This window comes from Seriola aureovittata, chromosome 19, assembly GCF_021018895.1.
Source record: "Seriola aureovittata isolate HTS-2021-v1 ecotype China chromosome 19, ASM2101889v1, whole genome shotgun sequence".
Classification (NCBI taxonomy): domain Eukaryota; kingdom Metazoa; phylum Chordata; class Actinopteri; order Carangiformes; family Carangidae; genus Seriola; species Seriola aureovittata.
Genome location: NC_079382.1, coordinates 12,167,553 through 12,237,286, shown reverse-complemented (window position 1 = coordinate 12,237,286; position 69,734 = coordinate 12,167,553). Strand labels below are relative to the sequence as shown.

At 44.5% G+C, this 69,734-nt stretch overlaps 1 protein-coding gene across 3 annotated transcripts; it reads right to left on the bottom strand.

Moving 5' to 3' along the window:
• Positions 1 to 9,178: 9,178 nt before the first annotated feature.
• On the bottom strand, positions 9,179 to 49,504 carry prox1a (prospero homeobox 1a). Of its 3 annotated transcripts, none has more exons than XM_056363229.1 (6): positions 48,306 to 49,504; positions 37,925 to 40,000; positions 33,827 to 33,934; positions 27,189 to 27,383; positions 14,018 to 14,199; positions 9,179 to 13,720 (listed from the first exon to the last, which is right to left on the bottom strand). In XM_056363229.1, exons 2-6 carry the CDS (start codon positions 39,932 to 39,934, stop codon positions 13,714 to 13,716), a joined length of 2,502 nt encoding a protein of 833 aa, XP_056219204.1. In that variant the 5' UTR covers positions 39,935 to 40,000; positions 48,306 to 49,504; the 3' UTR covers positions 9,179 to 13,713. The 3 variants fall into 3 exon arrangements, with proteins under 3 accessions (XP_056219204.1, XP_056219202.1, XP_056219205.1); XM_056363227.1 differs by lacking the exon at positions 48,306 to 49,504 and adding an exon at positions 43,159 to 44,286; XM_056363230.1 differs by lacking the exon at positions 48,306 to 49,504 and adding an exon at positions 43,159 to 44,286 and having other exon boundaries at positions 9,179 to 14,199.
• Between the last annotated feature and the right edge of the window lie 20,230 nt (positions 49,505 to 69,734).

Sequence of the window (69,734 nt, the reverse complement as noted above, 5' to 3'; positions counted from 1 at the left end):
CTTCTTCCACTTGAGCTTTTAAAATGTTTTGGGGAGATTGGCTGTCTTGTAATACCTATGCTCTCCAACTCTTGAGGTTATATTTGACCTCTTGTCTTTGACTCAGTTGCATCATCATATCATGTTACATGGTAAATTATGCATCTTTAATAAATATGTGGTTCCGGGGCTGTACCGGACTGGACTTGGTCAGTTGGTTTAGAAAGTTTTGATGGCTCATTGCTTCCCTACAGGTATGATTTATTCATCTGTGAGGAGAAAATGACAGTGCTTTAGACCCGAATGCGTCTTTAGGATGTCTTGTTATTGTGCTGTAATGATAGGATTTCTGGAACAGGGCTGCAACCAACGAACTTAACTGTGAGACAGCTAATCAACACCAGAGAAACATGCAGGCGGCATGTAGGGAAGGGTAAACTGTAAGTGGTGAGCAATAATCTTGTATGCAGCTGAAGAACTGGATAATGAGCATTAGACGTGGTAACCACAATGGATTAAAAAGAATGTAACCAACAGAAACACACACCCCATTAAAGAAATAATTTTACCAACAATTTAAAATTAAAATTTCATATTATTTTTTATTGGTGGCAGTTTTGTCTGGCAACACTGTCGTCACATTACATATCCTGCTGTATGATGGTGTTAAGGTTGAAAAATTCAATTAGTCTATTAGTCAATCAACAGAAAATGTGCAGCTATTTTGGTGATTTCTTTGGGGGGGTTTTTGTCATCTTGGGCTCTTCCTTCACTATTATCTGAATAAACAACAACACACAAACAGCAATAACAACAAAAAACAACAACTGACTGATCGATAGTGAGAATAATCTTGGTTGAGGTCCTGCAGGGTGTGTTTTGGAAGGTCAGTCTTGGTCATATTAGTCTTTTTTGATCCGATTGAGCATAAACAGGTGACTGTGCTCGCTCTCTTGCGTCCTGATGCAGCTACGAAGAGTTCTATGAATCAGCTCATCCACACACATTTACACACACACACACACACACACTCACACACACACACAAACACACACACGTGCCCCTCCTACCTCTCTACAAAACCCAACAATCCCGTGGAATCTGTGCAACTTCCTTCTGTTCTCAAACCAAAAGCCTTAAAGCCAACAGATGCTTTCACGTTATCATTGCCAGTTATCACTCTTAGCTGCCTCTGATAAGACTTTACTTTCTGACCCAGATGTTAAGGAGTTCAATTTATCAGATGCACCAGAAGAGCGGACAGGGAGGTGGAGGGATGAGTGAGCATCGAAAATACCCGCAGGCTTGAGAGATGAGACGTAATATGCCTTTTTTTTTTTTTCCTTTTTTTTTTTTTTTTTGGGCCTGGTGTTGTTTCTGAAGCGGCGTTAGTGCAGTAAGGAGCTCAGCGTCTAAAGAGGCTTTGGTATAGGGGGAAAGATGGGCCATATTACAGCGAGGCCAGAAGCCTGCTTGATTAATGGGCCAGGATAATCACCTCATCAAATCACTCTCACTTATTAAATCTTGTTTAATATCGTAATGAGGGCCCTCCTGAGCTGCTTTGGTAAATTCCCCCTCTCTCCCGAGCTCTCCATGCTCTCGCTTTTCCTCTTCTGCCTTTCCGCTTTAACAGGAAGACAGATGATGCCAAGTTCCTCTCTGTCCTCGTCTGGCTCTCTTCTTCTTGCTGTTCTCTTCTGTCCTCTTCCTCTGTTCTGTCTCTTACCTTTTGCTCTGTTCCTTAACTTCCAGCAAAGGAAGTGAGAGATGTGTTTGCCTCTCTATCTTAAACAATTGTGGAATTAATGTCAGCATTAAGACTACACAGTGGCTCAACAGTATACATAATTTCTGGTGGTGGAATTGCTATATCCACCGCCTCAGTCTATTCATTTAATCTCCCTTATTTATGATGGATGATGCGCTAGATTGTATCATCATAAATCACCGTGTGTGTGGGTCACGACCCGCTTGAAGAGTGATACCACTTCCCAAGGCTTTGGTACACTGGAGTTTATGGAAACACTTCAGGTGATGTAATATCTCTCCTGTCTCCTTCTGCATGATTTGTGATTCCTATCTGTGGTACCACAACGTACCCGCTGTTACTTCTGCGTGTGCATATGTGTGTGTGTGTGTGTGTGTGTGTGTGTGTGTGTGTGTGTGTGTGTGTGTGTGTTTGTGTTTGTGTGTAAGGTTTCTGGGATGGGCTTGCATCTCCTTCACTTGACCTTCAAGCTTCTACACAATGTGCCGCAGAAGAAAACAACATGCCATTGTCTTATTTATGGTCTTCCATGTGTCACTCTGGACAATCTTGGTAGCACAGCCGCGATTCTTCCAAGGAAGGAAAAATATTTCTCCTGTCCCTCTTTTACCCTGCGCCTCTCTCTCCATTTCTATTGTGAATTATAGGTGTCTTTCAATAGCCACCCCCTTCCACCACCCTCATCCCAAAGTTGGACCCAATCCTTTGTCGTCTCTGAAGGCAGGCAGACAGGGAACAACTGGCTCAAGGTGACCAGTTCAGGCTTGAGAGGGAGGTTAGGGCTGCATCTTCCCCCTGAGTGCCTCCCATTTTTTGCCTTTATTGTTGGGGAGCAGCTGTTGTGTACCTGGACCCCATGAGTGGCGCCTATGCTGGGTATCTTGGCAGCCTGGCTCCCTAGGCTTTGGATACCAGAGTGAATCAATTCTTAAAGATGACTGTCTGCATGCCGTGTCACATGGACAGGCCCAAAGTGAAGGGCTTAGGGGGCTCTGGAGCTGGAATGCTCTTTGATGGAGGGGCTGGAGAATGAGGAGGGAGGGGAGGAAAGGAAAATACGGGGAGAGGAGATGGTCCTATTGTTGTGCCAAGGAATGCCCTTGACGGAGATAGAGGGGTATTGTTTTTATGCCCGTGAACTCTTTTGGACTAGGGGACTTACAGATGATGGAGCTGCACTGGTGATGAACATCTTAGCGTCTTTACTGTTTCCATGAATGCTACGAGAAGCGCAGCTGTGTATTGTCAGTTCTCCCTTTGTGCTGTTAACTGTGTGTTGAAAGTTGTCCTAAGACGGGGCGTGTGCATGCAGCTTAGTGTCAAGCAGCCATGTGTACATGTTAAGGTTGGCCAGTTATTGGATGGCTGATGTAGCCTCTCTCATAAAGCCCACAGAACCAAACTCATTCTCAGCAGAGATTGACAACAGCTGAGCAGGATGTTGATGACTTACCTGGCTCACAGGCCTAACCTGCCTAATGTCCACTGAGAAACCTGAGAAAGTGAAGATCATGAAGGATGACAAAAACAGATTGGCACACAAGCTAACCTCCCTCCCTCCCCACACTCTCTCTCCTTCTCTTTTTCTTTCTTCTTACAACCCTTCAGAAAACAATACCCCTTGGACCACCCCCAAACCCCCCCCCTCCCTACCTCTTTCTCTACCTAGTAAAAAGCAGGTTTATTAATAGTTCAGAGCAGGGTGCTTGGGGCAAGCTGCACGAGAAGGTTAAGGATGAGGGGAGTTGGCAATCTCGGCTCAGCAACCAGCAGCCACGGCAGCAGCAGTAACAGTAGCAGTAGCTGTGTCTTTTTTGGAGAAAGAGCCTCATGGTCGTCCCGTGTCCGTATCCATTTCATGACAAATGAAATACCACAGGCCCTGGCCAGAAACAATGGCTTGTTTGGCTGGCTGGAGGCAGTGCGGGAGGTGGCGGTGGTGGTGGTGGAAGGGGGTGGGGTAGGGGGGCTAAGACTGGCTTCCAGCCCCTGCAGCTGTCCCGGTTGTCACTCCTTGTCTTAAGGCTCACTCCTGGCTCAACGCTCCAGCCCATGGATCAAGGGGATGTGTGTTGGCGCATGTGTGAGTGTGCGTGTGCGTTTGTATGTGCGTGCATCCTGAGCCCCGAGAGATACTGCGAGGTGATTCTCGGTACTCGGCAGCGTCTGAAAAACGGCCCCAGACACAAAAGGCAAGTTGAACGGTGTTAAGACCCCTTCGGTATGGAGCAGACCCCAGGCATGAGGTCATCAGCCTTGGTTTAGCAGCCTTTGTCCTACAGCCTGATTGACTTGACAGGAGGGGTGGTTATCAAAGACAATTGTGGGATCGGTTACAGCCATGGATGTCACTCAATGCCTCCAATTAAAAATTCTTAATAATTCATGAAATTTAATGTAGAAATACAGATTTTTTAAAAACCAGAACATGGTGCATAGGATAAAAACAAGCCTGATGCAAATGTGAATTACATACCAATACACAGTGACATCTCAGCTTGGTAATCATTTTGCACCTCCACTCTGTGGGCCTCACCTTAATATGAATAATAAAGTCTGTGAATCTTTTAATCTGTGTTGATAACAGGTGATGAACTTTAATACGCTGCTAATATTCCACGAGTAAGCCTGTGTGTGTGTTGCAAAGGAAAAACACAAATCTCTTCCCGCCTCTCTCTCTCTCTCTCTCTCTCTGTGTCTCTCTCTCCCTTATGTCTCAGAGATTAGCCCTTGCTCAAACACCTCCTGTTCATCTAAGTAATTAAAACATTAGAATTACGGGATTATAAACTGCTTTCGATTTAATCCAGCACTCGATGCTCCCACCATCTTGCCAAATGGGTCAATAGGAAATATAATGGGCCTCTGTGATTTCTGATTCAGGGATCTGGAAGAGGCAAAGGATGCCAATAATGGCTATTAAAAGAGACGTGTGTGTGTGTGTGTGTGTGTGTGTGTGTGTGTGTGTGTGTGTGTGTGTGTGTGTGTGTGTGTGTGTGTGTGTGTGTGTGTGTGTGTGTGTGAGTGAGTGTGAGTGAGAGAGAGACAGTGAGAGAGCCCAGACCAGCTTTGCCCTGTGTGCCATCTGTCTTGGACCCACTAGACCCAGTTTAGACTGGAAGAAGCCAAACCAGTTCAGTCTCTAGCTCTATCCCCAATGCACAGTTATGCGCAAACACACACACACACACACACACACACACACACACACACACACATATATTCAAACATCCACACACTCCTCATGACCTCTTCCTCTATTGAAGAGAACACAAAGAGTATTTTGGGGTCAATAACATGTCAGAGGCACCTGCAGTCTTTGAACTTTCTTGAAGTCAAGGACCGGCTGCTCTACTCTGCTGAGCTCTACTGTGTGTGTGTGTGTGTGTGTGTGTGTGTGTGTGTGTGTGTGTGTGTGTGTGTGTGTGTGTGTGTGTGTGTGTGTGTGCGTGTGTGCGTGTGCGTGTGTGTGCGTGCATCATGAGACCATATAACAGGTGTTTGCCCCTGGGGCCCCCACTGCACCGGAGAGTACATGTATCAATGGGTGTCATCATATAATTTATATATCATTTATCCTACCATTGTCTGCTTCCAACACATGTTCTCACATGTGCACACACTCACAAACAGTCACTCACATTCAATTTTAAGGGAAGTTGCCTCAGTTGCCCCTACCACCACCACCCCACCCCCACACACGTACACACACACACACACACACACCCCACCACCACCCCACGTCTCTGCCCAGTCAAAAGGAAGGTGTGCAGTTGACCTGCTGTCCTCTTACCTATACTGTAACTTGGAGTATCAGTGTGATGATATGATTTGTACTGTATGTGCTTGTGTGTGTGAGTTTACACACTCTGCCCTCATGCAGATTTATTTGCAGGTATGAGTGTTTGAGCAGTGTCCTCTATGGCATGTTTCTGCCTGTGTGTGTGTGTGTGTGTGTGTGTGTGTGTGTGTGTGTGTGTGTGTGTGTGTGTGTGTGTGTGTGTGTGTGTGTGTGTGTGTGTGTGTGTGTGTGTGTGTGTGTGTGTGTGTGTGTGTGTGTGTTCATTATGGTTTGTGTTCCTTGCAACAAGGGGTCCAAGCTGACACAGTGACAGTTCCTCGCAGAGCAACAGAGGGGCCCTGCCATTCAACAACAGAGGCTTTGTCGCTCTGCTCCTCTTGGCTTGTTAGGGACTTCCTTCTTTCTCTCTTTCTCTCGCTTTCGCTCCCTTTTTTAGTGAGCCCATTTTCTTGTCTGAAGTCTTAATTTGGGGCGCTGGCCAGTGGGGAGAGGGAAGAGAGGCGAGGGGACCAAGGGAGGGAAGAACAGGGGGGAGAGAGGAGAGGAGGCGCAGAGTGGTGATGGCTGCAGATGGACGGCCCTTTGTTCCTCCTTTCCCAGGCTCCTCTCTTGAGCCTCCGAGGTTCCAGTTGCGTTGAAGCCTTCCAGAGAGAGAGAGAGGGGGAAAGAGAGAGAGAGAGAGGGAATGAGAGTGAAAGAGAGAGAGAGATGGGGATGGGGGTGGCTGGGAGGAAAAAGGGGGCACAATGATCTGTCCAACTGGAATCTTCCAGTTCCACAAAACAAATGCACACACACACACACACACACACACACACACACACACACACACACACACACACACACACACACACACACACACACACACACACACACACGCAAGCGAAGTAGAGATGCAAAGAGAGGAGGGGGTAGAAGAAGAAAGAACAAGCAAATGATTACATGAATAAAAAAGAATAGAGAACAAACTGCACACAGACAGAACAAAGAAAAGGATAAGGATGGGATGAGGAAGACATCAAAAAATGGCTCACAGTGAGAGTAAGCTGCACATACTGACCACTAGGTGTCCTCATCACTGATGCCAAATGTGGGCAACCCTGAGTTAATCCCAGCCTGTGCCAGTGGCTCTGGAGCATGCAGTGTGTTGCTCCATCCACAATAGATGAAATCCAGTGTTTAATTACTAACACATGCAGAATGAATCCATCAATCTGTGCAATGTGGAAATCTGTTTTCATGGTTTTGGATTGAAACTGGAATAATTTCTTGTGTGGAAAGTTTAATTGTAGGCAGACCAAATAAAAGAAATCCCATGTTGAGCAAATGAAAAGCTACATACATGCATAAATACAGATTGCCATCCTCTGTAAATAAAACGTCAGTAATATTTTGCTGTTTTAGTTTCAAGCCCACAGTCATTTTGGAGGAGTAGGTGTCAAAGCGGTTCAAACGGTGGACAGCTCATTTTGGTCGTTGGTAGGAGGATCGCACAGAGAAGAAATCGAAAAGAGGTCCTGAGTCCTTGTGTTTCTTCGTCACAAAGGTTCCCCAGCATGGGGAGTTACATCAGTGCTTGTGTGTGGTGATATTTACCGAAAGATTTCTTTTTGTTGTCGGGTTGGCGTGATGTAAATCCCCCAATGCAGTTGTAAAATATACTTTTAAATCTCTCCAGCTTAAAAACCTAATGGAAAATGTTCTTGAACCTGAGCGTGTGATAACAAGCCACCACGAAGGGAGGAGGGACTTGGAGAGGGACCTTGGGGACCGTGTCAACGTTTTCTGTGCCGGAGCAGGGACAAACATTGGGCAAACATTGGGAAAGGCTGGCAGCCTTTGAGATAGTGGGACGTTGATCTAAGACTGAGGTGCTAAAGTCCACTATCTCCTGTCTGATACAGCAGCCAAGGTCTTGCTGACACACAGAGCCACAGAACAAACATGGATACCTGAAGACAATGACCTTTGAACCCCCCAGCGGGAGAGGTGGAAAAAACAGGAAGTGGTGAAAGTGACTCCAGTGACTTCCTCCCTGCAGGCCAAAAATGAATCAGGTGGAATGATTGTAAGTACACGGGTCATTGTACATAAAACACACACACACTCACACACACACACACACACACACACACACACACACACACACACACACACACACGAACACATGAACACACACACCACATCTGTGCTTTCCACTCCTGAACAATGTGTGTGTGTGTGTGTGTGTGTGTGTGTGTGTGTGTGTGTGTGTGTGTGTGTGTGTGTGTGAGATGGAGGAAGCGAGAGAGTGAGTCTTCAGATGTAGCGACAGATGGTATTTGATTACAGAGCAGACGGTTGGTGTTGTACAAAGATGCTGTCTCAGCCCAACCTAAGGAGCTGTAGCCTCCGGTTAAGGCAAGCAGAGGGAGGCAGGCGGAGGACGAGAGGGAAAAGGAACATGGGAGAGAGAGAGAAAAAATAAAAGCAAGCAAAAAAGACACAAAAGAAGCAACTCCAAAACTGAGCATCAAAGCAAAAAGAGTGAAAAGCAGTCAGGCAAGAACAAAAGGAAGAAAAGGAACAGTGCAACGGGCAGGCGTGGTGGAAAATACAACAGAGGTCATGATAAGAAAACAGCAAAATGACGCAGAGAGAACTGAGAAAACACACTGAGCCTTTTTAAAATAGTCTCGGATTTTTTTTCCGAGACTTCCAAACTTATCAGCAAATAAAATGAACACTCACAAGATATGGAGGAAATCAAAATCTGTTCTAATAATTGTGGGCACTTATTCTGTTGAATGCAATTAGATTTTCATTGGCTTTTCCAAAATATAATTTGTACCTTTTTATATTATAAAATTTCACAAGTTCCAACAACTAAACACAATGTATTGGTTAGAACTATTGCTGCAGCGATTAATCAATTTATTGATTATGATAATTGATTAATGGCTTTAGTCGTTTTTCAAATGAAAATACCAAACATTTCCTAAGGATTTGACGGCATTTTACATTTTTCAAACAAAATGATTAAACTGAAGAAATAAGTGGCGGATTAACTGATACTGAAAATAACTTGGTTGCAGCTGTCGTTAAAACAAACCACATTTTCAAGCAGTTTGTCTTTATGCTGTTTTCTCAAACTTTTATTAATTTGTCTTCCGCAAAATCTTTGTGCTTAATTTCTAAAACCTTTTTAGATGATCACTTCAATCAGTTTTCGGTGCTGTGGGTAGAGGGAATGATTTCATTGTGTGTGTGTGTGTGTGTGTGTGTGTGTGTGTTCCCTGGGTATGGCGATTGTTGCGTTTAGCCTGATGAGGCGGCATCTGCAGTTCTCTGTGGAGCCTGTGGAGAAAACAGGGCTGAGAGGTTGGCACTCTGTAGCCAAACCCCTCATTAGTGCATTGAATGACGGAGGGAGCAAAGCAGTTATGATTTCTGCACAATAAATACATAAACTGTGATGAACTAGAAAAACCTGATAAGCAGGATCAGAGATATCAAGTTAATACCATACTTTTATATAACTTAAATCACTTTCTTTCTATTAGTATCTCCCCATTTATCTCGCATACACACACATTTTTTGCATGTACCTTACGGAAGGTGATATAAATAAAACACAAACAGCAGACTTTTTCTGCTCTGTTTTTCATTTTTATTTCAATTTTTTATTCATTTTACACAAGCTTGCATATATACTGCACATACATTCAGTTCATAGAGGGTGAAGGCACGAAAGGCAATTTGACTACTGGTTGTTTGTGGGCTGGGCCAAAGAAATACAGGGGAAAAAATCTCAAGAGAAAATACAAAACTGCTTCAAACTAGTTTCAGCTTTCTAGCCCACCATTGGCCCTGTCCAGGAACAAAACCTAACAACCTTTTTATTTATTTTTTTAACTGTCCTGTTCCATTTAGCTGCCAAGATCTCAATTTAATCATTTCTGTCATTTGAATGAGCACGCTAGAATATTCATTTTTTGTATTCACTTTTAGGTAGATAAGGATTAAAATATTTTAAGTTGGTTCTACTTAATGAAATGCAGTACAGCCTTCCCTGTTTGAAAAACAAAAGAAAACAACATCAAATAAATTAGGATAAATTAAACCAATAAATTACACAAAATCTGCAAGACAAATAGACACCAATAAAAGAAAAAAAGCAGCCATGTAATGAGTTTTATTTTACAACCTGTGTGTAATTATTCAGACTGTATTTGAAACATGGCTGTTCCAGTTGGAATTACTGCACTAGAATCGAATAATAATGTCATACAAAAAGCATCAACAAAACACTATTTACATAACATATTGCTAAGTTATACAAAGGCAGTATTTATCACTGTAAGTCCACATCATTGATATTTACAAAAAAAGAGGAGCGATGTAATAATAATAAAAAAGAATCACTACTGAAAGCATAGAGAAACAAAAACCCCTTTCAAACAGGTCAGAAAACAGATCAGAGGAAATTATCACAACACACACACACACACACGCACACACACACACACACACACACACACACACACACACACCAAACACATGTTGCCAACGCTTAATGAGAATCATTTACATGTCAGGATGGTACTCCCAGGGGTGGGGGAGGGGCCACAGTGTTGAGAATTGTGTCACTCACTGGTTCACAGGTTCTCATAATCGGTCTTTTCTCTCACACAGACACACACTCATATACATCCACACACACACACACACACACACACACACACACACACACACACATACACAATGCAAAGCGTACAGAAATTCCACAAAAGTCCAGACTTTTCCCAACTGAACCCAGTAAAAAAGGGTATAAATCACTTTTTTCTGTCTGTAGTCTCTCTCTCTCTCTCTTTTTTTAAACTGTTACTGTACAACATGTGCCCCCTCCATGACACTAGTCTTCTGATGACAATGAGTTCCTGTCTCTCTCCCGGGTCAAATCTAGAGCTACGTCGGTGGCAGTCTGCCCTTGTTTTTGGACGAGACCGGGTCCGCGGACTGCCAACGGGGCGCTCCGTGACATCATCATTACCCGACTGCTGCTAGCCTAATGCATTGTTCTGTCAGCAAAAATTAAAGAAACGGATGCTGGTGCAACTTCAAGGGCACTGCCGACGGGAAACAGACCCCCGTTAAAGGCATGGCAGGGAAAAAAAAAACAAAAAAACAAAATAAAAAAACTCTCCTCTGTGTTTTTGGAAGAGTGGTTATGAGTCCAGTTGGAGAGAACGGGTCATCTCTCTTTTTTTCAGCCTTCTTTTTTTAACCACTCTCACCCTTCTCTAGCACTCTGAGTGATAATAGAAAAAAACTGTACAGCTATTCTTTGTTTCATCCTGACAGTATTTACAGCAGCAACAACAATATTTCATACTCTGAAAATGGATTCCAAGTTTATTTTTCTGATCTCAAGAAGACAGCCATTCAGCACAATACAAAAAGTTAAAGAAACCAAAAGGAAAACTGGTCACAAAACCTGCAAAAAACCTACAACTATTGCTCCTAATCTACCAACAACTCACTTATTCAGAATACAGATTTAAACAAAGCCGTCACTAAAAATACCCTCAAGATTTCTTTTATGAAACAATTGCTAACAGTGCCTTTCAAAGAACTTCCACTACAGTATATATTTTTTTCATAGATTTATATTTTACATTTCTTAAAAAAGACTATATATGTATTTCAATAATGTTATCCTAAAAATCAAATGACGCCAGTAAAGGAAAACTTGACAAAAATATTTTCAACGTGGTATTAAGGTCTTGCTAATCCTTTTTATTTTTGCACATAAGTCTTCATTATCCTGAAGTAATCTTTTTAGGCGCAGGAACTCTTTAACTTTAGGGTGGGGTTGCAGGAAGGGGGAGGATGGGGAGCGATAATAATCTGTGCATCAGATAAAAGTGTCCTTTCCCTTCTCCTTTGTTTGTGGCGCTTTAGAGCCCTTGGCTGGTGCTTTGAGACTCTGAGACATGAAGGGCCTAGCCCATCCTTCAGTGAGAAAAGTGTCCGGCTCGCTCTCTCAGGGCTCCGGATCTTAAGAAGAACACTGTCTGGGGAGGAGGAGAGGGGATGATATAATGGAGGGAGTAGCTCTCTGTCTTTCTCTGCCTCCTTTTGTCAGGCGCTTTGTCTCCCTCAGACAAGTCAGCAGGTTAAGCAACCTGCCCCTTTTGATCTTTTGATCACACACACAGACACACTATAAGCTAATGTCGCCAAGGTGAGATCAACAGCTAGCTCGCACGCACTTTAGAAAGTATTCAAGTCCTCTCATTGCTTCAAACTTACCTCATCAAAAGGCCAGCTAACACTAACTGCTTCTTAAAAAATCTTAAAAGCCTGAGAGGGTGGATGAAAGTAATAAAACACTAGATTTACATGTACAAGTCAAGTGGAAAATCTGGGATTAGTATCTCAGGTAAAAGTGAAAGGAATGGTGTTTAACAAACTGGGCACAGTGGCTTCAGCAGAATCATACTTTGGGTCTTAAAAGCTGCCAGCATGGGACGGCGGGACAGAGCGGAGGGTTTCAGGTGCGTGTCGCTCCTCACTCTGGGCCTTTGTCCGCACTCTTTGTAGTGCTGAGAGCTTCTCCATCTACCCCTGGGGTGAGTGCTCACCTTCGACCTAGCATTGTTGCATTGAGAGAAGAGCTAGATCACTCAAAGGCAGGTGAACACGGAGGGAAGGAGCAGTGTGTGTGTGTGTGTGCGTGTGTGTGTTTTGTTTGTGGGTAAGTTCCACTTGAAGCAGAATTAATGAACGTCTGTGTTTCAGCTTATATTCACCTCTCTCTGCTCTCCTTGAATTATCCTCCTTGTCTATGATGCTCCTATTTGTATATATTCAATAATTTATTGTTTCAGCAACACTGTACTTTAGATTGCCACAGTATTGTGATATATTCAAGTATCAACGGCTATTCAAATAACTTCATAATGTAATTTACACCTTGTATAGGCTAATCACATTAAAAGCCTGCCATATAAACAGGCTGACTTCATCTCGCACATGAGCTAATTAATGAACTGTTATATAAAAAGGCAAAAAACTACACAGTCATTACTGTGAATGTTCACCGATATTGAACAGATAATTATATGAATAAGATTTATTTCATAGCGGAACAAATGGCTCATTTAGTGGGAGCAGTGTAGTTATCAAAGCTGGAGTGGCTATGGAAATTTAGCCTTTTCAAAGACACCAAAAGGCCACTTCTGCACTGTTAACTTCATGCATTTCTGCAGCGTAACGCCTTCACCGGCATCGTTGGCAGACTGGTCCTGTGCAGGATAGGCTAGTGGCTACAGACATATAGAGAAGCCCACTCTTATGGCCTTCCTTTAAAGCCCAAATTGAAACACTTTCCAAGCAAGTCGCCCCCAGACCCCCGACCACCAAAAATGAAAAAAAAAAAAAAAAAAGTCCACCTCCTTCGAGATGGACAAACTGAAACAAGAGTAAATAGAAGGATAGGAAATAGGGGCAAAATATTTCAGAATCTAAACTCTTGTGGAATAATATTAATAGCAATAATTTATTTTTTTCTGCAATGGCATCAAGGGACAAACAAATCTCGAAGTGCCAATCTTCAGCAAGCAGTGGTGACAAATAATAATAATCATAAACATCAACAACAATAATAATAATCAAAAATAATAATGTACACCCAATAAACACAATGCCCTACTTGCGGGGAAAACACACTTCAAAACATGGTAGAGCTCAGTAGCTATTTGAAACCAGTCCAAGTCCCACAGACCAGTACAGACCAGTACCACGAGTCCAGTCTTAGTCCAGTCAATAACCTCACTAGGCCTTGTTTTTGTGTGTGTGTGTGTGTGAGTGTGTGAGTGTGTGTGTGTGTGTGTGTGACTGTCCTGTTAGGGACATCTTCAGTAGCACAGTCTGTTGGGCACCCACTTTGCTCTTTGCAGGGACAGTTCGTGTGGACACCCACAGGATTGGAGGGACACCCTTGGGTGCAGTTGAATAAAGTCTTTAAGGAACCCAGCCTATGTTCTTAGTAGTGTAAATGGGAACTCAGGAAATCCTTCCACACACTGAGGACTTAGTTAGTGTTGATCAGGCCAAAACAGATGAGGGATCACACAGTCCAGAAAACACCCAGTAAGATTAGAGTCTCTTCAGTTAATCAGAATCTTAGAAAAACAAAACAAATAATAACCATCATGATAATTATCATATAAGAACAACAACACAATAGCTAGGTCATTTAGGAACTGCCACAGAGGCTTCAGATTGGGAATGCTACTTCATAACTTTCATACATTCAAAAAATAAAAAAATAAAAAACAGGAAATCAAACGTAGAGTTGGGGAAAATAAAAACAAAAGAGAATATCATCCTGAAATTCTATGAAATCAGAGAAAAAAAAAAGAAAAGAAAAAGCGCAAAGCATCGTGCGAGGAGGAGGAGGAGGAGGAGGAGAAATTTACTCATGTAGAAGCTCTTGCAGACAGTTGGGGGACTTGAAGATCTCGGGGACCTCGCTGTCCAGTTTGCAGATGACCTTGTAGATTGCCTTCTTCCAGGACGGGTCCACGTCTTTGCCGGCCACAATGGCATTGAAAAACTCTCTCAGTGTGATTTCGGCCACCTCCAGGAAGCGATCGGGGACCTTTATAGACACAGGAAGAAAGGAATTGGTTAATGATCCGGACAAGTTAGATCACTGATCGATCATTTTTACAAGAATTGTCCAGATAATTCGTCTAGATAATTTAACAATACTAAAGGCTGACGGTCTCGATTATATTAACTACATTTCCAAACTTTTATCGGTCAGTTTGGTTTAGTGGATGGCCCAAAATGCTGCAGTACCCATGTGCCTTAGTTATAGCTGCCAGTCAAAGGAACAACTCAGATTCAGAAAGCTTTATTGTTGTAAATATGAACAAAACACTGTTTTAAGTGACAGAACGTTTTATTTTGTTTCTGCAAAATGTAACTTTAGCTTCCACTGGCCATTAGCAATGCACGCAACAGAATTTTTAGCCCAGCGATTTTATATTTCCAAATGAAATGCTCCTTGGGAGTTGTAGTTGACTTATTCACCTGTGGTTTTATGCACACAGTCATGTGCCTTTGAGTTTTCATCAAACAAGCAGGCGTTTTTTTATCACAGTTTCTCATCTTTTACCAATGACAGTTTCCAACTCCAACTACCGATCACCCAACACTGTGACTTCTACTTCCTGCTACTTCACAGCTCTATTGCATTTCGCTGTCTGCGGTAGTTTCTTTGCATCATCCTCAACACTGTCAACTCCTCAGTTGTGGAATATGTTCTTGTTTTCACAGTGGATGTAAAACCATAAATCTCCCATCTCTTGAGTATCTACTTCCTTAAAAGCCAATTGAGGCGTCGGCCTGAGAAAAGCCACTTCTTGTGAATTCTCAGGTTTCTCACACCCCACACTTCCCTCCCTACAACACGGCGAGCGTGACATCTTTATGGGTCCCACTGTAAATCTGTGACCAAACAAGACAGCGGAGCTGAGTGAAGAGCGACAGAGAGGTGCTGGCGAAAGAGGAAGTACTAAATGCTTTGGGAACGGGGAGACACGCCGCCTCTTTAGTGTCCCTGACAGCAGCGCTCACCGACACCATGGAGATGATTAGTCTGGCAAAGATCTGTGACACCTTCCCCCAAGCCAACACTCTGTCACACACACATACACACACGTTCATGCAGGCGTGAGCACACACACCAGCGCACACACCTCCTTGTGCCAAGGAGATGACACATCCTGTACTGTGACAGAGCTCTACATAACGCTCGCTGTACACACACACTGGCTACCCTAGTGTGTTTGGCTGAGTCTCTTTCCTCGACTCGAAGCTCCAGGGCGATGCAGCCTTCAGGGGTCACCTGCTTGGATAATGCTGACTGTCTCCCTGCCCACCTCCCTTGATGCTCGCACACACACACACGTATACAGCAGCAGCAGCTTGCCCAAATGCCTGACAGTGCGCACTCCACGCCGCTCCTCTCCTCCAGTGTCCTGCAGATACTCATCAGGAGTGTCAGGACACAGCAAGGTTAGTGGCCGTTGGAACACACACATACGCACACACACACACACACACACACACACACACACACACACACACGCAGAGACGGACATGTGCACACACAGTCAAACACACACACAGGCAGGCGTCTTTACATGCACACATACACACGGGACAGCCACACGCCCCCCACCCTAACCCCCCCTCGGGGTGATGAATGGAGGCTAAGATGCCCGTGTGTGTGATTGTGTGTGCATATCTCTGTCCACTGCTTGAGTGAAAAGGTGAGTCGTGAATAAGGAGCTTGTGCGCTCTATGTGTGTGTGTGTTTGACAGAGAGAGAGAGAGAAAACACAAGCTAACCTGATTCCCCAAATATTGAATTCCCCTCTGGTGGGATAGAAGTGGATATAATTCACTGTTTGGGCTCCTGCCGTCTCTGAAATACTGGCACAATGACCCCAGTTTGAGGGCAACTCTGTGTGTATGCGTTGTACAGTAAGAGTGTGTGTGGGCATGCGCACGCTTTTCCCAAAAGACCTCACTAACGGGCCAGTGCAGCGTAGCGCCCAAGCCGTTAGACGCAGGGAGTGCCGCATTACTAAGAATATTCCTGCATGGAATTTCTCCTGACGTTTTGACTATAAAAGGACAGCAAAACGCTGACTGCAAGGAGAAAGCAATGTCAAGGAGAAAAGGGTATTGGTATTTCAGATCCTCTTGACTGAGAGAGTGAGAATGGGAGGGAGGGAGAGAGATGGCGAGAGAAGGAGGGGCTGAGAAGAGTCTAAGGAGAGAGAGCCGAGCTGGAGAACAGAGGGAGTTATTCCTGTCCCACAAGCCTTTGTTTTGTGAGTACGTGTGAGTTGTGTATGTGAGCGAGCTGCCTCCTGACCAGCAGCGAGCCTTAACTGTTTGCAACCCCTCCCTTGTCCCACTCTATCCCCTCTCACTCCCCCCCTTCCCCTCTTCATCTCTCTCTCTCTCTCTCTCTCTCTCTCTCTCTCTAGGGTCAGCTGTTGGGCCTTTGTTCCAGAAGCATTGTGGGGGATTATCCAGTGTGGCCGTTCATTCGCTGGGCTGTCCGGTAAATGGGGCCAATCGCGTGGCTCACAATCCTTCATACATATTTCATAGGGCTTTTTAACAACTTTTCAGCAGAGCCCAAAATTAAAGGACAGATGTACAAAGAGGGGAGGAGAGAGGGAGGGAGAGGCAGGAAAAAAAAAAGTATAGAGCGAGGGATGTACGTGTGTGTGTGTGCGTGTGTGAGAGAGAGAGGGAGGAATGACACCTGGAAAAGGCAAATGAGACAACTGAGATTACATCCACAGTACACCGGCTAAATTTGAAAACACCTTTTTCCCTTTGGCTTTTTTCTCACTTTTCTTTCTAACTTTTCCAAAACAATCTCCTGAGTTTTTCGTTATGTTTTTAGTGTGAACAAGGAAAATGGAGTCTTTGGAAAACAATGATATAAGTCTGCTTAGTCCTAAATTTCAGAAGACAACTTTCTGACGCCCTTTTATCTCTCTATCCCTAATTTAGATGTCAATATAGATGTTCACACTGTCTCCAACCTGACTTTGTTTATTTTCGTCAGACGACTTCACAATCATATTTTGTGTTCGTGTCACAGCAGCGCAGCAGGAAATACTGTTCACCTGGACAACAGCGTGCATTTCTAAGCCACAATCAAATTATCCTTTTCTGCTTGAGCGGTTAATGAAAATGGACAAATATGAAAGTAATGAATAAATCACGAGTTTGACTCTATGATGTGATGATGAAGAAGCAGGGGTGGGACTGTCTCTCCTGCTCCTTAGCAGAGTTTTGTAGTTCACCGACTGTTAGAGGAGGAAGGAGAGAGGAAGAGAGACTGCTGCCCTACACCTGTGTAACACAATATGAAAGGAGGAAGATAAGGAGGGAAAAAGGGAGAAAAGCATCAGCAAAGGGGATAATGCTGGTCTCGAATACACACACACTTTTTGCCCTAAACTTTGCCTCGTGCTCTGTGTTGGGTAAATAGCAATCTGGAAGAAAGAAAGAAAGAAAAGAAGGAAGAAAGAATGAGGGACTTCTGACAGCAATGAGGCAGTTAATCACTCTCATTCACTGACTCCCCCCTCTCCCCCATTCTCTCCACCTCTCTCCATCTCCCTCTCCCGTGACAGGTTGCTTTGAGACAGAAGGATAAGCTCTTTTTCAGAGAGAGGGAATCGGATTTCCTGCTTTTTGATGAGATAATAAAATATGACAGAGGACAATAGGAGCCTGTGGACGGCTTGCTGGGAGCTATTCACTCCAGCAGCGGCCCCTGTCTTAAGACTGCTTAGACAAACGTTTAAAAAGGTAGCCAGAGGCCCAAGCCCTTAAATAAAAGCTACTGTTACACACACTGCGTGCAAGTGTGTGTGTGTGTGTGTGTTTCGGTGAAGCCTGAGAAATCTCTTCTCTCTCGGTGACTCAGGGCTGGCTGTTTGTTTGGCCAACGTGTTTCTCCCCCTTGCTTTTGGGAACTGTCAGGAGATGTATTGCACCTTCTATTTGCACAGCGTTGGCCAAACAAGATGAGACCCTGGAAGATAAGGCTGTGTGTGTAAGTGAGTGTGTGCGCTAGCGAGCTGTAGCCTTGAAGGATGAAATGCAGGGACACAACATTTAGCCCCCGCTGCCAGCCAGGTTAATTCCTAACCGCAACTCAGCCTGGGAATACCAGCACTTCCCATGGTTTTCGGCCACTGTATCGTTGTGTGAAAGGGGTCATTTATAGATTTCTGTAATGCACTACATTCCAGATGGGGTCATCTGACACTGAAGTGACTGCATCTTAAGAACACTCTCACTTCTGCTGACAGTGAAACACCAGTTTAAAAACAGGAGTTGAAACAGGCCTGTGACATTTCAGTGAGTCAAGCCAGAGCTTCCCGAACCTCGGACACACACTCGCACATAGGCCCCTGTGCCTCACATATCTGCTCCGATCGATAATCTACAAAGGCCTTGATAAGCCCTTGGCCCACACTGTCACTTTGGGCAAACACAACCCATGTCCCCTGTCTTCCTACCCCTCACTGCGCTTGTCCCCAACCCCCTCTGCCACTGATAAGACTGTGCCATGGCTGAAGAGTCCAACCAACTCGGAAAAGATTTGGGCAGAGTCGCAGTGGATTCTTCGTTCAGCCGTTTTTTAAAACATTTGAACAGTGCTTGATTTTCTTCATTTTCACAACCGTGTCAGTTCCTCATGTCCGTCATTTGTGAAGTGTGGATCAGAGCTTAGGAGACCAGTGGGACGGGAAGCAGGCCTCAAAGCTGAGCAAACACCAGCCACCCTCACTCCACTGATAGCCTTGAGAACATGGAGCCTTGAGGGACTGTTGTGTATACATGCGTGTGTGTGTGTGTGTGTGTGTGTGTGTATGTGTACATATGTGAGCATGAGCACTAGCGTCACATGGGCTCTTCTCAAGGTGCACCTCCACTGGGGAGTCAAGGACAGGACAGGGTCAAAGACACTGATGAAGTCGCTCTCCTATTCCCATCTTCCTCGCTCCTCCCCCCTCCTTTAGACGGCTGAGAATTCATATCATATGGCGGTCTCTCTTGACATCTCGTTCCTCTCCTCTTGCGCTTCCCTCTCTTTCCCCTCAGAAAAAAATTCTGTACTCAGAAGAATTGCAAACTGCAGAGGAAGCCAGAAATCACAGTTCAGCCCTTGTTTAGAGACTTAAAAATTCATTGTCTGAGCTTCTATGGCAGACACAGGCTGAGTGAAAGCAATCTAAACAAGGGGGGGTCACGCAGCGCTGTAATGGGGGCCTCTGGAGGTCAGGAAGTCAGCCCGGCTCAGATAGACCGAGAGAGCAGGAGGCAGAAGGGAAAGAAAGGAGCAAGGGAGTCTGGAAGATAGGAACAGGACATCTGGAGAGGAGGAGAACAGAGGGAGGGAGGGAGAGGAAGAATAGAGGGGTAAGAGGAAGGAGGGTGTGGGTGGGCGGGCGAACAATAAAGGATGGAGGGCAAGGAGCTGCAGCGAAGGAGGGAGGATGGAAGATGGATGGGTGGATAGAAGGAGATAGGATGGAAGTGAGGGAACAAGATGGCAGGAGAAGAAAGAAAAATAACAAACTGCAGATTGGATTGAAGGAGGCAGAGTTTGGCATCAGCAGGGTGTGTGTGTTTGTGTGTGGGTGTGTGTGTTTTGTGTGTGAGTGTGAATGGGGGAGTTGCTTTGACACATCTGCAGCTCTGATGCACGCCCTGGTCATTTTGGCATGAGTCCCTTTGCCACGCTTCATTAGTCTCACACACACACACACACACACGGAGGGAGACCAAAATGGTCCAGAAATAATGACATAATCAGCAGCTGTGCCACAGAGCAGGCTGCCCCTCACAAGGTGACCAGGGACAGAAGGAGGAGGGGAAGAAGGAGGGAGGAGAGGGGAGAAGAAGCGAGGAAGAGGAGGAAGGGGGAGGACTGGTGGAAAAGCAGGGAGGAGGGAGAATCAAGTGTTGGGAGAGCGCAGTGAGAGGATATGTTTGTGTGTGTGAGAGCAGGTGAGAAAAGGAGGGAGGGGATCATGTAGTTCTTTATGTTTAAGTGATTCCTTGCTACCCCTGGCGCCCCAGGCTTTAAACACAGCTCTGGTCATTTAATCAGTGCACAGAATAAAGTGGCTTTACACACACAAACACGTGCACGTGCACACACACACACACACACACACACACACACACACACACACACACACACACACACACACACACACACACACACACACACACACACACACACACAGTGAAGAAAAGACCTGTCAGGCTATGTCAAACGGGGGCCCTCAATAGCCCCCGGCTATTCAGCGAGAAGCAGATGATCCTGTTCTCTATTCTTTTCTTTCCCTAACTCTTCTCACTAAGAGAATTAAAAAGCCATAATACAAGTTGGAAATGACGCTTGTGACACAGTGAGGGTCCGGGGTAATATCTGAAGATTTGTTTAAATCTTTTGTAGATACATTTGCTACTGTCAGCAGATATACTGGGCAGATATACTGGGTTACCAGCCTCTCGTCCACGGGCTTGTTGCCCCAAAAGAAGCAGATTTTCTCACCTATCTTGCAGATTGTCGTGGGTTTATTTGGTTTTGCTCTAAGATAGTTTTCATAGGGACCACTGCTTCAGTAGAAAGTAGTTCCACTGAAAACTGTTGATAGTGTGTATTGTGGATTATCCACATCGACAGATGTTGCTTTTGAGTTTTTAATGCTCTATTGAGATGGGATGGCAGCCGAAATCTCAGAGTCAGATATCCCCAAACCTGAGCAAATTAAGCTGACACCCAAAAATAAAAAAAGTTTTTATTTTTATAATTTTTTTTTATTTGTTGACGCCAACCTTTCAAGCCAATTACCATCGCAAATATATACATTCTCACAGCCTCTATGCCTTAGTCTGTATCAACGATCATCCATCTCACTTGTGAATCGGTTCACGGTGAGAATAATTTTTTTTAAAAGCAGGTGGGAATAGCAGGTGCAGGCGCACACATGCACACACACACACACACACACACACACACACACACACACACACACACACACAGGGCTGCCTCTGTACAAGGACAGCAAGTACTCTCCTCATTATTATTTGCTGTATGTGACAGCATCCAGTACAGCTGCAAGTGATAAATGATAAAGTGATAAATGCACATGTAGCCTATAGTAGGGATGTTGTTGACTGTTGGTGAGATGAGATCTTTTCTCAATGGGAGTGAATGAGATTGGAATGACAGCAGATACTGTAGATTTTAGGGGGGTGGTGAGAGGAGGTGTGTGTTTGAGTGTGTGTGTGTGTGTGTGTGGTGTTGTTGACATAAACCCACTGGCAAACTATCGGTTGTATTTTTGGCAGCTCTGAACCTAAATCTATACAGCCAGCTTTTCATCTCTCTCCTTCTATCTTCTACCTCTTTTTTCCTTCATTCGCTCTTCAAAGAAAACCCTAGAGCCTTTCAGAGAAAACACCAGACCTGTGTGTGTTTTTAGGTACTTATGTATGTTCAAACATGTTTGAATCTGTGTCTGTGTCTTGGCCTGTGCATCCAGTGCAACAGCCGTGACCTTTTCACCTCAAATTCCCTGAGGTCGAACCCCGGTCAAAGACATAACCCACCCACACACACACTCACACGCACACAGACACACCATGCCCTATGTGGCGTTGGAAAAAAAAAAAAAAAAAAGAAGAAAAACACCAGGGATGAAGGAGTGCAAGACACGAAGGGGAAAAGCAGCAGGAGGAGGAGGAGAAAACAGACATTAGCCTCTCTGGGTGGAGAACAAATGGAGCCCCGAGAGGGACTGAAGAGGAGGAACGAGGGAGAGAGGGGGGAAGGAGAGGTGAAGCACACAATGCTATGGGGCACGGCGGTTGGACAGACAGCATCTGCTCTCAGCTCTCTGTGGCTCTGGTAATGGATGGAGAGTTGGGAGAGACACTGAGAGAGCGGGAAGGAGGGAGACGGAGAGAGAGAGACAGTGGGATGAAAAGCAGGAAAGAAAAGAGGGAGGAAGAGAGGATGATGAGGGGAAAAGGCAAAGGGAGGAAGAAGGGAGGACTTCGAGCGGAAAAGTCGAACATTGGAAAGTTTTCTGTCAGTATTTGGTCACATTTGATGAAAAAAATAAACGAATAAAAGCACAGTGGGTAAGTGCGTGTCTGTGGCAGGGTGTTATCATTTCAAATAGAGGGATGACAGACAGATGGATAGACAAAAGAGGAAGAGGGACAAAAGGGGTGACACATCTTTCCAAATGGAGACAGAGCAGCTGATAAGAGAGGACACACGATACCTGCGTTGTGTGTGTGTGCGGACGAAGGCTTCTCACTGTTTTCGCTGGTACCACCCTCTCACATAGAGATCATAGGGACTTCCTCTTTTTAAATGCCGAGATGTGTGCATGTATGCATGTATGCGTGAGTGTGTGTCCTCTGTGGGAGGAGTGGCCACTGACAGAGGAAACTTGGCCTAGTCTGTCCTATGGAAATCTGAGAGTTTCCCAGAGCCATCATAAAACTGCCTCTTTATCAGACCCCAGCTCTCTCTCCCTCTCTCCCTCGCTGTCTCTAACCCATTACCAGGTCACACACATTCCTGTCTTATGAAAGATGATGTGTGTTGTCATTGGGGGTTCAAAGACAGAGAGAGGTGGCTGCGGAGTAAAAAGAAAAGGACACTAAGCGAGAATTTTCACTTGAGTCCTCACATGAAAGCGCTGCTTGCTCAAAGTCAAGGCTTTGGGAGGCCGGGTGTGTTTCAGAAGACTTTGATGGTGATGGACAGAGCGAATGAGAAGCGGAGAAGAAAGAGAAGAAGAGAGGGGATCAGGAGGGGGGCTGAGAAAAGAGGAAAGTAGAGCCAGGGTCTAGGTAATTAACGGCAAGCTCTTTAATTACCGCTGGTGTTCATTGTGCCAGAAGGAATGTGACAATTATGCCATTAAAACTTCCTAATGGGGGGGAAAAAGCGAGGGAGAGGAGGAGGAGTAGGAGGAGGGGGGATAGCGGAAGACATGCAAAAGAGGAGGATGAAAGAATGAAAGGAGAGAGGCAACAGAAGGAAGAGAGAACGACGAGAGGGAGTGAGGGAGGAGGGATATGAAAGGAAAAGGGGAAACAATCGCGACAAAAGAGGAGCTGGGAGGGAGATGGGGAGCGTATTAGGCCAGCACAGTGACAGAGCAGATTAGCATCAAACAAGAAAGGCCACAGACGTGTGTGTGTGTCTATGTATGTGTGTGTATGTGTGTGTGTGTGTGATCACTGAAACAGAGGACATATTCATTCCAAAGACGCCACCAAGGTGGATGGAACTTTGATGATGCAGAAGCTGGCAAAGGGAAAACTCAGAGTGTGTGTGTGTGTGTGTGTGTGTGTGTGTGTGTGTGTGTGTGTGCGCGCTTGCTGAATCTGCGTAGGCTCCTGTTTCAAGTGGTGGTGCAGGCAGGTAGGGGAGGAAGAGGAAGAGGAGGAGGAGGAGGAGGAGGTGGTGGAGGAGAAAGGGGAGAGATCCACAGAAAAGGGCCTTGGGGGCATCCAGATACACATCCAGTACATTTCCATCTCCACATTACCTCTATGACTCACACACACACACACACACTCACACACACACACACACATAAGACGGAAAAACATAACAAATGTGTCCGCGTACATATGTAATACACACAAACACATCATTCCCACACAAACATCAAACAGCAAAAAAACACACAACCCACGCACCCACACTCACAAACACACACGGTCATACACACAAATAACACCCCCACACACACACACACACACACCGAAAAGCCACACACAAACACTTAGGCGCAGAGTCTTCGTGCTCACCAAGGCGGTTGGTTTGTCAGGGGGGTTAGAATTTGCATGGCTGGGCAAATTTTCCTTGTGTTAAACTCTAATCAGCTCCTGTATCTCTCAGACACCTGCCCGGCAAAAAAAAAAAAAAACCTTAATATGCAAAACACCTTCCCTCCCTCCTCCACCCTCGCTCCCCCAACTACTGCAGCTCCTCGGCCAATAGAAGACTTATTCACCTGGCCTCTCTCACTCTTTTCCTCTCTGTCTGTCTTCTTGCAAATTTTCACATTTATGTATGCAAATAGGCTGTTCCCCTTAAGCCTTTTTCAACAGTAGCTTCCTGGTGCCAGGAGAAGAATGATAGTCTTGTCTGAGGTGTGACAGGAAGTGCATGCAAGAAGGGGGTTTGTCAGGGGGAAAAGATGTTGCACGTTACCACAGCTTGGGCAGTAATGGCATATTTGTTGGGTGCTGCGTACAAACTTTTTTTTTTTTTGGGGGGGGGGGGGGGTTGCAATAATATAGTTTCTTGTGGCTGGTTCATTGCAAACCTGTCTATGAATCATTCAGAGATATATATTTTTAAGTTATGTACACATCCAGTTTACATTTGGCCCAACTGTTCTGTAATACAAGCTTCCGATAGTTAGATTTTTATTATTTACTTATTTTTAGGGCATGTTTTAGCTCCACTGTGCAGAATGATGCATGTGCAGAGTTTGACACAGAGCTTTTCAAATGAATCTGCAAAAGGAGGAAAGTTTCTCGGTGCTCACCTTAAGATTCACAAATAGTTCGGAGGCCAGTCACGGTCCAATATTAAACTTTCACATGTGTGATGTGGAAACTTGAAGTAGGAGACGACTTGTGTTCAGGTGTTAATCTTTTGAAATGAAAAATATCTGTAGATTCACAGGTTGTGGATTTCCCAGTGAAAGAAAACATTTGTAACTCTTTGTAAGAAAAAAAAGACACAAATTAATTTTAGTATAGAATTTTACAGTACATGTCTTAAAACATGTCTGATGTAAATCTCTGACTAAAAACATTGTCTCCAAAACAAGGACATTGATATCACAATCAAGTTTGTGAAGCTGTGTGTTTTTGGGAGATTATTTCCCAACAGGGACTTCCATTTCCTGTCGTGGGTGTCAGGTGATTTACCATAAGCAGAGCATAATTTGATATGAAAAAAGAAAACAAGCCTCAGGAGAAAAAAAAACAAAAAACAAAAAAAACACTGATTCCAGGACCAGGAAAAATTAAACCTAAATGATTAGAACAGAAAAAAGAAAAAAATACTGTTATTATTCTTTAGCAATCCAATTTGCTTTTACCGTTAATCATGTAAAAATCAAAGGTGCTACACCCGTTTAAGGTTTAAGTTTTCTCTAAATGAGCGTAAAATGTCAGTGCGAGGCTGTAGGTGAAGGGTCAATGTCCTCTTGAGTTAAAGCTATTTTCCTGTCATTAAACAAATCATTTCTGCTCTAGTCATGATGAGCAGCTGAACAGAGGGAATGGTGTCATTTTTACTTTGCGCTTTGCTCTGATGGACTTTGGGCTTATTGAGACCTCATATATACAAATGCTTCTGCCTGCCAGAGTCTTTCAAAGCCTCCCTTAAGAGGGCTGAAGATGGATGTGGGGAAGTGTGTATGGGGAAGTGTGTGTGTGCGTGTGTGTGTGTGTGTGTGCGTGTGTGTGTGTGTGTGTGTGTGTTTGGGTGCACACAGAGGAGCCCCAGTGGACAAATAACAGACAGAGAGAGATAGACGGAAACAGAGAGAAAGAGAGTGAAGCACTTTAAATGTGAGCGCTTGCAAAACTCCCACCGCTCGCAAGGGCACTTCTCTCCTGCACGTCATCTCTCTTTCCCCCCTCTCTCCTTCTACCCTTCTTTCTCCCCTTTCCATTCCCCCTTGATTCCCTTTCTCCCTCCCTTCATCGCTTTCTCCTTTGTCTCCGAGCTCTCACCCTCTATCCCCTATCTATCCATCTCCCTCTTCCCCCTCTCCCCCTCTTTCTCTCCCCTTCCTCTCACTAAAACAGTAGGACGCTTAACCTTGATAACAGTGAGATTTTTTCCCCCCTCAAAGTGACACACACACACACACACACACACACACGCGCACACACTGGAGAAGTGCTTTGCCAGCATGCCAGGCCGGTCCAAGGGACGGCTGTACCCTTCGAGGTGAACAGGACACTGGGAAATGCAGCAACAACAAAACACACATACACGAACGCACATAGACTCGATCTCTCTGACAAATACACACACACACACACACACACACACACAGCAGCCCAGATCACTCCAGGTCCTTCTTAATACAAGCCTTTTAAAGGTCTATTGTCAGCTGACATTGAGAGAGCACTGGCGATCCTGAAACGTTTCCCTCCCTCACACACACACACACACACACACACATGCGATAAGGTGGCAAAAGGAGAAGTAAGACAAATGAAACATATTAAAGGTGAAGTTGCCTGATGAGAATTTACGATTACAATGCACTGGAAGATATGTACACAATGCACACATAAACATCTCACCGCAGATGAAAGGTAAATGAGGACAGGGAAGTGAAATGTGGTTTCTCACACACACACACACACACACACACACACACACAAACACACACACACGCAGAACCACCAAGGGGAAATTAACAGTGAGGAAGAGGCAAAACGAGCGTGCTGTCAGTAAGGTTTCTTCCTCATTGGATGAGAGTTCCTCACATCCCTGTGATGCACCCTTTAGAAAACAACACTTTCTTATTATTATTATGTGATGATTTTGATTTTTTCCGATACACACAAAACTCTTTTACCTCTTTAAAAATCCGTAGGTGTTTCTGAGAAAACACATTGTCGCAAAGCTGAAACCTTGCGCTGTTCAGGAGATGGTTTTCACGGCAAAGCGACCGTGTAAATTATAGTATAGTGCGCAGAGTGCGGCAGGATGTAGAAGAGACTTGAACTCAGCACTGAGAACAGTTACAGCAAGGCGGTGTCAGAGAGGACACAGTGAGACGGTGTCACACTACCCGTCTGCATCACGAGGCATCAGGTGAATTTCAAAGTTTTTTTGTTTTGTTTGTTTGTTTGTTTGTTTGTTTTTATATGGACCACAATTAAGCTCTCATCACCTCTCATCTGTCTCCTTTACAGTTTGGTCTGCATTCGTTCACTGAAGGTGCGGGTGTTTACCTCGAAGTCGTTGGCCTTGTTGTAGTGCATGTTTAGTGCCCGGAAGAGCTCGCAGTCGCGGCTGACGCTCAACTCCTCGGCTCCGGTGACTCCGTCGTTGATGGCCTGGCGGGCAAACTTCTCCATCTGGATGTAGTAGAACTCCCTGAAGTTGCTGAACCATTTGATCAGCTGGGAGGTTATGCAGCGGTTAAACTGGAACGAGAGACGAGGGGGAGTTAGCACTGTTTGGTGTCAGTCTGTTTGCGTTTATTCTCAATTATCACTTAAAAATCTCAGACATTCTGAGTGGAAATACACGGGATCTGTAAATACACTTGAGTAGGGAAGACTATCGTGTGTTAACCTTATTAAGCAACTGGATTTGAGCATGAGAGGAAGGGAAGAAGTGGAAGGGTGACAGCAAGTCAGTTCGCATCAGGAAGCTGGGACATGAGGGGTTGACTTAAAAGAGTGTGAAGAAACAGAAAGAGAAAGATGAAAGAGTAGAATAAGAGAGAACACAGGTCGCGGAATGAGGGAAGATAATAGAGACATTAAGTAAGACAGTGAGCAAGAAGGGGGGAAGGGGGAGCAGGAGAGAGTGTGTGTGTGTGTGTGTAGTTCATCTTTCCCACTGGGAGCAGACCCCCCCCCCCCCCCCCTATCATAACCCTGAAAGTGGAGGGAGAGGTGGAAGGCGGGTGGGGGGTAAGACCGCAAACACATAATTGACCAGAAAAACGATTAAGTCATCATCTGAAGCGCCCTGGCCCGCAGGGGGCTCAAACATGTACTTAACCCCGTTCACCAATTACACCCTGATTCTCCTCCCCTGTCCGCACCTCCCAGGCAGGAAGAAAGGAGAAGAAAAAGCAAAAAAAAAAAAGCAAAAAAAAAAGACAAGAAAGAGAGAGAGAAAAAGACAGAAAGAGAAAGACAGAGACGATAAGCGCCGCAGAGAAGGCTGTGGCTATCTGATCTGTGCCGCTCGGCTGGATTCAATAGGGCGAGGTAAACCTATTAAGACCCTCGGCTGGTCCCAGCTCTTTTTTTCCGCCTGGTCTCAGCAGTGAAAACACACTGTCTAAACATCCAAACCACTAGATAAGGACCTCAGGGGCTCAGGATCCTTCCTAGCCGAGTCAGCTCAGATCAAACCCCTAAACGCATTAATATAACAACTTTACTTCACTTCAGCGACTCCTCGTAATTCCATCTCATAATTTCAAAATTCTGGCCTCCGAAAAGTTGATACCCCTAACCATCACCCACGCCCTTCGTTCAAACATACACACACACACACAAAAAAAACACACACACACACACACACACACACACACACACACACACACACACACACACACACACACACACAGGCCTTCACTCCTCCCTCCCCTCTGCTCTTTTTGTGGTGCTGGAAGAATGGGGGGACAAAACGCTACTAAACGCTGAGCGGACTGCTCGCTGGGGAGGCAGAGCGGTTTTGACATGGAGATTAGGCTCTGGCTATTGTTCGACAACACACAGACACACACACACAAACATGCACGCACACTCTTCGCGATCTGGGATGGCAGTCAAACGCACGCAAGCACATGAGGATGGGAGGGCGAGGCAACAGAACAGAAAAGACAGGCAGAAGCGTTGGCGAATCAGAAGAGGCGAGATAGTTGGACCAAGGTGGGACGGGGCTAAAGGAGAGGGCCGTGCCTTTCTGGAATGATGACATAATGGCGGAGTGGAAAAGAATAAGTCCGCTTGACATTGTTTGGCAGGGGTTTGGGAGGGTGTGTGCAGGGGGAGAGGAGGGGGTAGCATGGTGGCTGTCCTAAAGTGCAGGGTGAGCATAAATGGGGAATTGAGGGAGGGAGGAGAGGAGGACGGGTGCAGGTCAGCGCTGTCGGACAATGGCGTTTTGCTTGTGTGTGGGGGGGGGGGGCAGAGGGTCGGAACGTGAGCAGTCAGCAAGCTGGGGTCGTGACATCGGAGTGTCAAACAAACAAACTACTGACACTTACAAATACATCGGCTGCACGGGGCTATTCTTAAACACACACAATGTAGCAGACAGTCGGAGGGTGACAGAGCACAAACACACTGTTACACTCAAGCCGCCAGCGTTGTATCAACCTTTCCTCGCGCGTAAGATCGGAACAAGTCTTACTGGGGAGAAACAAGTGAATTGGTGTTGATCTGTGCAAGCATGTGTGCGTACATGCATCTGAGCGCAAGTGAGACTGAGTGCTACATACCGAGATTAAAGTCAGTGAAAGAGTTACCATCGCTCATGCAGGGGACCTTTGGTGTCACTGCAGCCGAGTGATGGATAGATTTGTCACTTTGGACAAGGATTACTTTATTATACCGACAGCTCAGGAGAAGATGTATTAGGGCCCGTGCAACTGAAGTGAACTGTGGCTCAATCACAGCGCAGAGCGCACAAAAGATACAATATTTACAGTACATGCAGGTAAATACACCAAATTATATCATATCCCCATCTACTGCACTCAACACACTCAGGGACTCAATTTTGGCAAGTCACCCTACAGCTTCCAGCAGTCTTGGTTCATTAAGTTGCTGGTGGGGGGACAGAGACCCCCTGATAGCAGCTAAGGACGAGTGTGTTCAGTGTAAAAGGAGGGAATCGGTTCAAAGAAGCACATCACTGCAGCTCCTTAATCAGAGCTGGCAGGGGTCAGCCAGCACAGACATGAGATGCAGTGAGGAAAATGTGTGTCTGTGTGTGTGTGTGTGTGTGTGTGTGTGAGTGTGTGTGTTTGAGTCAACGCACTGCATTTGAGCATAGTGTGTAAGGGAGCGCGTGTGTGTGTGTGTGTGTGTGAGTGTGTGTGTGTGTGTGTGTGTGCGTGCGCCTGGCTGAGAGGCAGATGAGAGAGAGACAGCGAGAGCGTGTTTCTCACACTCACACTCAAGAGCCTGTGAAAGGTCAGCGCTTAGTGCTAACAGCACAAGATAGAAAGTGGCGCACGCACACACACACACACACACGCACACACATGTCCTGCTCATGCACAGACACATACTTAAGTCCAGAATAGGAAAACACTCAAGTATCCTTGGTCTAAACTATATCAGTCACCTGCCAGAAACATTCAGGCACTGTGCCAAACTTCCACACACATATCAGCTAATGTATTAATATGTATAATAAAAATGATTTTACAGTTTTGTATTTTGGTTTGTTTAGGATAAAAAATGTTTAGCCGAGAAGCATTTGGTTGAAAAGCCAAAGTGTGTCTCCAGCCAATACTTTCTGTGACACAGTGGTCAACAATGGAGCAGAAAGCACACAGATGACCTCAGAATGCTAAGCTACATCCAGAACAACCGGAGAGGAGAGCAGAAAGACAGAGAAGCCTGTACGGGCCTCCCTCTCTCCCTCTCTCTTTCTCTTTCTCCCTCTCTCTCTCGTAAGCCCCTTCACAGTCATCAGGGCTTTCCAACGTTTCCTGTTTTCGCAGGGGTGAATTGTGGGAGATAATCTCCGGCTGCCTATTGGCTGACTGCACACAAAAAGCGGCCCTGGAAAGCGGGCTTTTGTTACTGCGGCGACTCAAAATCCAGCCGCTGGCTTTTCTTTCTCCCCGGCACCGCCGAGGCACACATACCATGCCACACCATCAGCAAAAAAAAAAAGAAAAGAAAAGAGAAGGAATGACATATAGAAAAGGGAAAACCCTCCTGACCCCCGCTACTCCACAGCACATGACTGGCCCATATACTGAGGCTTGTTGCGAAAAGAGCCACAGAGATGAATGCAGGATGGGGGTGTGTGTGTGTGTGTGTGTGTGTGTGTTTGAGTCAACGCACTGCATTTGAGCATAGTGTGTAAGGGAGCGCGTGTGTGTGTGTGTGTGTGTGTGTGTGAGTGTGTGTGTGTGTGTGTGTGTGTGCGTGCGCCTGGCTGAGAGGCAGATGAGAGAGAGACAGCGAGAGCGTGTTTCTCACACTCACACTCAAGAGCCTGTGAAAGGTCAGCGCTTAGTGCTAACAGCACAAGATAGAAAGTGGCGCACGCACACACACACACACACACGCACACACATGTCCTGCTCATGCACAGACACATACTTAAGTCCAGAATAGGAAAACACTCAAGTATCCTTGGTCTAAACTATATCAGTCACCTGCCAGAAACATTCAGGCACTGTGCCAAACTTCCACACACATATCAGCTAATGTATTAATATGTATAATAAAAATGATTTTACAGTTTTGTATTTTGGTTTGTTTAGGATAAAAAATGTTTAGCCGAGAAGCATTTGGTTGAAAAGCCAAAGTGTGTCTCTAGCCAATACTTTCTGTGACACAGTGGTCAACAATGGAGCAGAAAGCACACAGATGACCTCAGAATGCTAAGCTACATCCAGAACAACCGGAGAGGAGAGCAGAAAGACAGAGAAGCCTGTACGGGCCTCCCTCTCTCCCTCTCTCTTTCTCCCTCTCTCTCTCGTAAGCCCCTTCACAGTCATCAGGGCTTTCCAACGTTTCCTGTTTTCGCAGGGGTGAATTGTGGGAGATAATCTCCGGCTGCCTATTGGCTGACTGCACACAAAAAGCGGCCCTGGAAAGCGGGCTTTTGTTACTGCGGCGACTCAAAATCCAGCCGCTGGCTTTTCTTTCTCCCCGGCACCGCCGAGGCACACATACCATGCCACACCATCAGCAAAAAAAAAAAGAAAAGAAAAGAGAAGGAATGACATATAGAAAAGGGAAAACCCTCCTGACCCCCGCTACTCCACAGCACATGACTGGCCCATATACTGAGGCTTGTTGCGAAAAGAGCCACAGAGATGAATGCAGGATGGGGGTGTGTGTGTGTGTGTGTGTGTGTGTGTGTGTGTGTGTGTGTGTGTTAGACTGTGTTTACTTAAAAATGAAAGACATTTGTGCATCAAGGTGCAAACATCCTATAATGATATGCAGCACATCCATAAACATCCCTGTTTACAAAGGCAATAACTTCAGCTGACTTTATCAATTGACCGAATATATTTATTTAATCTGTTCATCAATGTGTTATAATTATTCATCTTTCATCAAAACACTATCTGCAATAATAATGAGACGTCTTAAAGCTGCTGGGATGATACCGTAGGCCGTCATCAGCAGCACCAACAATGGTATTATGACACATCTGTCAAAACATTTCAAAAACACCAAAAGTCAGAAAAAAGTCACAATCGTCTTGAAAGGAGCTTAATCAAGGGGCAAAACAGCTACAGCATCCCCAGTTGTTAAGGCAACCTACTTCCCACGTTCATTAGGTTCTCAACAGTCAAGACCTGATTAGTCGAGACCTGATTAGCCTTCAAGACTTTTGTCTGAAGACTGCCACTCGCTAAGAGGCTGCGCCGGCTGAATCTAATTAGATAGTCAGTCTCATTCCCATACATGTCTACTAACTTACAGCTTGACTCCATTGTTCTCTACTGAAAACAAAAACCCTTAACTACCTTGACCTTGTTTAAGTATCTGTTGAAGCCATTCATCAGGAGGCCACCTCCTTGGGAATGGTAAGTCAGTGAAATAAAGTGGGTGAGGCCTTTAATAGTAATTGCTGCTGCAAGTTTTAACAACAAAAAAATGTCCAATAGGTGGGTTGCTGTAATATTGGGGGGCGGGGGCTTTGTAATGAATCAACATTTACAGGTGCCTTCCGGCTTTGCTCACACGTGTCCTGTTTTCAACCAAACCAATGAAAAATCTAAGAAAGCCATGTGTGTTGCGAGTCACGGTTGGTGGTGATGGCATCCAAGAGGGGGCAGCTGGGAGAAAAGGGAACCTTTATCTTCTGATTTGAATAAGATGGCCTGGATCTGTCACAATGTTTACCCCTCCGTATGGTACGAGAGGGGCACACACACGAAACAACAACAACACCAACAACCACGGTCGTGCACACTACAACGGCCATTGTGTTGATGTTCTTGTTTTTTTTTTTGTGTGTGTGCAGCTTACATATTGTGCTTTGTTTTCTAAATTTCCTTCATTAAACTCCCAGTGGAGCTAACGCTCATCCTTGCCATGTTCCCTAAACAGACTCTTTCTCCTCTCCCTCCCTCTATAAAACCATCCTCCCTACACCTGCTCAGATAACCACTCCTCCGTCTCTAGGCTCCATCCTCCTCCCTGCCCTCTCCACCCCTCCATTACTCATGCCGCTCTTTATCTTTAGAATACTCATAGGCTCTCCAGCTCCCTCATATAAACCCATTCAACTTCCTCTTCTTTCATCTTTTGCATAAAACCATAACTTACTGAGGGAAAGGGCCTCATTTTGAGACAGACAAGCACACACTGTTCACGACAACTGAAGCCGGCAAATCACAATTAATAAATCAAACTTCCTCTTTTAAAGCCGGGGCTTTCACAAATGTACAAGGAAGAAATGGGACAAAAGACAGGAAAGAGTGCTATCTGTCATTACACTTAAACAAATTGCAAAAGCAGTCACCATTTCAGGAAAATAACAGGTACCACTAATGAGTTTGAAAATAGCAAACCAGAGAGAGCCACAGAAATGTCTTCCCAATTTAAAAAGGAGAGCATCGCAGGAGATTTGGCAAAATGTTTGGCAAAGTTTGTAAAGTAAAAGAAACATTAAAGTGCAAGACCATGTCCAGACTCACCTTGACATCAGAGAAGAACATCTTGAGCATGTTAGAGCTCGGGTAGCGGGTGTAGAAAAACATGAGCTTGGCCTTCTTCAGATGATTTGGGGAGAGACCCTCCTGGATCTGCAAACAGCTGCCATTAAGGACATTAACGATTGTTTGGAGGGAAAACAACTGATGGTAGATGAGGCAAATGTGGCGACTGATGTTATCAGAAATACAATATGTACTTGCTAATAATTGGCAGTAAGTTTGGCAAGAAATCATTTGGATGATGGTTAAACCAAATTTCCTTTCAGGCATGGATGCAGGGTTGCTGGGAGAGAGAGGGAGGGAAGCTGTGTGTGTGTGTGTGTGTGTGTGTGTGTGGGGGGGGGGGGGGGGGGGGGGGGGGGGCTGTTGTTGAAGACGGTGCACGAAAGCAAAACCATTTGCTTGCAATTAGCATCGTCCGTATCAGGTGTGAGAGCGTCACGGTAAATAAAACGCTGGCCAGCATTACAGCCGATGCTTTTACATAAGGAGACTCATTTCACAGTCAAAGTAAGCAAACGCCTTTGCCTACACCCTGCTCTAACCTCCACCCAAAAAAAGGAAGAAGAAAAAAGGAGACATTTGCATATCACAGACAAAGACAGCAGTTAACGCCAGTGACGGGCAAGAAGGCCTAATGGCTTGGCGACAACACATGCCAAGCCTGAATATGACTGTCTGATGTTGGCTTCATATCAGTGACAAAACAAGGTCTAGGAGATAGTCCCAAACACTGGCCCAAGCAACATGAAAAACCTTCTCACACTCGCCTAGGCCATATTCAAATACATGTCAGAGGCCTTGTCCTCCTAATGGATCGCCTGGATTGAACAGCAGAGAGGATGGAGATGGGCTGGTGGGGGCACCTTGAGGGATAGCATGGTTCCAACCTTCAATTACATCCCCCTCCTCCTCCCTCTGCTCCACCCCTGCCCCCCAGCCTCTCTGCCGCTGCCAAACCCTTGGAGGAGCAAAAGAAGGAGGAGGAGAAGGAGAAGAGGGGCTCTGAGGCTTTGGACTCAGCCAGTGATGGGGGGACTGAAACACATCTGCGCCACCGAACGGCCCAAGCCATTTCCATGGTGAATTAACGGCCGTATAATGCATCTGATAATATCAATCTGGAGGATAAGACATTGAAAAGGGAACGGGGATGGGGATGGGGGTGGGCCGCATGTTAAAACCTCAGGCTGTTTCAACAAGGGTTTTTCATCAAGCACAAGCAAGACAGGGCTTTCAATTACACAGAAGACACAGCCCCAAGTTTTCATGAAGACTATTTACACTTGAGTGGACAAAATACATTGCTTGACATTATTTATGATCTACAGGGGTGGCTGTGATCGTTAAAATCAGTCAAGTGTCCAGATGTAGCTGTAACTATAGAGTGGGAAGAAGGCATCAGCTGCTAGATTGGATTGCCCTTGGCCTCAGGGTTACACAGCAAAGCCAGCAAATGCTGAACCACGCTGGGTTGGCTCCTTAAAGACCCTGTCTACTTTGTCTGATTCAGTGAGGGAGAGGGAGAGGGAAAGAGTTAGTTGTATACGCAGCGAGGGTCTTGTGGGGGAAACCCTGGCAGACTGGTGTTACTCTGTCAGGCCTGGCCAAAAGAGCAGCACTTCACTCTCCACACCAGACCATCTGCTCCAAGTGGAGGGGATACAATGGATCCTCAGACAGAGAGAAGGAGAGACAGAGAAAAAGAAAGCTCTTTTTCAGTAGGGCAAGGTGGGATTTGTTTGCTGTGAAAGCTGCGCACTTACACTTAGATTAATTTGTTTTTGCTTTTTCAATTAGGATTAACATCGCTTTCCTCTTATCATTGAAATTAAAAATAATTTTAAAACAAAGACGCCAAGGTTTTACCTCTCCAGCCATAAACGCAATATCACCTCCCTTCAGATGACAATTAAGAAGCTTCATATCTCCTGATGAGGCATTTTCATCTCCAATTCACTCACAGCTTGCAAATGTAATTGTGATTGGACTTAGGGGTGGCGTGCAAGGCTATTATTTTGTCATGATGGTGCACTCATACCAGCTGGCCCACTGTTTGCCTGCCACATCTGACAAGACATCATCATTCTCACAACACTTCCCCAAAGCCCAAAGTCATGAGAGGGAAATAGCTGCTGCACTCCCTAATTCCAGGTGTAAGGACAAGAAAATTTGGAGTCGGACTGAGAAAAAATGAGGAAATTGATAGCAGCCATCTGCTCCGCAACGCTGCCGAGAGCTGGTGAACTTGAACACACCTCGCAAAATGTCTGACAAGCTGTTTCTGACTTCAGAAGCTCGAGAAAAGAAAAAAAAAAAAAAAAAAGCGACAGAAATATCAAAAATATCTACATCAATAAAAACAGCTATGAACAGAGAGAGAGAACAAATACAAATAAACTGATTCATAAATCTCATAGTAATTACAAGAGCAAATGTACAAAACAATATCTTGTAAATGCCAAACTTTGTTCCTAAACCTGTGGAATAAACTCTGAGAATCAAAAATAAAAGAAGAAAAAAAAAGAAAAGAAAAACAACACATGTGGACATGTTGTTCTTCCTATTCTTTCCATATAGGGGTGTACATCTGTTAATGCCCTGAATTTATAAATGTTACAATGAAAGCCACAGCATCTGGCATATGTGGTTATTGTTTGATTGTTTTCTACTTTCTCTCAGTCTCTGTATGTCTCTCTCTCCCTTTTCTCTTTTCATCCCTCCATCGGGAGCCCACAGAAGCAAAGGATTATGGATCTCTGGAAAGCGTTCACCCTTGGGTCAGAAGACAAGACAAGGCGAGGTAATGAAAGATAAACAGCTCGCTGCAAACACCTGTTAACGTCCGCTTCAAAGAAAAGACAGGGAGGAGGGGGGTTTGCAGGGAGGGAAAACAAAAAAAGAAGTATTTGGCTGCCAAGCAACAGCCGAAGGGCCCCCCGGGCTGTTGACAGATCTTTATGAAATGAAAAAAAGAGAAAAGAAACGACAATGATTGTGGGCTTTTTACAACAGCGATGGATGATAAGAGGAACACAAGAGAAAACACAAGCAATCATAAATATACATCTTTACTGAGTCCTCAGGCGAACCTTTTGTGACACGCACACACAAAAAGACACACACACACACATGAAAAAGCCTAGGCTCTCAGGTGCACACAATAGTAAAAACAAGGGGATCCAAAGTGTTAAATATACATAGTCTCTTAACTAATGTGTCCACCACAGGTAAAAAGCTCTAGGATTATTTTCTTAAGCATGTAATGAATGTTAATGACTTGAAGACAAGGTTTTCTAAGGACAGCCGGTGTGACACGAATCAAACTTTCATAAGGGTTAAGGGTGTTGAATACTTAGGAACTAAAGAGGTATAGGGGAAACAGAGAAGGGACTGAATGTATCTGTTTAAGCTATTAGTCCGGAGCCCCCCAGGGATTCAATTGAGCCTCCCATAGGGGATAGGCTCTTTATCTGCAGGGCATGATTGGGGCACGCTGGGGTTAAACTATAAGGGAGGCTATATAACACCATTGTATGCCAAGTTTCAGGATGCTATCTGCCTCCTTGGCCTTTCCAGCCATTTTTTTTATTAAAGGAACTGGGGCAGTAAATGTCGTGGGGACCTAATCTTCCTGAGTAAGTGATGTGTGACGAGAGCTTTTAAAGCACTCAGGATTGAAGATGGAAGAAAAGGTGGTATGGTGCTGTGAGAAGGAAGAGGTATGAGTATAAAAATAAATACAACAATGCAGTAAATGGAGAAGAGAACAGCAGTGGGAGGAAAAGTGATTCATCAACAATTTCTCACTTTCTTAGGCTAGTTTCAAACAGGCTCAAAAAGATTTGATTTTTAACTCTATGTAGTTCAGATGAACCGGTCTCTGCAGGGAACTACCACCTGAAATCAGATTTTTTTCTGGCTTACACAGGCATGAGCTGGTCTGAACTGGACCAAGTAGGGTTAAAACATCTGCCACACACACACATTCACTTATTATTGCCTGTCAACCCCCTCAAAACGCACACTCTCTCACACACACGCACACCCCACCGCCATTCAGGTTATTTTAAAGGATACATTGCTGCCTGAGTAAGGTGAGATGTCAGCCATGTCCTGGAGATCACTGCACTCAGACTTGATGAGGGACAGGGAGAGACCCTCGGCTGTGCTGCCAGGGTGCGCTGGTGAACAAGAGCGATGGTGGTGCCCCAGGTGGTGACCTGATGCCATCTTGGTCCTCAGGCTGGTGGTCTCCCGGGACAGGTCCATGGAGTCTGGAGAGGAACGGTCCTTGCCCGTGTAGCTACCTGTGGGTGCACCGAGGGGACTCTGGAAAGGGTAGCCCATGAGAGGCAGCGGGAAGGGGTGTCTAAAGGATGGGGGGCTGAAGCCCATGGAGGCAGAGAGCGAGGAGGGGTGAAGAGCTGGGTGGTGGTGCCCGCCATGGGCTCCCACAGCCGAGGACTGGTGGTGGTGCTCGCTGGGTGTCTTCCTCACAACTAAGGGCAGGGCCTCGGTTTGGTCATTGGTGGCGCCTGGCATCCCGGGCATGCTGGCGAAGGAGTCTAGTGGATTGGGAATGATGACATCACCGAAGCACTGCAGCCTCTGGTTGGCAGTGTGGAAATTAGGGTTATCTCCATTGACAGCAGTGGGAAATCTTTCAGGAGGTATGGAAAGCGGGGGGAAGGCCTGTTGAGGTGTTGGGCGTGGAGGTTTGGCAAACACCTTAACCACTGTGTCCACCACCTGGGTCATGGCTGAATTGAGTTCCTGCTTCAGTGTTTCTGCCAGCTGTTTACCTTCAGCATGCATTGAGGAGCCTGGACCTCCCTGTCCTTTGCTCCGGCCGAGCCCCTCTCTTCTTGGCTTCTCTCCGTCAGCCAGCAGGGCCTGCTCCTGAAGCAATGCCCGTGCCCTGTCCAGGAAATGGCCCGGGTCCAGGTCAGACATCTCATTGTCAGAGCGCAAGTCATCTCCACCTCGGTCATCGCCACCTGTGTCAGACCTGGCTGGGCTGTCCTCTGACATGTTTCCTATGTCATTGTGGAGGTCATTGTGGAGGTCGTTGTGTTCTGAGTCGTCGGTTGAGTCATAGATCTGAAAGAACTTCTCCTGCAGCTGGCGGAGCTGTTTCTGCATGTCCTCCAGCTGCAGCTTCAGTTGCCGTCGCTCCTCCTGCTTCTGCTCCTTCCTCTGGCACACCAGCTGGGTGAAGCTCTGCTGTTGCTGCTGAGGCAGACGCTGCTTACGCTTGTTCTCTCGGCTGCTGCTACTACTGCTGCACACCTCGCCTCCCCGTGGGCTGCTGGGGGCCTGCTGCTGAGACTGAGGAGGTGGGCAGTCTAGCTCCATGTCCCGATCTCCATCCATCTCGTGGTCACGTTCGTGACGGGAAGCAGCAGGTACCACCACACTGGGTGAGTGGCTCATACCACGTATAATGTTCTCTACACGGGCTCGCTTGGCACGCAGGTGTTCATCATTGAGCCGTTCGATGTCAAAGGTAGCCAGGCCAGGAGGACGACCAAATGGTGACAAGCACTCTTGAGGCGTGCTGTCCTGGGAGGAGTTACTGCAGGCGTCCTCCTGGGGAGCATCTGAGCTTGCATTGGAGAGCCCTGATCCAGGGAAGCCTGATTCCCCTCTATCACCCCTGTCTCCTCTTTCTCCCCTCTCGGGTCCTCCTCCATTTTTAGCCATGTTATTCTTGAGAAGCTGAGAGATAATGGTGGTGCCAGGAAAGGGCATCATGGTGTCCTCGTATGAGTTGGCCCTCTTCAGAAGCTTTCGGAGTACATTGGACTTGGACTCACTGTCGCTGGCTGTAACAACGCCAGGCCCGCCATGTGGCTGCACAACAGAGCACTCCATGGAGTCGGTGTCTGATCCGTGGTGAGAGTGGGAGCTCAGAGAGTTCATGGCACTGAAAATGGCTGCTTTGGCCCGGGCAATGTTATCAGTGGTTGCTGTTGTGGCTGCTGCTGTGGAGGAGGCTGTGCTGCCTACGGTCCTCTTAACACCAATGTCCACACGTCTTCGTTTGGTCTGTCTGTTCAGGAGGGAGTCGCTGTCATGGTCCGGCATCACGGGCTGCTGCTATTGGGCCATATCCCACAAACCCAGTCCTTTTGGATCAAAGCCTCTGAGTACCTGTGGGCAAAAATTCACAGATGCGTGACTCACAAAAGTGAAAACTCACTCACTCACTCACTCACTCACTCACTCACTCACTCATTGTCCTTGACCACTTCAATTTCAAACCTAAATCTACATTAAAAGCTTGAAAGTTTTTGATAGACTGAGACAATCAAAATCCATCAGCCTCTACAGAACCGCATTAGCCGACATGAGTTTTGTCTCAAGTCAGCAGTCAATCACTCTTATTATGTTTCTACACGGACAGGGACATCCATGATTACATGACATTTAGGCAGTAAGAACCAATGACGTGGGGGTGAAGGGAAACAGGGGAGATGTGGTCAGAATTAGGCCTGGGCTTGACATTCCAGGGCAAAGTCCTACATTTTATCCTGTCCCCTGTTACACGCTGCGCGACACTGAACCAGTTCCCACGGAACACAAAGCTGCATAAAATTATGATAATTACTTAAGTACTTGTCCTCATTTCCATGTTTGTGTGGTGTGAGCCAACATAGGAGCTATTAACTCACAAAATGAAAAAAAAAAAAAAAATAGGGTAAAGATAATCTAAAAAAAAAATATTCTACACAAGGGGAGGAAATGCACATTGCACATGTCGTGACATACCCTTTACTAAATCCTGTTCACTAAGTGAGCTATCATTTGGTCGGTTCAACAAAATGTTGTAATTTTAAACCGTGTTTACACACATTTTGTAATTTTAAAACGCGAGTCCTGTGTTCACATTAATCAATATGGCCATCATATCTTAAGCAATGAGGAGAGTGACACAAAAAAAGAGACGCAAAATAGGCCTATTGATTTTGGTGCCAGCGTGAGCTCACTTCTGTGTTTTTTGTTTGTCTTTTCATCTGGCAAGGGCAGTTAATTCTGCTCAAATGAATAGGTCACAAGGGTCAACTCTGGCAAGGAGCAACTTAAAGCGCTCTTACAAAAACCCTAATGCCCCTCTGAAAGCAAAACGTTTTGTCAGTACAGGCCTGCATCAATAATGCTACGTAAGCAGCGCTGGCAGTGTCTTAGTCAGAGACATATCAGACGCATCCAATCTCAAATGTAGTGATATTATCAGAAACTATTGAATCTGTATGCCTCTCTTAAACAAATTTAAATATATCTGAGGTTAGTAAATTTATAAATTTGACAATGTTTTTTTTTAACAGCATAAAAGTGGCAAAAGTGGTGCAACAATTTACATTTTTCTTTTTTACACTCTTCAGGAAAACACCAGCCCTTTTTAAGACTCACAGACGCTCGGTCAAAAATAATAAAATATATATTTTTTAAAAACAAATACAACGCAAAACTTTGCTTAAATTTTAAAGGTTGTATTTATACTCAAATGTTGCTCTGATTCAAGTTGACTTTTAGATAGAACTGCAACGTAGCTATAAAAATTTTTAATTTTAAATGCAAAAATGTGACACGACTGATTCGGATCTATTTTGAAGATATTATATGATATTCTAAGAGAAGACATTTATTTTTTTTAGGGCTCGGTCTCAGTTTGGGGGGAAACAGCAGGGAGAATTCAACTGAACAACATTCTCCATAAGTGATTATTTGCTTGCTCTAACTGAAAGAAATTGTACCGTCTAAGCATTATCACTACATGTACGTAGTCTTTTTTTTTTTTTTTTTTAATAAATAAAAAGGCTTTCTTGTCTTTCTTGTCACTGAGTCTCACCACACACATCCACACTGTACACACACACACACACAGGCGCGTACACACAACTTTGCTGTTGGCTTTGTTAGAAACTGAAGTGTGATGCACCACACAAGTGACAGGGACTGGCAGGTTTGTCACTCTGACAGAAAACATTTTGTAAATTCACATTTTGTAGAATGACAATTAAAAACTCCCAAATTTGCTGTTGGATTAAATGTTTTTCCTACTGAAGTAACACCAGGACTCTTAAATAAAACCCTCTGATAAATGGCTTTGGCCCAAGTCTTGACAGCCATATCCAGCAGTTCAGACAGGAGGTGATACAGCTCCAAGGAAAAAGTAAAAACAAACCTTGACTTGATTGCCTCAGGATCTTAACAATGAGCTTGAAATAGTCTCCAGCACCTGTCTTTTCCAACCGCGCACCTGTCTCCTATTGCCCATGCGCACTCTCACTCTCTCTCTCTCTCCCCTAAAAGAAAAACCTTTCAACAATTTAAGCAACTATGAACTACACACATGATCACCAAGCTATAGATCTCCACTCCAAGCCTTACACCTCATCACTTTCACCCATCTCTTCCTCTTATTTCAAACCTTTCACCAAGTATTCAGCTGATAAGAAACAAACAGTAAAAAAAATGAATGAATTAATAAATAAACAAACATGAAACTTTTCCTGACTCACACAGTTGCTGTAACAACATTTTCACAATAAGACAGTCTAGTAAAAGTGAGTGTAACTGACTGTTTGTACATCTGGTTGCCAGTGGACAGACTTAAGATATCAAAACCTAAGAGAGACAGATTTGCGTGCACAACAACACACCGGCAGCGTTTTATCACAGTTCTCCAAAAGTAGTGCCGCAGAAGACACTCACTGTATTCACAAAACAGGACAGGATCTGACGACATCTGTCAGAGCAAAAGGATTTTTGCGTAAATAAAAATAAATTTTAAAAAAGCCAGGTGTGAGGTGATGGCAAACTCGCGGTTTCCAACGCTCACACGAGAGAGCAAATACAAGTAAATACAAGTTGAAATGCCAACTCGTGTTTTAAATCACGTTTCTCGTTGTAAAAGAGAAAGAAAGAACACACACACATATACACACACACACACACACGTTTCCCCAAAAACTTACTTCACAAAGTTGCAAATCAACTTGATCTCCGCTTTGATGAGGAAGGCTGGGCTACAACCGTCCGCAAATCATCCTCGCCAAAACACACGGGCTACTGCTCACGCAACTCTCAGCACAGACCAAGACGAAGAGGACGAAACTGATCAAATAATGTCGCATAGATACGATTAGCTGTTGATCACCAGAGTGATTCTCCCCGTTAATGATGTTTGATTTGTTTGTTGTTGTTTATTCTTCTTTCTTTTTTCTTTTTTTTTTGTCCGCCCACCGTGAGCAGGCGAGGCAGAACAAGAACAAGAGAGGGAGGTATCCGAGGACAAGGTTACTTACCCTTTAGATGAAGAGGGGGACAACCTGAACTCCTACGGCATAAAAAAAAAAAAAAAATAGAGAATATACGCAGAGCTCGGCGGGTCGCTGGATGCTGGGATATAACAGTTTCTCAGAGAAGGGAGAGCTGGAGTAAAGTCAGCGACGCGAGCGAAAGGAACAAAACGGGAAAAATATAGAAGATGAAAAGAGCTCTTGCGCGTCGGTCTCTCCCTCTATCCTCTGCTGTGACTGAGAGAGCGAGAGACATAGAGAGAGTGCGAGACACAGAGAGAGAGAGAGATAGAGAGAGAGAGAGTGTGTGTGTGTGTGCGTCTCCGAGGCGCACTGGATGCAGAGCACTGGATGCTGGAGCGCTCCTCCGCCACTAAGATTCACTTTAAGACGCGGCTGAAGGAAACAGGAAGACGTACGCGTCATGAGCGGCGTGATGTAACTGTCGCAACCTACCAATAAGAGGCGTCCGTCCGGTCCGGAGAACAACGCACTGAACTTGACCAGAGAATGGGGACTTGAGCATTGCAACTAAAGAGAGAGAGAGAGAGAGAGAGAGAGAGATAGAGAGAAAAAAAAGGAAATACCACTCTTACTAATCTCTTTCTTCTCAAATCACCGACTGCGCGAGTAAGAATCGATACGCACTTTGACATTACACCATCACAATCAGCAATAAAACACATAGACTGCATATTATTACTTTACTTATTCTTACATTCAAGTCTTAAATTGTAAAGTTTCTATAATAAATGTTAAAGTGTCACACACCTTTGAAAAGAAGTCAGAATAAGAATAATCACGGTGATGACTGCTAAGAAAATTCAAGAAACAAGTGGATTTGTAGATGTTTGGTCACCTGTGACATTATATCCCTGTTGTGGATTTATTCGTTATATTAAAGGGGGGAAAAAAAGAAACGTGCTTTTTAAGTTGAATGAAACATGAAATGATTTGTTAAGACAGGCAGTTTAGCGCCGCTTTAATGCAAATGTTTCCAGACATCTTCCAGTCTTTCCTTGTGGCAGTGAAATTACAAATTAACAGTCTATTTTACAACTCAAGCTGCTTCTCGACGCTTGTGTTAATGCATGTTTCGATTATGTTTTATGGGAGTCCATTAAAATGTATGAACATTCATTCAAGCCCAGTCATTTTTAATGATTACCAACTTTGTAATTTGATCCTTTTATATCTAAATTTTACTAACTCAGAGCGCACTTGTTTTTTCAAACATCAGTAGCAATTATTTTTTCTGTGCAAAGATAACTGGTACACATTTAGACTTTTCTCAAGGGGCCTAACAGTGGTGGGTCACTTGGGTATTGGAGGTTGAATTGTGGTATGTAGGGATATTTTCCGTGCAGTTTTCTCATTGGTTGCAGCAAAGTCTGATTTATGAACAAGTTAAGCAGCACAGAGGCTCTCAGCTTTGCTTTGGAGTTCAGATTATCCAGAGAGCTAAACGTCTCTTTGTGAAATGCTCAGTTAAGAGCCCAATATCATCATGAAACGTCTGTCACTGGGATCTGCAACCTGCTGCCACTAACATATCCCCGTGCGTAAAGACTGCACTGTCATCAGAGATGATGGAAGTGAAAACTGATAGTAAATGAACACACACACAAATAAAATTTAAAAAAATCCACGTTTATCTTTAAAAATCCAAAGATTTTTGTGGAATTATTAGATTTTCCTGCCTTTGGAAACTTCTCCACCTGTGACGCTGAAACCCTGCCGGACACTGACATCTGATCCTTTCCACATATAAACCTGTTCGACGCTTCTGATTTATGAAATGATGACGGCTGCTCGCCCTCATCCCTCCTGCGTCTGGACAAATTAGACACTTGTAATTACACTGCAGTTTTTACGCTCTGCAAACATTTCAGCCTTCCACCTTTACAACAGGTGTATAGACAATTTGTTTAGTAATATTGTAAGGAAATAATTGAATTTTTTTCGTGCCACTGAAATTAATCTTTGCGCTGGAGAATTATTTTTCCATCGGGTGTAACCATATTTTTGGATAATCGAGGTCACGTTCATCTATATTTCCACTCAGCCTGCGTTCAATAGAAAAGGTTCAACTGGGATTAAGCGCATGCAAAACATTACTTATAAATATGCTTCATAAAAACATTTATTATTATTACTATTATTATTGTTGTTATCGGTGAATGGAGTTTCGTTTATTCGTGTGGATCAGTTTAGTGAATCCAGTTGAGAAAAAGTTTTTCATGCTGTGGAAATCAGATGGGTGTGTTTTTGCGTTTTTTTCCCCCCTCCAGCTATTCACTTTGGATTCATCTGTTACTCACAGAATCTTCTTTTTTTATGCTCTACGCAAACAGGATCCTAAAGCACTTAGCGAGAAATCTTATTTTCCATATGCCCCTCTGTCAGGTGCCAAAAAGGAAAAGGCGAGTCTCTTTTCCATGTCGCAAGCAAGTGTTTTTTAGGACGAACGAATTGCAACGAAGTCAGCAAAGTTTAGTGTCTAGAGTGTCTTTTCCAAAGCAGGTGTCCCGGCCCCTTGCTCCCCCTCGCTGGCCTGTGGCTGATTTGGCCTCGGCTCCCCAGGGTGCCGTCGGTGCGCACACAGGCTGGAAAAACAGGCCGGGACATTAAAGAAACGCGTGTTTGGAAAAGGAAGACTCGGGTGAGGTGTAAAGGAAACGTGCTGGTTAACACTGGCTGCTCTTATCGCGGCCCATTCCAGGTGGATCAACGCATGTATTTATTTCAACCCCCCCCCCCCGTCTCTCTTTTGGGTCGAGTGCGACACACCTCGATGCCCAAGACTGATAACGCGCGCTGGCACTGCGCGCCGATGGCTGAATTTATTGACATATTTATTAGAGTTGGGCCCAAATGCAAAAGGAGGGAGGCAGTGAAAACAATATTTCTCCCAGAAGTGTTATAAAGGTACGTTTTTAATCACATTCTGACCACAAGTAAGCACGCACTGATGATGGCATGTGGAGTGGAGAAGGGCCGGTGCTTGGCCTATTTTTCCTCAGAATTAATTTGGATCAGGGGCGGTTCATCTGTGTTTCTATTATTATTATTATTATTATTATTATTATTATTAATAATAATAATAATAATAATATTAATATTATTATTATTACAGCATTAGAAGGTTGTTGTCTACGTCTCGTTTTAGGTGCAAAGTGAAAGCAGAAATCAACAAACAGAATCCGAGCTGAGTTTTCCTGAATTTAAGTTGCTTGAATTATTATTGAAAGAATGACTATTACCTCTTGAGCAGCAGCGGTTATAAAAATGGCCTTAATCAGATAATGACTTGATGAGCTCCTACAACAGCTCCATTTCTTTTCACAGACAGTTTTTAAGAGAATTGAGAGAGAGAGAGACAGAGAGAGACACACACAGAGAGAGAGAGAGACAGAGAGAGAGAGAGAGAGCTATTTGCGAAAACACAAGCAGAGAGAGATGGTAGCGCTAAAAGCTGTTTTGTTCCGGAGAGGTCTCCGGGTCCCTGAATAAAAAGGTTTAGGAGACAGGACGGAGGAGAGGAGAGGAGAGGGGAGGAGAGGAGGATGCAGGATTTGCCCGAGTGTAATAAGTGAGTAGGCGTCTGACTCTCATATCCTCTAAGTCCTTGTTGGGCCCTGTGTGCAGGACTTGATGTATTCAGCTTTCAACCGTGACAAAGATGAGGATGCTGCAGAAAAATATGCACTTGTTTCTGTTGTCAAGGCAAAACCCATTTCAGAAAAGGAGCCTGTGTGTGTCTGTGACCTGAACATGAAATAAGACGTACTGGAGTAAAATAACAGCAATTTGCATGGATGTGATTATTAGTGATATTATACTTCTTGGTTGCCAGGGCTGTGATAGCTGGCACAGCGATGCCCCCGATGACCCACATCCCTCTTTCTAGGCTACAAGTAGTGGTGATTATGGAGGGGATCGTGTGTGTCCGTGTGTGTGTGTGTGTGTGTGTTTGTGTGAGTGTGAGACAGAGAGAGAGAGAAGTTGGTTATCCTCTGTGGCCTGCGAGCCATTCAATGAGACAACAACGTACTATACAAACACACACTCGCACTCAAATTAAAATATGCTGCATTTGCATGGATGGGTATTGGTCATTGTTGCAGAAGCAAATGTATGACGCAATATAGAGACAAGGTAACAGTGAAACATGAACCAAGCACCGAGTAACCTAATGATGAAAAATACATAATAAAAACACGTGAAATGGAAAACAACTGTGCCTGTATACACGGACGCTATAGCCTATTTCTATACTCTCATATATAAGAATTTACATTTATAAACAGTGTCTCTAGACCATGTTTACTTTTCCTCACACACACACACGCACACACACGCGCGCGCACACACACACACACAGTCCTCACACATATCCGAGTGATAAAAGGCAGTGTTGCAATATCCTTCTAGAAATTAACAGACCCTGTTTTCAGCATTTGGATATAAAACAGTTTGGTCGAACATTATAACCCCCCACCCCTCATGTTCGACCTATGCAGAGGTAATAGGCAATTAAAAGAATGCTGCTCAGTGATGCTGATGGGAATATGGCTGCAGTCAAACTCATTAAAACCACATATTCTAAACGTCTGAATTAGTCTCAGCCGTGTGTAAAATCCTCGAAATTGTGTATGTATTTGATATTTCTTTGGCAGAAAATAACGCAGTAACTTCCGCTAAGTCTGAGTTAATTCGATATGTCTTACGAACAACCTTGAAAGTCTACAAATGTTTAAAAATCACTGTCTTTGACAGGAGTTAGGCTAAAGTCAACTGGAATGAAGGGCGCGCGCACACACGGGAACGCGCACGGGCAGTCTCCCTCGCGCGCTCGCACGCACACACACACACACACACACACACACACACACACACACACACACACACACCGCCTTGGAGGTGCTTGGGCGGACGGACATGCTGGGAAATCGCCTGGAACTGTATTAAGCCTGACGTCCTTAAAACAAACAATGGCACCATGAAATAAGGGCTTATGTGCTCAAAGTCAAAGAGCCCCCTCAGCAACTCTCCCTGTTTATCTCTCCCTCTGTCTGACACACACACACACACACACCACACACACACACACACACACACACACACACACACACATCCAAACACACACTCACCATTTCTTGGGGGTTACACACTCAGGCTCGCAGCTCCATTGGTAGGGGACCAACTTTGCTCCTATGAACTCTCACCTGTCAACATGGAGCAGAGGACTTTACTTGGTAAACACGAAAGGACTTTAGCTGTTTACTTCTGGCGGTGACTTAGCCTGTTTTATTCTCTGCAAGCTGCAAGGCCGCAGACACAGCTGGTTCTCCGGGTACTTTATTTGCGTTTCAAGGCGAGGTGAAATCCACGCCAAACTACGTTCAGTGATATGACTATTTTAACGCGGCCGCTCTTAGACTGCATATTTTCCAGAACATGACTTGGGTTATTTTCAAGGAGTGTGTGCCCAACTGATAGGCTGCATCCGGTTCATCTAGCATGGCTTGATTTCATTTTTTTTTTTTTTTTTTTTTTTTTTGGTCCACGCTGCTCTCTACCGCCCCACGGTGAGGGGTATTTTGATGTGCGCTTGAGGGAATGAGGGGTTAATAGTTACAAAAAGTTGTCATTTATTTAAAAGGCGGGTTAATTCGTACATTGAATGAGTGCCGAATCAAAAAAGTTGCTTTCGATGATTCATGTAACATCTTACTTTTTTTCTCTGATACATGTATTTCGTGTTAATAAACAAGACCTAATGAATTTGCACACTTTTCAATGAAGTATCGCACATGATATCATAATATGCGCTTTTCTTTTTTAGATTTCCACAGCCATTATCCTCCACTGCAGCTGCTTCAAAAAAAAAAAAAAAAAAAACACGGGCCGTGGCAGATAAGCAGCGGTCTGTTTTCGCTCCTCTGATCAGTGGTAATTATATTTGTTGGCGTGGAGGTAAGTGGTCCTCCCCGGGGGGCGTATTGTACTCGACTCTCTCCATGTCATAAAATAAAATTACAAGGAAAGGAGAAGATATCCTACAATAACAGAGGCGAGTCGTAAAATCAAAGAGTAGCTAAATTAAATCTGAAGGAAAAAAAAACCCTCACGGAAAATACATTAGGGCTATGATGGACGGGGGGCAGGGGGCTTCAAATAAAACGCAGGTTAATGACTTTTTAATAGCTTCTACGACTGTACGGTTGGTTAACAGGCACACACTCACACACACACACACACACACACATACATACACACACTCTCTCATAGACTACACAAAGCTTTTCTCTATCTGACTGAGGCAATTAAGAGTAGGCTAATTAGTGATCAGTTACCTGTGCTTCAGCCTTTCTGCGCTTCCCCAAATACCATAAAGAGAGGCGTCTATAGGGTATGAAGTGACATGTACAAGGCTTAAGTAGCTTTAAAGTGCCTCTCTCACCACACACATTAGTCTCCGGTTATAAGTTTAGCTCTCTGCAACAGTCTGCTCTCCTGTTACAGCAGTGGACATTCACACGTCTTGTACCTGTTGGCACCCTCTTGTCAGGTTTATGTATCTGTGTAACCTTTGACCCCGAGTGTGGAAGTTTGGCCTGGCACACAGCAGGCAGTCCTCAGCACAGTGGCCTTTCGCTGGCGACCTCTCTTGACCTCTCACTGACCTTTCACAGCTGCCTTAGGGGGAGGTCAGGGGGAGGGTGATGCTGTTATAATCGGCCTGTAAACACAAACACACACACACACACACACACAGAGAGAGAGAGACAGACACACACACACAGACAAACACACACACAGATTGAGGAGAGTGATGTTTTCTGGCTTACTTGTTGATTGAAAATTGAATCTCCAGCTCAATCAAACTCAAGAAGAGTCAACATATTTCCCGCCTTGTACATTTACTCACACTGCACATGTACTTTACTTGAGAATTCAGATTTTATACTACTTTATACTTATAGCACCATACAACTTTCGGAGGGAAAGTTTGTACTTGTTACTCCACTACATCTATCAGACAGTAGTTACTTCACAGATGAAGATTTCACTTAAAAACCAGATGAATTGTTTATAAATTATGATGCCTTGCTACAGATGAAACTAATCAACAGTATAAAACGTCGACCAGCTGCAACATTAAAATTATGCTTGTACATTAATTCATGAGTAATAATAATATAACCCTGATAGGGGCCATTCTGCATAATACTTGGCTTTCTGTACTTGAATTTTAAATGCAGGAGTTTTATTATTTATTTCACAATGCGATTTTGCATCTGGATACTTCGTCCATCAGAGTATAATTCATTTTGAAATTAATGCCACTCCGCATTCTATTTTCATTACCATATCAATTATATTGCTGTGCTTTGCCTATAAGGTCCAGCCATTTTTATTTAGCGTAACGTATGTGTGCAGCTTGTAATTAACGAGTAGCCTGACCATCTATCCTCTGCTGGGCCATGCATGGACATCCTCCAACCACAGGTTAAAAACCAGCAGCCAATGACGTGCTGAAGGAACACATAGAAATACTACACACAGTTGAGAGTATAGACCCTCAAGTACGTACTATGCATATGCACATGCCTACATTTATGCAAAAGCACACACACACTCACACACACTCCCCACATTTTCAAAGACTTCCCCGTGGACAGAGGTGTCTGCCAGCGCTGCTATAAATCACGCTGCGACTGGTGCTGAGGGCAAGGCACACCTTGTTCACGTCGCCCCCACTCCTGGGCTGAATAAACCATAACATCCTGCCTCTCGTGCTGCCCGACGCCCTCCGAGCACGACCCTAGAGAAGACCCCCCCACCACCACCACCATGCCCCATTCCCCCTCGTCCACCCTCCACCTCCTCCTCCCTTCCTCCAGCTCATCTCTCACTCCATCCCTGCCATTGTTCCTCCTCCTCTTCTGTCCAACTTATCTATCTTTGGAATTTTTCGGCTGCTGCAGTGAACAGGTTGGGCAGGGCTCTGCTTGTTTGGAACAACACACAACCCCCCCCCCCCCCCTTTAACACCTTTTTCCCATTCCAATGACTTCCTGTTTGGAGAGTGGAATGAGAGACAGAGAGAGAGAGAGAGAGAGAGAGAAAAGGGGAGAAAGAGAAAGAGGGAACAGCAAAACAGCAGGAAGCAAACGTTTAACAGGAGGATGCCGACACCCTCATCCTGTCGTGTGCCAGCTTGGTTCAGGTGCTTGGGGCCAATCAGCTCCCTCCGCTCCATTTACCTCAGGGTGTGCCGTATTTGGCTGAGAAGGTGCACCTTTCCTTCATGACCCCCTCTGGAGGAAGTATAATGTTTCTGGAAAGAAAAGGAGATGATTTTACTTCCTGACCATGAGGAGCCAAGTGCACAGGCTCATAATAGACCACTAAACCCTTCACCGCCCAACAGAGACATAAAAGTGAACAAAGAATAAAGAATGCGTGAAGCGTTGGGTTATCTGCTGATTATTTCCCTTGATTTTTTACTGCTGCAGAGGGAGAAGCTAAGCAAACAGTCCACACAGCGGTTGGTTCTTGGCATTCCACTTGAGGGTCTTATTATAGACAACACCAGACAAAACCCACATTGGAAAATAAAAACTGTGTTGTATGTTGTTTGGCATGCAGCCTCACAAATGATTACTTCCCCTAAAATTTAATTTCTAAGTAAAAGGCTCAGAATTGCCAATAAATTCACTGGTATGCAACAGTGTGTTTTAATTTGAAAAGACATTCTGTGAGAGAGAGGAGACGCATGTTTTAGATGTTGGAAATATGATTTTGGAACAAGACTGCTCCTTTAGTCACCTAAAAAACACATGTACACACATGCATGAGCACACACACACACAGGTTTTGCATGTGGGTGTGCACAAGTATACACACACACATACACACACACACACAGTCCAAATCTCTCCCTAACCCCTTGTATGTGTGGGTATATCCACCAGAACACCAGAGGAGCCTTGAGAGGACAAGAATAGCGAGGCATGTGTCTATTTGTGGCATCATTGTCATCGAGATAAAAGATCTCACTGTTACGCTCATTCACACACACACACACACACACACACACACACACAAACACGCACACACAAACACACTTACACAGACATACACAAGCATGAGCAATCATGCACTTCATTCATTACCATAACATACAGTCAAAGGGAAATATTTACTGATCCACACTGATCAGGACCATGAGGTACAACCACTAAAAACTCAAATATCCACCCATGCATGCACAAATACACACACAGACACACACACACACGCACACACATTGTGCAGGCATTAGACTTACAGACGCACTGGGCAGTTCCTAGAAGAGACAGTAATCTCCTCTTTATACACACATAAGCAGCTTCTTTCACTCAGCTGCATGCAGTGCGTGAACAGTATGAGTGTGTGTGTGTGCGTGTGTGTGTGTGAATGTCACACCACAGCTCCATGCCTTAACCATGGGCTAACCTGACTATAAATGAGCAGCAGTGGCACCTGTGACGGTACAGATCCAGCGTTAGGACAGAGGAGAGTCCCATAATAGGACGCTGTCTCTTTTGTTCTGATGGTATGAATAGCGGCTCTAAGAATAATGTCCCCTCCTCCATCCTGTAAAGGTTCTGAGATGGACTGTTTATGTCTCCAGGTGCAGCTTGTGTTTTACACAGCAGGGAAAGTACCTGTGGGACTGGTGTGATGAAGGAAAAATGTGGTAAAAATGCAGCAGAGTTCTGTCCTATCTTGCAAAATAAGAAGTTCATTATCTTGAAAATATACTGTGGAGGTTTAAGTATGTTATTTGGTTTTGGTTTGGTTATCTGTACCTTCTTAAAAAGTGCTATAACACATATCATGACAGAATCTATTCAATTCTCACGCAAATTGTTAAATAATACATAGTTTCAAAGCATGAGGCCTCACCTCTGTGTAAACCATTTTTCTTTTTAGTCAACCGTTTTGGTCCAGAATGAAACACCTCAAACCCAATGGATTGTCATGGATTGCACCATCATCAGGTCAAAATGTCACTTTGTTCAATCCTTTGAATTATGACTCAATACTTGCCAAACTAGTAACATTCCTGTTTAAGCTAATTACCAAATCTTAGCACGCTCGTCAAACTAAGGTAACGAAAGCAATAAACATCAGACCTGCTAACCATCAGCATGTTAACATTGTCACTGTTAGCATGCTGATGTTAGCGTTTAGCTCAAAGCCTAAACACAATCTCAAAGAGCTCTCTTATTACAATGTTTGTGCCTCTGTAAATTTGGTGCAGTATCACTCAGACTAATTATCTAGATGTTAACTCAAATGTTGCAGAGAAGATCGAGACCATGGATGTAATGAAGAAGGTTAAAGAACAGTAACCATTTTATTTTGAGGCTTGTGTGCAAAAATGTTATTAAACCAAGGTACATAACTTTCTTCTTCTTTACCACTTTATATTTCAGTTATCCTGTTTATTTGGCTTAATGACAGTTGATGGTTTACCAACCCCCGACCCCAGCTTCTCTCTCTCACACACACACACACACACACACACACACACACACACACACACACACACACACACACACACACACACACATTAGTACACACACTCTGCTGTTTTGAGTGTCTTTAGTTAAGCCAGAGGACAAGTGATGCCTGGGGCCGTTCCTGATCCTCCTGGCCTTTTCCTTGCAGGAATCTCCTCTTCCTGTACGGAAGTTTATCGTGGTCAGCCTGCCTGTCAGTGACGCCTCCCAGAGGAAAGTGACAGCGGCTTTATTCACCCGCTGACCCGTAAAGAGGACAGAGGAAGAAAAAAAAAGAAAAAAACAGACAAGTGTGTGTGTGCGTGTGTAAACTGACTAAGGGTTTCTTTTCTCTCCAGAAAAGGAGCCACGGTGAATCTTGTGCATTCAGCACAACCTCTGAATATGTGTATGTGTGTGTGTGTGTGTGTGTGTGTGTGTGTGTGTGTCTCATGTGTGTTTGCATCTAGTGTAATGTCCTTTAACCGACCCACGCCAACATAAGTGCATCTTCCTTTTCTTCTTTTCGGCCTCTGTTGTGTGTCCAGATAAAAAAAAAAAACACCACAAATCCCCATATCAGCCAAGTGATGAGCTTTTGTCTGAGCTAAATCTAAATTCTTTGTTTTTATTCTGTTGTCTTTTCATCTCAAAGTCGAGACCGTGCAGCCTTGGAGAGATAGAGAGAGCAAGAAAGATAGAAGGATAGAGAGATGATGTCCATCTGTTCTGATGATCTCTCTCCAACTTTGTCTGGCATCAGCCTTTTCTCCATCCCACTCTGATCCAATCCGACCCAGAGGACCCAGGCACTGGCCTTGTCTTGACCCAGTTTAGGGCTTCCATTCTAGGCTTCCTGATCTGTCCACTCTCCCCCTCTGTGCGGGGGTTCAACCGAGAGTCCTGAGATTATCGTATGGTCACTTAAGAGGGAACGAGAGAGAGCGAAGTGCTGTCCACTTAGCTGAAGATTATCCTTTAAAAGGAAGGGATGGCGGTGGAGATGGAGGAGAGAAGGAGAAAAAAAGATGTGCTTAAGAGATGAATAGAGGGGGTGGATGGAGGGAGAGATTGCGAGGACAGTCAGGGAGATGGAGAGAGGGCAAATGAATCATATGGAGATAAAGTGTGTGTGGGAGAGGGTTAACAAAAAAGCGAGGAGAGAAATACGGCATCAAGGGAAACATCTAAATGAAAAGCTGAGATGGAGGTGAGGTGACAGAGCGAGAGAGAGAGAGAGAGAGAGCGAGAGAGAGAGCGGAGGAAGGTCGGCAGAGATAGAGAGATAAAGAGAGGAGGAAGCAGGAAGGATGAGGACAAGAGCTGGATTAAGCCGTAAAAACAGTGATTATGAAGTGTTCACTACCCAAACTGAGGACCTTTTCCAGTGCTTTTTTGGGATAATGGGGTGTATATACTAACTCGTATTTATCAAACATTAACAGCCTGTGGAACCTGGAGCCTTAGGAGAATATTTATTCTTCTTTTTAATTTCATGATGTGCAGAGTTTGTGGTGGATGATATGTACTTTAGAGCTTTTAAGGTTTGTCCTGTCCAGTATAATAACGGTTAATTGTAACTTGGGTCTTGTTTTCACAGTTTTGGCAGTAATTTCTATCAGTTTCGGTAACATTTAACATGTTTAGCCAATTCTTCTAAACCACTGTATGACAACAACAAATGGTTGGTCAAAGATGAACCTGGAAGTCAGTCTGGTAACTGATATGGATTTACAACAGACACTGTGGATAAGGAGTTTACTAATCATCTTCATTTGTGCCGAATAAGCTCGACTAACCTGGTGGCTGTGATAGGATCCTCCATGAACGCACTATTTTCTGAAATTTGAAACAATTTCAGTTCATTCATGTGAGACATTTTGACAAGTCGAACTAGGCAACACTGATTGTTGCCTGTTTTGTCAATTTGTCGGAGTGTGTCCTGCCCCCTTGACTTGCCCTCAGTTATTTTGCCATGTTGTTAACAAGGGGAGCACAATGATATTAGTTTCAATAGGAACGATGACACCACCTACCAAAATAAGATCCGTGTCGTATGTTGCGGATTCTTTCAGATAGATATTATATAGACTATATTTCAGTCCGTGCAACAGTGATTTTGTTTTTTTCCGGTGGTGGTTGGAAGTTGGTCGCTTATTTCATCAGGTGTTACTAAGAGCGTTAACAATGTCTCTGTTCTGTTCTATTTACGTGTCCCAGTATGACAGTGTGACAGTGAGCCAGCATTAAATACCAGGGTCCTGAAACTGAAGCAGCTAAATTGAATTCAGCCATCACTCATTTTATTATTGACACCTGTGCTTTTCCTACTGTGACTTGCCAAAATGTCTTCCATGAAGAAGGTGTCTGTAGAGGTTAAAATGCATCTCCAGCTCTCATCTTTACAGTCCTCACTGTCCACGTTTCTCTGTCTATCATTTGATCTTATTTGGGCCGTTTGCCTCGGTTTCTTTCTTTCCACTAAATTGATGTCCATCTCTGTTGTGTCATGTAAGAATTCATGATCTGGCAGGATTACTCTTCAACACAACTCTAATCACAGTGTACCAGTGTGTTGTCCGCTCTACATAGAAATTACTATGAAAAAATAAATAAATAAATAAAATGGTGTAGCTTAGCGGAAATAATTGTTTGTGCTATATTGTTTGTTGTGATGGGGTAGAAAAGCATGGGTTTCAGTATGAATGCAAAATGCTTTTAGACCCGGACACATTCAGACTCCACCCATTCATGAATTCATGTGTGTGAATGAACTGGGAGAGAGTGAGAGTATTTGAGTTTTTATTAGGAGGGATGACTGGGCGATAGAGAGAAAGAGAGAGATCATTCCCCATCATTTGATTGGATCAGTGGTCCTGCCAGTGTCCAATTTTTGTATTCCCCTGGTAGACAGAAGTGTGTGCAAGTGAACAAAACTACACACACATATTCCAGCAGACACTTTCTAAAATACCCCCCCCCCCCAAAAAAAAAAAACTGGAGCCCAAAAGATCGTCAGTCTTCTACACCTGCCATAAACTCTATATCGCTCTCTCTCTCTCTCTCTCACCCCGAGCAGAGGACAATCTCAGTGGAGGAAGTAATAGGGGTGCAAGGATGGGAGAGAGAGACAGAGAGGGGGGGGTGCCCCCCCCCTCTCCCCATGTTAATCTCCTCATTTTCATTTCTCTTACCATGTGGGATTAGAATGATTTTATTTAAAGTGTCAGCTTGAGCTACCGGATTGAGAAATCTGGATTTCATAGGGATTATTATTACAGAAAAAATGCACACACACACACACACACGTTTTGGTCCTCCTATCGTTGTGAAGACATAATGCATTCCCTGGCCCCCTACCCGAACCTTCACCATCACAAATAAATGCCTTACCCCTAACACCAACCTAATTCTAACCTGCACCTGAAAACCAAATCTCAACTCACTAACAGCCCTTTGAATAGTCCTCGCAGAGATGGTTTAAAACTAAAATACACAAACACACACACATACACACACGCACGCACGCACACAGATTTTTCTCACTAATGACCTGCTTGACCAACAAATGGCATTTATCCTCAAATTCAGTGCAGGGGAGATGAACAGACATTGTGATACAGTGAAGAGTTCGTCTGTGTACGTCACATGCGCACTATGTCTTTTACATCCAGGTTTTTCTTTTGAACCGGTCTCAGGAAATGACACAAAGGCACACTTTTTGGAAGCCATACAGAAATAAGAAGAATATAGGTTTAGAGTCACATTGCGAACGCATGATTCTTTCTTTCTGTCTTTTTCTTTTTATGTTTATCAGAACAATCTCATACAATCTCCCGTCACCCTTGGCCAGGCCAAGTAAAATGAGGTGAACAGACTCTAACTAAAGCTTCAACCTTCTGTGTGTCAGATTTAACATCTAATCTACATTAGGATAAGGCTTTCACCGCTCAGGGAAAAAAAGAAGAATAAAAAATGCCATCACCTTTTCATCCTAGGGCCAAGCCTTTTATTCCTCCTCTTCTCATTACATTAAAGGATGAGGGAGGCCGTACAGTGGGGCTGAGCGGTATTTAAAGACACCATCCCCTTCATCTGTTTAATTTCTCTTTATTTAAGAGACTCCCTCCTCCCGTCGCCGCTCCCTCCCTCCGTTTAATTTCTCTTTATCTAAAGACTCCCTCCCTTCATCTGACTGATTGATCCTTGTCTCACTGCAAATGACATGGAAGAGTTAGTTACTGCAAGGTCCCTAATCCAACCTTTGTGGCGGGGACGCTGTGTCTGAGCAGAGACGGGGCAACTTCGGCTTTACAGACCTAAGCTCTGAACAAAAAAATGGTTTCACATGGCGTGATCTGATCTACTGCTGTCAAGACTTTACATTAATTATTCTTCAATGATCCTTAATGGATTTTTTTTCTTAGTTTTGTATTCTATATATAGCAGAGCGCAGGAGGGTTTATCCACACATCTAAACTGAATGTCCCACTGTCCACTCCTCAGTGTCAGTATATGACAGTATCTGTCTTAGTAAATACTCCACTGATATAAATCATATAAAGAATCTTAAGGAAAATAACATTTTGCATGTATCAAATCGGTATAATTGATATTTATTCATCTGGAAGAAGTTATGACTTTTAAAACATTTGTTCTGCTTGTTTGAACTATTGAAATAATTCTAACATCTAACTTCAAATACTCCTCAGATAGCACTGATCATCTCCCTTTTTTTTTTTATCTCAGCTACAGACACAGTAAGAGAATAAACTTCTCTTTTTCCAGTTTGTTTAATGACACTTAAAAACAATTCAGTATCTCACTAGAAAAAGAAAGAATTGGAGAAAGAAAATGTAAGAAAATACAGGTGATGGTCATGAGATTTCATGGTAGTAAGGAATCATGAAAATGTCATTAAGGCTGCATCTACTGTAACTATTATTTTCATTCCCAGTCATTCTGGTTATTTTACTCGTTTAATCGTTTAATCGATTAATTGTTCGGTCTATAAAATACCAGAAAATAGTCCAATAGGACCATCAAACTTTCCTGACCCCCGATGTGACCTCTTAAAAATGCTTGTTTGGTCTAACCAACACAGTCCAAAACACAGACACATTGCATTTATTGTCACACAAGACAAGGAAAAGCATCAAATCCTCACAATTAAGGACCTGGAAACTTTTAGTGATTATTCAGTCATCAAAGATGTTCATTTTCTGTCAGTTGAATCAAATAATTGGCTAATTGTTTCAGCTCTAAACGTGATCCTCATCTGATAATTCCACCAGTAAATAAACTCGTGATGCACTGTGAATCCTCAGGGTGACAAACCCAGATGTAAGGCACCATGTAGCCAATAGCAAACCTGTTTCTTTTACTTTGTTTACTCACACAATAAAGACTGACGTGCAGGAGAAGGATTTGCAGGCACAGATACAGGCCTCCAGACAAGTACTGAGAGTTTATCCTAATGAATAAACTCACATATATGTGCACACACATCTATACACACACACACACACACACACACACGGACACGGACACACACACACATTTTAAGAGCAAGGTCTTGGGAAGTAGGTTAAGCAGGCCGGGATCACCTCTTGCTGCTCTCTCCCAGCTTATAGAAGCACAGAGAGAGTTGGGAGGGTGGGCTGGGTGACGGAGGTGGAGAGGGAGGATAGGGTGGGGTGGGGGGTGTAATGGGGGGGTGGGGGATAGTGGGAGAGGGGTGATGGAGAAATCTTCCAGAGGACATCTGTCACAGTGAGCAACTTGTGAGCTGCTTTTTTCCAGCCCGCACTGTGACCCATGGATTCTCTTGCATGACTGACCAAGAACTATGACAGTTTTAGAGGGGGACTTAGCCCCTGCTGATGGCGTGGGAGACCCCAAAGGGACACGGTTAAGTAAAATCTCTATCATATGGAGCGGACATGGAGGATAATACTGAATAATACTGAGTCTGCTCAGTGTTTGGACATTTATCAGTATATTTCTAGGATGCACCAGTAGGAATATTCAAGTCATGAGACAAATACACACTGACAGGAAACTGTAACAACTTTCAGCTCTTTCCTGTCACAAATCATTGAACTAAAATGCCATATGACACTTGTGTTGCTGTTTTGTGACCATGTGTCCGTATCTGAGGATGCCGTTGGTGCTGAATAGAGAGCTGCACATTGCGAAAGTGCGTGCATGAGACATTTCTCCCCGTCGCAGGTGTTTAAGCTGTACAGTAAACAATAACGCTTTACACACATAAATACACACACACACGCAAACACAAAAGGCTCATTGTGTGTTGCTGTGTGTCCGCTAACCCATCCTTTTTAATCTGGGATTATGGTATTCCCATCGTGATGGCAAGAGAGGAAACAATGCTTTATTTCATGGGAGGAAATGTGCAATAATGATGTTAACACCTCAATCTGCCTTATTTAACCATTACATACGCTCTTTCTCTCTCTCTCTTTCTCTCATACACACATGCACACACACATATATATGCAGACCCACAGTTTCAGCATTTGCCCTCCCCTCTTTTGCAAAAAAACCCTGACACACACACATCTAAATCTCTTTAGAAAAATGAAATCCAATCTGAATTTTATAAATTATATTCCAATTTTTTAACAAAAAATATTTCTGTCTGTGTGTGTGTGTGTGTGTGTTAGAAAGAGTGCCTTTGAGCATTCTTATTGTGAGCATACACTATACCGTATAGCTGCTCCCATGGGGTGTAATCCGACACTAAAATCGTCCATTAACACACTATCAGAGCTATTCTTCTCCGTTGTGTCACACTTCCATGAGCCATTTGTGGCTTTAGTGCTTTGGCTATCCAGCCTCTTTAATGTAGTTCAAAGTAGGTAGTAATAGGATGCCGTCTTTATGGATAAAGAGTTTTTCAAATCCTTGGCGCTGAAGCCAAAAATACTGACTGTGAGATCTCAATCCATACCAGAACAGAACATTATATTTAAGACACATTTTCGATTCTTTATTTCTTGACGTAAAAATCATCAAGTCCTGTTTTACCGTGAGTAACGAACAGACCAGATGCTTTTTGAATGTGGAGATCAGGGCCAGTGGATCATACCGGCCGCTCTTGTGTTTGAGAGGTAACGGTGTGCTGGTCTGTGAATAAGACCTCTGATGATCTGTATTTTTATTGTGAGGCCCCAGGTGCTGCCAGTGTCACACATGGACACTCATGGCACTGGTGTCCTGGCACACACCGACCAACCAGAGAAGGGCCAAGACGTGGTGCGTGTGTGTGTGTGTGGCTGAGAGAGAGTGTGAGAGTCTGTGCGTGCAGGATACAAGGCTAAAATAAGTCCTGGTGGGATGTGTGTGCGCGTGTGCCTGTGCGTGTGTGTGAGAGAGAGAGAGAGAGAGAGAGAGAGAGAGAGAGAGAGAGAGAGAGAGAGAGAGAGAGACTCTTCTGCCTGAGAGATGGCCAGTGTTGGTCAGGAATGCAGATGAGTATAGTGATGATACCCCAATGCTAATGCTAATCCATCTCTTTATATTGCATATCTAATCTTTGTCCTTTGTCATATCATATTCTCCTGCAGGGCTTTTATATAGGGCTTATTTGGGTCATGCAGTGCATTTAATTCCTTTAAAATAAGTAAATGATTACTAGCAGCAGAAATATAGATATTACCAGCTTTACTATGCAAAGAAATAATGGCAGAGCTTCTTAAAGCCTCATACAATTACTTTTCATCCTTTCACGAGCATTTAATTACGGTAATAGCACAGTTGTGAATACATGTGCATGAATGTATATGTGTGCATATATTCATGTATGCACGCAGACATGTCTGTGGATATGTGAGTGTGTGTTTGTGTGTATGTGTTTGTGTGAATGTGTGCACCAGCTGTCTGATCAGTAATCAGTTAGCAGTGGGCTAATGCAGCCTCCTTAACCCAGGGGCCTCATAAGACCGCCTCTGGCCCAGCCCCTCTCTCTGCCAGGGACAAATCCATTACCCAAAACAAGGACATCAAATGTCAACACACACACACGCACACACACACACACACACACACACACACACACACACACACACACACACACACACACACACACACACACACACACACACACACACACACACACACACACACACACACACACACACCACACACACACACACACACACACACATCCGGACAGATTGAATATACTTGCTCCAAAGCATAGTTGATTGATGTCATAAAAGGAAAGTGTCTCTATGAAATGCTACAATTACTGTATGGGAAGAAGACACAGTGGCAATAATTATTGACACGCCTCTGTGATTATTTTTTATTTTAATGCCAGTTGTTGTTGGTGGTGTTACCTACGTCTTTGAGCTTCCCACAACCCCCCTGTTACTCTTAATTTGAACTTAATTTTTCGGAATACAAATTGGGAGAGAATAAAAAAAGATCTTCTAAGTAGTTTTTCAAACATGCGAAGCAGCCTTTAAAGGAAATGGAAACCTCTCCAAAGGGATCCTGGGCATTTTGTCAAGGGCTCTGTGACCAAACTGCTGTTCTACAAAGGCTAACATAAATAGCACATAAACTGCACTGAAAACAGCCCCTCAGAAGTGGCACAAAGACTGCGGTGGATCCCTAAGGGCTTGATGGTAAGCAGCAGCGTTTACATATCAGTGGCCCTTGTAGCATGTACAGTGATCTGGCAGGTTGGAGAGCTTTGATGCTCCGTCACCCAGCAGGTCGGGTGTATCGATCCCCAGGGCGGTGCTGCTTTCTGGGCTGGCCTGCCTGGGTGACAGGGCCCCCTCCCGGAAACCTCCCTGGTGCCCGTACCCAGCAGATGGCCTCAAAGAGGGACCAGAGACACAGGGCCAACATCCAGCTCTCAAACAGAGGCGCAGAGGAGCAAATGGCCTGTTAATATTTCATACAAACACTCTCACTCATCTCCAAGTGAGGAAACGGACAGGACTGAGAGAGCGCAGCGTGAGGGTGTGTGTATGTCAGTGTGAAGGGATTGGTGTGTGGGTGTGTGTTTGTCTGGGAGAAATCAAAGACATTTTGATGAAATATGAATAGTTTTCCCAATAGTTTTCCCACTCAGAGGTGCTTCACAATTAGACTCCTTGTGCATAGTAATCAGCAATCACACACTTGTTTGTCAAAGGTGAGAATTTGGCCACAAATCCAGGAAATGCAGAAATAGATGGACATAATAACTGAAAACTGCTTTTTAATAAGAGGAATAAAAGTCCCTCCTCCTCCTCCTGACTGTTGCACACATGCACACAGACACACACGCACCTCCCCAATTACACTCAGCACCAGATCCTTCCTTAAGCTTCTGCTGTATCTTGTGAGCGTAACCTGCACACTAATAGCCCATAACCCCTGTACAGATCAGTGGAGGTTATGCTGTTTGCTGGTCGGTAATTGCCCTCTTCATCAGTACTCTGTCTGCGCAGGCAGTAACGCGTCCAGCCCCGAGGTCTTCCTGATGTCATTAATGTGTGATTAGGGCCGGTGGGGAGCAGCAGTTAGGAGGTTAAAAAGCCCCTGACAGCCCTCATCATCGGCGAGGAAACCCTGAGACTGATGCAGGGGCCGCGCAGATGGGCGAGAGCGAGCGGCTGCCAAAGCCCTAACTTGTTATTCCTCCTCACCTCCAAAAATCAAGCTACGCTAATAAATGGCACTGACATGGGCACGCACGTGTACAGCGACACTGATACAGGTACACATAAATCCAAAAACATACAAACAATACAAGCCTCACTGTAACAATCTCTTCAACCTCTCTTGATTGATGACGAAATAATACCATTTGAATGAGAACTATTACTCGGAGAAAGACTGGGAAAGCTGCCAAAATGTTCATCACAGTTTAATTCACATAAATGCACAAAGTTTTGCCATTCTTTTAAACTTGATGACACTGATTGGACTTGAAATGATGAGTTGGTCTTGGGAATAGAAACCTGACAAGTTAAACTTGACACAAGCAATCTAAACTACAACCAAAAGTGTCTGCCTAAGTGCTCAATCATGTCAGGGCTTTAGGATTCCTTTAAGTTGTCATCTTTAATACATGAGACGATTTCCAGCCTGACTGCGCAACAAAGTCATTAGACTGGGAGAAAAGATGAAATATAAATCAAGCGTCCCTCTCTGCCCCCTCCCCAGTGAACAGGTGGCTGAGTTGAATGAGAGGGTGCGCTAACTTGGCTGTCACCGTGTTTTCCAACAGAACCACTGCCTTCTAAAGCCAAACCACCGTGAATTATACATCTATGGCAGTAATTCTCTCAGAGGAGAGAGAGAGAGAGAAAAAGTGAGAAGGGGGGCTAAGAGAGTTAGAGAGATTAATGGCTGAAGCGGTTGTTTTTGACGCAGCGATCCTTGGCTCCGCTTCCCGCCCGCCGCTTATTGGCTTTTCAGAGCACATTTATTTATTTCGTTAACAAGAGAGAGCAGCCACGTTGCTGTCACTTTTTTGGCTCGCTCAGTGCCACAGCAGACTTGTCATCTCCTACACCGTGGCGTGCGCCTTTGAACCCTGCCACAGACTACAGAGTGAGAATATTAATAGTGCAACAAACAAGACTTTAAAAATAGCAGGGGTCTGTAAGAGGCCGAGTGTCACTGACACTTTTTGTCTAGCAGACTGACCAACAGGAGGAAAAAAGTGTTGAGGGAAAATGCATGTTGTCACATTTTTTGACAGGTTTTCAAGTTAGCGGGAAAAGTCATTATCTCATGGAAACATCTAAACAAACACTTAAATTTCATCACAAACACTTACATTTCATTACCAAACACTTTTTAAATTCTTGTTCACTACAAAAAGTTAGAGTGCAAGTGTCGTTTCAAGGTTTTTCAACAGATGCCTGCACGTATCTTTTAATTGCAGGAGGTGCCTCAGGTCATCAATAAGACACAATAGCTGTTACAGGAAACAACGCATTCAACACAACTGAGAATACAGACATTTTGATGTCAGTGAAAAGGAATTATTACTTAGGACAACTTAATTTAACCAGAATATTTTTCATAGTTTCGCTTTAAAAGGTGATAATTAAAAGCATGACAAAGGCCATGTTTCCATCAACGTATTAGGTATCCCGCTGGAAAAGGTTGAAAAAAAAAACAAATGCTTATCTGCTCAAAAACCTTTTTACACTCTCTGGTTTTGTCTTTTTTTGAAAAAGAGGTCATGTGTTTAATGGAATGGATGGACGGAAACACCAATTTCAAATAAGTTCTCACATGACTGATCAGCTGTTTGCGCAAAAATACAATCAATTTATTTGTTTGTCTTTGTCTGAAACAGGCCCAATACTAACTGACATGGAAGAATAATTACAACTTGCCCAATTGAAAAAGATTTCTGAAGCCTTTCTTCTTCTTCCCAAGGTGACTGGTTTTTATTCTTCTTCTTCTGGGTTTTTTTGGCGGTTGGCAAATACCGTATTTCGTTTTCAGTTCGCAGCCTCTACTACACGGTTTATTACAGGCTATAGCGCCACCTTCTGATGACACTACCCAGCATAGTTTATTCACTCCAAATGTTGATGGAAACGTGGCTAATTTGCATTTTCAAATGTTTTCTTAAAATTCTCTTGATGATTATACAGAAACACGGCTAAAGTGTGTTACTGATAAAAATTCAAATGCACCTTGTAACAATTGTGAATCAAGTCTCCTTCGCCTCACAAATCTCAACTGGAAGAGAAAATTATCGTCAAGGGTACCACTTTAAATCTGCTCTGAAATAACAAAGATCATAATTCAGAATCATGTGATCCTCCGATTTTTGCTCAAATTCCTCAAGCTGAAGCAAAGACAGTGAGTAGTGTGATGTTAGATAAAACTCCGGCTGAGTACAATCTGATATGAATAGTCAATCCATGGACTAATCTGTATTCAGCCTCCCGAGGGAGTCCTCACAAAGGGCCGTCACCGGCTCAGCCAATAAACTTATTCAAGTCAGTTTCAACACAGCGCGGCATGTTCCAGCATAATCTGTCCAGGAGGTCGTGACCTCCACATCCCCTGCCCGTGGAATAAAGAGGACCTCAGGCCAGGATGACAGGAGAAGTCTTCCAAGGAGTTCATGTTACCACATGTCATAATAACAAGAAGCTACTGTTCCCCCGCCAGGCTCCTTCCCCCTTTGTCTTGGAGGGGCTCTGGACAGGGGCAGACAGGACGCGCTGGCAGAGCTGAAACTGAATATTATCATTGGGGGGAATCTTGTTTCATGTTACTGAGCGGCTAGGCCAGCTAGCAGGGTGCGCTGTCACTTCACCTGACAGCAACAGTTCATTCTCAAACGCTGAGAGACAAGTTTTTATGAGCAACCGCGAGCACATAATCAAGTGAATCCACACTTTCCAGTTTCCTTCCATTGACCTAGTCTTATTTATAGGCTCTGCACACCTTCACAGACGCATGCTATACATTCACACACAACTGTTGACCGCTTAACTCCCCCCGCACACCCTCCATGGCGATTGAGAGGTCAATATCTCACTTTACAGCCAGCTACACTTTCCTCTGTCACTCACAGCTCCCACTCCATTCAAACAGCAGGTTAGCCCAACAAAGGAGACCGCAGGGGAGCTGCCCGAGCCTTCCGCTTACACACACAAACACACACACACAGGCTCACATGCACACAAACACACACTCATAACGCGGACAGTGCGAGCTGCGGCGCTGCTCGGAGCTTGACGGGTGCTTTGTGCTCATCCGTCAGCCGGCCCCTGGGTCCTGAAGATACCTTCAGTCAGCGAGAGCGGCTCCCTGAAAGGAGGGATTCACACAGCTCTGAAATATTGATGCCAGGAGGGCACCTGGAGCACGCCGACCTTTTGACCTCTCCTTTACATTCTTAGAGGAGGAGAGGAGGTAACAGAGATGGAAGGAGGAGGAGGCCGGAAGTGACAGGTGTGTCCAGGTAGAAACAGCCAGTCAGCTTTTGAGGGTATTTGTTTTGCTAATGATGTGAACATGGACAAATACCCTCCAAATTGTCAACGCACATGACAGCTACTATGCAGGAATTTAGTGTGACACAAAGTTTATACATGAATTTGTTAGAATGATTACCTTCATTTGAGTGTAAAATCTCAAAAACAGTCACTAGAGGACAGATAGCACAGTGTTAGCCTTTGACTCTAGGACAGAGAAATGGAGCGATGAGAGAGAAAGATGGAGAGGGAGGGAGCGGGGAACGGGTCGGAAGTTTGACATTCCTGTGGGCGATGTGTGTCTCGTCAGTGAACGCGTTTGGATTCTTTTAACGGGAGTCGATACCCCCTTCCGCTTCCCAAGCACTCACTGTGAGCTGAGCCGGGGTAATGCCATTGAACAGGGACAATGGGGCCTCTTAAAAGGCAGCTTTTAACTGGGCGTGTGCACGTGGATATCAATACAGCCGATAGTTTTCCATGTAAGAAGATCAAACGCAGAGACACTGGGTGAATTCTCAGTGAAGAAGCAGACAGATAAATAAATGGAATGACTACAGGGAGTTTATTTTAAAGAGAGAAGTGTGTGTCTGTTTTGCTGTTGTACAACATACAGGCGTTCACTGTCTGTCCCTCTCCTTTTTTCCCCCTTTTCTCTCTATCAACCCTCTCTCTCATTTTGCTCAGACACACATGCTCCGGCGTAAGCTCTTCAAGTTTAAAGCGTGCATTTCAAAGGCGCATGGGTGCCTGTATCACTGCTTTAGACAAAAGGGCCAGCTCTTAGGAGATAGAGGGGACATCTGAGGCAGAGAGAGGGAGGGAGACAGGAGCAGAGAGAATGAAAGAGAAAGCACGAGGAGGGAGAGCAGGGTTAGAGAGAGACAGAGGGTGAGAGGGGGAGACAGAGAAGGAGAGAGTGAGGGAGACAAGGGAAGAAGAGAAGGAGGGGACGTGATTGCACGCTTTCAACTGCCTTTTGTGGGCCTCTCTGCAGATGTCACCAGCTGTTCCCCTGCACGGAGGGTTCCAGAGCGTGGAACATCGCCTCCGGCCCCGTCCTCGGCCACCTTTCAAGTGTCAATCAGACAGGAGGGGTTTTTTGGGGGGGGGGTTGGTGGTGACTGAGGGGTGGAAGACCGGTTGAGGGAGGCAGGAGGAAGGGGGGAGTTCAGTGGAAGGGAGGCAAAGGGGGCCAACAGACTGGGCTTCGGTCACTGTCCTGAGAACAGTGCCAGCGTTTCGCCATTGATTTAGCCCCCCCCCCACCCGCTCAATAACAGAGAGAGGATGGAGCCAGCCGTGTGCGGCGTGCAGACAAAAGAGGCCCGTGGGCAAGGTTAGCTGGAGATCACACGGCTGCTAGGCTACTGCTTCCACAGCACTACCGTTAGCGATTAGTAATAGCCGATGCCCCCACCCCCCCCAACCAGCGCTCCTTGGTTCAACACATGCAGGACCGTGAGGGTGACCTACGATTTAGATGTGTGTATTGCAGTGGGGGGGGGTCACAGTGGTGGGAGCAAGAAAAGTTGTCACTGCGTGTGAACAAGCAAACATAAAAGAGGCTGACATATGGTGTGATTGACACTGAGACAAACAGTGTCTAACGAGGAGGAGAAGGTGTGCTTAGCACCGCTTAACCTTGGAATATCTAGTCGGCTGACATAACTCCAAGACACTTTTATTGACGACATCAATATCTACTGTACGCTGCTGTGTGTGTATAACCTTCTGATCCAGCCGGGATGATGGCGCTGAAACCTGCAGCATAGAGACGTTTAATCACCCAGACAGGGTCACTCATAGAAACCCACAGACAGGAACCCAAACAATTCTTCCACGGTTTATATTGGCAGACAAGTCTGCGTCGAAAAATGGTGCCGCTGTCACAATGATATGATATAATTCAAAGCCTGAAAAAACACCCTGATTCCCTTGTTTTATTGACAGCTCTAAAGTGAGAGTTGCGGACTCTCAATGCATCTTATCAGGCAGCGTAAGTAGGTCCATTATACACACTGTTGCTGCTGCCCCGCTGATAACCTCTGTGCCGAGGCAGTGAAACAAAAGCCTTTGAAGAGGAGAGGAACCGGTGGATTTCATGTGATTTATGTCTCCTAAAAACAAGATGGCTGAGCAGAGGTCCCAGACCACGGCTGACCTTAGTGTTTCCTGTCATCTCCTTGTGTGTATGTATGTGCGTGTGTGTGTGTATGTGTATGTGTTGCTCTGCGGGGGATAGGTAGGCAAAAACATGAAGAACATAAAGGATTGGACATATTTTACATAGACTAGTAAGGCTGTCAAAGAAAGGTAGGAAAAAGTAATAAGTGATCCAGTAAGGTTAAAAAGGCACAGCTCTGCCACCACATAAAAAGATACATTTCATAGCTATCATTGTAAGTCAAGAAATCCGAAGACCTGATGCATTGTTTGTATGTACAGACTCCAGACTGACTGTCTAGCCCAGAGAGCTGAATGAGAGGAAACCGTTTATATATGGAAAGTGGTTTATATTTAGTTGTGTGTTGTGCGTTTAATGTAATTTCAATGACTTAAGGACCAGCCTTTCATGTGATATCACTGTGGGAAGTATTTTCAGAGACGTCAAGGTATTATGTAATTTCCTTTTAACATCAAATTTACTGCTGATCTCTTCCAAATACAATTTTACAGCTCTTACTAACATAAAAACGGATGTGTTTCCTCAATGAAATGTAATCATCAGCAGTTCAACAATCGGTTTAATCCTCACGGTTTATACTCATTATAAACTGATCATAAAGATATTTCCTGACTTGTGAACAAGAGATGACCTCTTTTCACATTGTCGTCACTAAACAAAAGGAGGCCAAATCGCTCCTGCCTGTCAGACATGTAGCAAAACACAACTTCAGTCAAGGGGCCAGCAGTTTTTCCAAGGGGTAATATCCTTGGGCATTAATCACCCTAGTCATAAATCAAAAGAGCGTGACCACCCCTCCACTTCAACACCCTGCTGCATCCCTCCTTCACTTCCCATCCCCTCTCCCCCCACCTTCCC

Bases quoted from the DNA above. Each gene is read 5' to 3' on its own strand.
- prox1a (XM_056363229.1), bottom strand. From the start codon at position 39,934: ATGCCGGACCATGACAGCGACTCCCTCCTGAACAGACAGACCAAACGA. The intron at 33,935-37,924 runs GTATCCTTTAAA...AGCTGTTTGCAG, and splicing joins CACCTTACTCAGGCAGCAAT to ATCCAGGAGGGTCTCTCCCC. The intron at 27,384-33,826 runs GTGAGTCTGGAC...CTCTCGTTCCAG, and splicing joins TGTTCTTCTCTGATGTCAAG to TTTAACCGCTGCATAACCTC.